Consider the following 72,089-nt stretch of genomic DNA (forward strand, 5'->3'; position numbering starts at 1 on the left):
GTCCTTAACTCTTGAAGAACTAATCGGTTCCCTCCTCACTCATGAAATGATACTTGAAGATGAGGTGGACCTCAATAAGATTGACGAGACACCAAAGGAGAAGGAGAAGAAGAAAAACATTGGAATTGCTCTCAAATCCATAAAAGATGAGAGTGATTCTAATAAAGATGACGATGATGAGGAAATGGCATTGTTTGCCAAACGGTTCAGAAAAATGATGAGACCTTACCGAGGAAGAAAATTCAAACGAAATAAAGGCCTCATCATTTGCTATGTCAAATATGATTGCCCACAATTGAAGAGAAAGGGTCAATCAAAGAATAAGCACAAGGCTCATGTGGCTACATGGAGCGATGAAGAAGGTTCCGATGAAGAGGAACAAGAAGTAGCAAACTTGTGCTTGATGGCATTCGGGGAAGATTCTAAGGTAACCTCTAACTCATCTGATTTTGATGATTTATCCTATGATGAGTTATTAGAGGAATATAATGGGTTAGCTTCGGATTATGAAAAATTGTTTTTAAATTATAAAAATGATATTTCAAAATTGAAAAATGAAAATAAACTCATATTCAAAACCAATTATGATCTTGAAAGTAAAATAAAAAATTTGCAAATCAAACTAGAAGAGTTTGAAAAGAAAATTTTGGATTTGCAAAATTTACTTTCAAAGGTCAATGATGATCATCAAAAGAAAATTGATGATCTTAAAGCTTCTTTTGATAAAGTTGGAAAAAACGTTTTGAAAATGGAGAAAATTCAAAATCCAACTTTGTTAGAAAAAATTTTAAAAACTACAATCATAGAGGTCCCCAAAGAATCTCTAATGAAAAATTCATTAGAAGTATATGGGTTCCTAAAGAGCTCATTACTACTAAAGATAAAGATATCCTACACAAATGGATACCTAAGGGGACTAGGATTTTGTAAACTAATGAATATGGACCCAAAAGAATTTGGGTACCAAAAATTAGAAATTAATCTATGTTTGTAGGAAAAAGAGCATTGCTACAAGGCACGGGAAACAAATTCAAATTCATGGTACCTTGATAATGGATGCTCGAGACACATGACCGGAGACAAAAGCCGACTCATAGAGCTTAACGCCAAAAATGGAGGAGAAGTGACTTTTGGTGATAATTCAAAAGGTCACATTGAAGGTATAGGTATAATAGGTAATACCTCTTTCATACAAATTAAAAATGTGTTATATGTGAATGGATTAAAGCATAATATATTGAGTATTAGTCAATTATATGATAAGGGATTCAATGTCATATTTGAAACTAATGGTTGTAAAGTCATTGACATTGCATCTAATAGGATTATGCTTGTTGTTCATAGAATATGAAACATATACATGGTGCATTTAGACTCTATAGAAATGACTAATTTATGCCTAGTTGCAAAGGATGAGCATGATAGTTGGTTATGGCATAGGAGACTAGAACATGCTAGCATGAGTGCTTTGCAACGGTTAGTTCAAGGAAAATTGGTTCGAGGACTGCCTAAACTAAAATTTGATAATGATAAAATCTGTGATGCTTGTGCTAAAGGAAAACAAAAGCTAGTTTCTTTTAAATCCATTAATGATGTGTCAACTAGTAGAGTATTACAATTGATCCAAATAGATCTTTTTAGGCCAACTAGAACTACCAGCTTGGGTGGAAAACAATATGCATTTGTCTTGGTAGATGACTATTCTAGATATACTTGGGTATTCTTAAGCACTAAAGATGAAACATTAGAAAATTTCATCACATTTTCAAAAGTAATCCAAAATGAAAAAGGTTACTCTATCACTAGTGTTAGAAGTGATCATGACACTGAATTTGAAAATCTTGGATTTAATGAGTTTTGTAATTCTAATGGTATTAGCCATAATTTTTTAGCACCTAGAACCCCTCAACAAAATGGAGTTGTTGAGAGGAAAAATCGAACTTTAGAAGAAATGGCTAGAACCATGCTTTGTGAAAAAATTTGCCAAAATATTTTTTGGGCGAAAGCCACAAATACCGCTTGTTATGTTGTAAATAGAGTAATGATTAGGCCAATTTTAAAGAAAACTCCATATGAAATTTTCAAAAATAAAAAGCCTAACATTAGCTATTTTCATCCTTTTGGATGTAAATGTTTTGTTTTAAACAACGGTAAAGAAAAACTTGGCAAATTTGATGCTAAAAGTGATGAAGGAATTTTTCTGGGTTATTCATTAAATTCTAAAGCTTATCGAGTATTTAATAAAATAACTTTAGTTGTATAAGAGTCTATACATGTTGTTTTCGATGATAATCTCCTTCCGAGGAAGGATTCTTGTGTGAATGATTATGTAGGCATTATAAATGACATTAGACATGACGTTGGAGAATCATCATCAAAGGAAGAAACGAAAGATGAGGAAACTCATGATCCTCTCGAGAATCCAACCATTGAAGAAAGGGAAGTATCTTATCCAAGAGAGTACAACTATGTCAAGGATGGTGAGATTATAGGTGATCCATCCAAAGGGGTAACAACTCCAATGAGCTCTTCTACAAAGCTTGACTTGGATGAAGAAGGTAAAACGTGTGGACGTTAAACTATATAGGTCAATGATTGGTTCTTTGCTTTATCTAACTGCAAGTAGACCAGACATTATGTTTAGTGTTTACTTATGTGCTAGATTTCAATCATGCCCTAAGGAATCACATTTACTAGCTGTCAAGAGAATCTTTAGATACCTTAAGGACACTCTTAGTTTAGGACTTGGTATCCTAGAGACTCTAGCTTTAGCTTGCATGCCTTTTTTGATGCGGATTATGGAGGATGCAAATTAGATAGGAAAAACACCTCCGATACTTGTCAATTCCTTGGAAATATGCTGATTTCTTGGTTTTCAAAGAAACAAAATTGTGTTGCATTATCTACAACTGAAGCCGAATACATTTCAGTCGGTAGTTGTTGTGCACAAGTTTTATGGATGAAACAACAACTTTTTGATTATGGAATTGAAGTAGGTACCATTCCTATCAAGTGTGACAATACTAGTGCTATTTGTCTCACTAAAAATCCCATCCAACACTCTAGAACTAAGCACATTGAAATAAGACATCACTTCATTAGAGACCATGTCACTAAGGAAGATGTAGTTCTAGAATTTGTTGATATTTTGCATTAATTAGCGGATATCTTTACAAAACCTTTAGATAAGGAACGTTTTTGGACACTTAGGAGAGAATTAGGTTTAACTGACCTATCTTCACTTAGTGTTTAAAATAATTTTAGCACTTTTAAGACTAGATGAAAAATTCTTACAATAGTAATTTCTAATTACATTCATTGCTATTAGTTAGGGGGAGTTTATGATTCTTGATGAAAAATTAACTTTATGTTCAAATGTAGTTTAAGGATTAATTTGATTGATTGAACATAATTAATTTTTGATATATGAGTTGCCAATACCACTAGAGAAGATTAATTTAGAATTTTGAGTGTTTAAAATACAAATTTTTGAATTATAGGGCAGAGGGAATCGATACCCCCTGGGGTTCTGGTTTTTACAGGTAGAACACCCTAATTTTTCCTCAAACCCTCAATATTTCTTCATTCACGCCATTCTCTTCCTCTCTCTCTCCCTATCTCCTCTTTGCTTCATAATATCAATTTTTAGTTAGAATTTCATCATATTTCAAATCCTAAACCTGCTAGCATCATTAAAATCGTGCAAACAACATCAAAATCCACTCAATCTCATCTTTCAAGGTAAATTTTTCTAAACTCTCTATTTCATTGATTTTGAACATAAGACTAGTTTCAATTAGTTATAGATATAAATAGTGATCGAGCATTGATTGTTTAGTGATTAGAAACTTGATTTTACAACTAATTTCATCAAAAACACAAGAATTTTCCAAAATTCTTTGAAATTTTCGAAATTAAAAAAATATTTTTCAAATTATTGTGTTTTGATTGAATTATGTTGTTGTTATGAAAACTATACATATACTGATTTTCAAAACCTTATTTTTCAATAGTTTTCAAAAACTTTGCCCATTAGGATTGGTTTAGAGAACCTTGAAATATTGAGAACTCAATTGAGTTTTGGGATTGATTGAATTGCATACATGTGTTTTCTAAATTGCAGGTTATCCATTCTATTCCAATTTCCTAAACCGTGTCCAATCCTAAACGTGCTAGGTCATCATCTAGTCGCTCAAACCGTCAATCCAACCCACCTCCAAATCCTCCACCTATTCCTGAAATTCCTATTCCTAATCCTGTTGATCCTAATATGACTATCCAAAACTCATGTTTCAATCATCCTGGTCCTAGAAATCATCGCTTTTGGTATTATCAATATTTTGACTCTTACAAAATTAGAGAATAACGTATCCCTTCTCGTCAAGCTATGATAGATATTGATTTTAGATATCTTCCTATTTTACAAGAGTGGAAATTTGATAAACTTTGTGACCTTGAACCTATAGTTTACCATCAACTTGTTTGCATATTCTATTCTAATGCCGTTTGTATTAAAAATCGAGCTCAAACCAAAACCATAGCAGTTCATTCCTATCTCCTAGGACAATTCATCCATCTTAACTCGGCTTACATAGCTAATGAATTAGGATTAGATAATGATGGTATATCAAATGAAAAACAGCTTTTAGGTTCTCGTTATAAAAGAAGGGATAGTGCGAGTGTCTTAGATCTTCATGATCGTTTTCTTCATCTAATGATTTCTTGGTGGTTTCGACCATCCGAAGGTCGTTACTATACTCTTTGTGCTTTAGATCTTTGGTGGTTACATTGTTTCCAAAACAATATTAAAATAAATCTTCCTGAGATTATTTTTGCTGAAATCGTTGAAACCGTAAACTTAGTACCAAATAAGAAACTTTGTTCATCTCTAGTTTATGGTTGTATTCTAAGTAATCTATTTTCTAAAGCCGGGCTTAGAGTAGGTCTAGATGCCGTCTTTCCTCTCAAGAAACAAATTAATCTTCTTTTCTTAACGAGAGCGGGATGGATAAAGAATAAGGACACCGGTGAATGGGTTCGATCTTCTGAAGATACTCCGGGAGCTAGTTCTTCACGAGCTCCTCCAGCAGATGACGACGATCCCGAGCTTGAACAATTAATGCAAGATATTGACGAAGCTGACGATGAGCCGGAACAACACGAGGAACAACCTCAACAAGAAGATCATGTGCCTCCATATTTTCAATCATTTATGGAGACATTTGATTTCCGTTATGCATCCTTGGATTCTCGCTTCACTTCCATAGAATCTCACTTCTCGACTATGAAAGCTCAACAATTGGAAATTCTCCGGGAGATACGTGTAAATAATGAAGCAACCAACGCTCGTATTAATGAACTCACTCATGAAATGGCAGCTATGCGAGCTCATTTCCCACCTCCCGATCCTCCTACGGATGCTTGAACTTTGATATTTGCTTTGCTTATTTGGATTGAACTTATTGTTCAAACATTTTGAATGTTTTTGGATTGTTTATTTTTGGTTGTTCAAACTTATGTTTAATACATTTGGTATGGATTTCGTGTTTATTTTGCATCTTTAGACATATATGACCAATTATCCATTACATGTTTATGAATATTGATTATGAAACTAATTGCTAACCTCTCTTTTGATTTTGTTCTTAGCAGCTTATGTTTATATATATAATCAATTGACTAAATGATTTCAAAACCTTGTTTAAAATCCTTACGAGTCTTTTTGATTTAACAAAAAGGGGGAGAAATATTAAAAGCGTTTTTGAAGAAGAGTAGTGTTAAAGTAAGGGGGAGTAGTATTTTTCAAAAATCAAAATTCATTTTGAAATTAGAAAATTTTAAAATGTTTTGTTATATCAAAAAGGGGGAGATTATTGAAAACATTTTGTTGTTTCAATATAACAAATTAAATTAAAAGAATTTTAATTTTGAAAATGATTTTTCTAAGCATATTCGATATATTAAATCGAATATCAAAATATTACTCAAAGTATTTCAAAGTTCATTTTAAATCCTTACTCAAGTGTAAAATTAAGTTTTAATCTTAAAATAATTTAAAAATGATTTTACAAAATATTTCGAACCATTTTAAAGCCAAAAATTCCAGATTGCTCAGAGGGAACCGATTCCCCCCAAGGGGGTACCGATTCCCCCCTGAAAGGTTGGCTCCGAGAATTCCAGTATGCTCGGAGGGAACCAATTTCCCCCACTGTTCAACGGTCAAAATATTTGAATTTTACACTTAGGGAACCGATTCCCCATCAGGGGTACCGATTCCCCCTACGCTCCAAGCAGATATATTTATTGTTTTCGCACTTAAACATCTACAATAACTTCATTAATGATCCCCAACGTTCAGAAGTGATTCAAGGTGTATTTAAGCAAGCTTAGAAGCCATTGATCAAAAATAAGAAACATCAAGCAACTAGAATCAAGAGAGAATCAAAGAGAAAGCATCAAACCTCAAGTTTGAGCATTTCAAGCCTATTTTTCATTCAACATTCATTTTGCTTTCAAGAACACTTATTGTGCTCAATCGGATTTATTCTTGAAGTGTTCTTTCTTTGTTCTAGAATTGTGCATACATATTTGCCTTGTGAGGTTTTTCTTGTAAGTTTGCAAATTTGTAATCTTCTCTTTGAAAAAAGAGTGTTCTCAAGAATTGAGGTATATTCTTGAGGGAGTTGTAAGGTTATCTCTTTGGCCTCAAAAGAAAGAACAAATTAGTGAATTTGTTGGAAAATCCTTAGTGTGGATAGCTAAGGTAGTGGACGTAGACTTTGGTTGATAAAGTCGAACCACTCTAAATCGTTGTGCAATTTCTTTCAATTTTCTGCAAAAGCTTCCACAAAATTTTTAATTGCTAATTCACCCCCCTCTTGGCCGATTCTGTCAATCGATTAACTCAACAGAAAGAAAACAAGGGGTATGGGAAAAGGTAGGGGGAAGTTAACTAGCTAATTTAGTGCTTCTCTCATGCCCATTACATCACAAAAAATTAAGAGATTTTAGCTTAGTTCCAAATGAGGGGTTATTCACTCTTTTAGTCATTTCTCTCTTGTTCTAAGATTAAAAATACCCATTTTATACCTTATTGGTCTCACACCAAGCCCAATCCAAAGCCCAATTGGTTCATGAATTCCTGAGATTCAAGAACAAAAGCTGAAACTACTAACCTGAGATTCAGGGTGCTACAAATCTCCCCTTATAGTTAGAATTTCATCCTCAAAATTTACCCGAGTAGAAGAGGTGAGGGTATTGAAGTTGCATATTCTCTTCGATTTCCTAAGTCACTTCCTCAACGTCATGATTCATCCACAACACCTTTACTAAAAGAATCTTTTTCCTTAGTTCTTTATATCTCTTTATAGGATTTTGATCGACCATTCCTCATAGGTCATGTCTGGGCTAACCTCAATATGCTCTAAAGGAATGACGTGGGAAAGATCATAACAATACCTTTTTAGCATGGATACATGAAATACATTGTGAATGTGCTCTAACTCTGGTGCTAAAGCCAACCGCTAAGCCACTGGTCCAACTTTCCCAAGTACCTTGTAAGGTCCTATGAAGCGTAGAGTTAACTTTCCTTTGTGACCAAAACGAACTACTTTCTTCCATGGGGAAACCTTGAGTAACACCTTGTCCTCCACTACAAACTCAATATCCTTGCACTTCAGATCTGCGTAAGATCTCTGCCTATTTGAGGCTTCCCTCAATTGGCTTTTAATTAACTGAACTTTCTCTTCGGATTCTATGACCAGGTTAGGACCCACTATTTTACCCTCATTGAGCTCTGTCTAACAAAGTGGAGTTCTATACTTACGCCCATATAAAGCCTTATACAAAGCTATCTAAATACTCGATTAAAAACTATTATTGTTCATAAACTCCACTAATGAAAGGTGGTTTTCCCAACTACCCTCGAGATCTATGATGATGCACCTAAGCATGTCCTCTAAAATTTGAATGACACGTTCTAATTGGCCATATTTCTGAGGGTGGAAAGCGGTATTGAAGTTTAGTTTGGTTCTTAGGGATTTATAAAGGACTTTCTAGAATCGAGAAGTAAATCAATAATCTCTGTTGGATATTATAGAAGTTGGTACCTCGTGCAACCTCACTATCTAATGGATGTACAACTGAGATAACTTATATAAGGTATAATTCATCCAAACTAGAAGGAAATAGGTTGATTTGGTCAAACAATTAACTATGACCTAAACTGCATCGCGTCTCTTTCTAGTCATGGGTAACTCAGTCATAAAGTCCATGGTCACTCTGTCTCATTTCCACTAAGGAATCTGAATAGACTAAAGTAACCCTGAGGGAACCTAATGTTCCACTTTTACATACTGATACATTAAGCATATAGCGACAAACTCTAACACTTCCATTTTCATGCTCGACCACCAGTACAACTGTCAAAGCTCATGATACATCTTGTTACTACCTTAGTGAACTGAGAGTGGACTACAATATGCCTCGTGAAGAATTCTTCTATGCAACTGAGCGTCTGTGGGTACACACAATCGATCTCTAAAGTATAATATACCCCATCACATAATTCAAAACCTAATGTCTCACCTTAGTGAACCCACTCAACCTGATCCCTTAACTGGTCTTCTGAACTCTGTAATCTTTTGATCTCGCTTACTAGCTCTAGATCTACTCACAACTAAGCAACAACCACCTTCACTAGTTAAGCTCGAACATGCTAGGAGAGCTCGTAACTCTGACATCGACTTCCTCCTCAAGACGTCTGCCACAATAAGAAACTCAATTACGTTTCTTCAAAATCAATTTTCCTTTGTGAGTAGATACTTGAGACTATTATTATTAGGGAAGATGTGACATTTCTCACCAAACAGGTAGTGTCGCCAAATCTTCAAGGCAAACACCACTAGTGCTAACTTTAGGTCGTGGGTGGGGTTATTACACTCGTGTGGTTTAAGTTAATGGGATGAGTAAATACTATATCCTGGGTTAAGATGGTCTTCAACTACTCAAAGTTTCTCTATTGCTTTTCATCCCACACAAAGAGGACTCTCTTCTGAAGCATTTTGGTCAATGGTGTAGCTATCACCGAGAACCCCTAAACGAACCTACGATAGTACCCGACTAGACCTAGGAAACTACACACCTATGAAATATTCTTAGGTGGTTCTCATTCAACTATGGTCTTAATCTTTTGAGGGTCGACTTGGATGTTGTATGATAATACTACATGACCTAGAAATAAAATCACTGGTAACTGAAACTAATACTTCCCAAACTTGGCATACAATTAACGATCTCGAAGTGTTTGTAAGACGATACGAAGGTGTTGATCATGCTCTTCCTTTGATCAAAAGTACACTAGGATATCGTCTATGAACACCACAAAAAATATTCTAATTATGGGTAGAAGACTCGGTTCATCAGGTCCATAAATTTTTTCGGGGCGTTGGTGAGTCTAAACGATATTACTAAGAATTCATAATAACCATACCTCGTCCTGAAAGCTACCTTCGCCACATCAATATCTTTGATTTTCAACTAATAATAACATGATCACAAGTTGATCTTGGAGAACATATACTCTCCACTCAGTTGGTCGAAGATATTATTTATCATCGAAAGTGGGTAACGGTTCTTAATGGTTAACTTGTCCAATTGGCTGTAGTCGATGCACAACCTTATCGACTTATTCTTCTTGACAAACAAGACTTACGCTCCCCATGAAGATATGTTCGATCGAATGAAGCCCTTCTTTAGTAATCCATGGATTTGGGCCTTCAATTCCTTTAGTTTTGTTGATACCATGCGATAGGGAGCAATAGACACCAGAGCTACACCCGACATTACCTCAATGCCAAACTCTAATTCATGGTCGAGCGGTAAACCCAAAAATTCTTCTAGTAACACATTGGGTAAATCTCGCACTGTACGAATATCTTCGAGTGTTGGGACTGAAATTCGGGTATCGACCATATCAACCAAGAAGGCCTCACATCCCCGGTTTTTTATCCGTTGAGCTTTCATAGCTGACATGACCCTAGACTGGCCTGACTTATCACTAGTCATCACTAACTATGTTAAAACAATCGTCCCATAATAAATCTTTACAAAACTCGATCCAAAATAATTAATCAGTAGATCAAGTATCGATAATTGAACTAAAAAAATCGACATCTTTATTTTTTAAACAATAGAAAAAATAATTAAGAGAACACTTATTATTTTTATAATTTAACTAACAACAAAAATAAAAAAAATATTTATTATTATTATAATTTAAGTAACACCAAAATTGGGACATCATTTGTAATAGTATAGGGTAAAAGCATGTAGACCGACCTACTTTGAATAAAATAAGAGTTTTAAGTTAAAATTTGAAACGACATAGAAGTATTATTTTTTGAGATGCCTAATGGAATACGTCACTTGAACATATATTAGTGACACGACGAAGCATTCGTAAAGGTTCCATTAGGTATTTTTTATAGTTTAGTTTATCAAAGGACACTCTGGCCTTGCCGAGTTTACGCTGTCCACCTCCTTTGGACTTTTCTTAGTTAAAATCGGATTCCAGGTTCAGATCATCCAATCCAACCAAAGTTAATATCAGTTTGTTTTCCCCTATATTTTTGGTGTTTTGTTTGGTGACTTTGTCGTTTTTTCTTCTCAAACAGAATCAGAATGTCTTACGCTTACCTTTTCAAGTACATAATCATCGGAGATACTGGTATATATAGTTAATCTCTTTTTTCTCATTTGTTATCATTGTTATTGATTATTGATGAATTCTCCATCTGATATGGCTTTGATGATCTCTCATCTGATTTGATCCGATCTGATCTTTCTAGGAGTGGGGAAATCATGTCTTCTTCTTCAGTTCACCGACAAGCGGTTTCAGCCGGTACACGATCTTACCATAGGTGTTGAATTTGGGGCCAGGATGATCACCATCGACAATAAACCGATTAAGCTCCAAATCTGGGACACCGTAATTTTCTCCCTCTTTCTCTCTTTATCTTTTAACATTTTTTTGCTTATCTAATTTATTATTTATATACATGGCCAGGCAGGTCAAGAATCCTTCAGATCCATTACCAGGTCCTACTATAGAGGAGCTGCTGGTGCCCTGCTTGTCTACGATATTACCAGGTAACTTTTATCATATTCATGTTACTTATCTCTGTGTCTGGACATCTCCAAACAATTTTTTAAGCCTAATTTGATAATTGGTTTGATTCTACACAGGAGGGAAACTTTTAATCACTTGGCTAGCTGGTTGGAGGATGCCAGGCAGCATGCTAACGCTAACATGACCATTATGCTCATCGGTAACAAGTCTGACCTTGCTCATAGGAGGGCTGTAACCACTGAGGAAGGCGAGCAATTTGCAAAGGAGCATGGTTTGATCTTCATGGAGGCCTCTGCTAAAACTTCTCAGAATGTTGAGGAGGTCTGCCCTCCTTTTATACTTAACATCTCTCTTCTGGTTCCTATTCCATGCTTTACCACTACCAACTATTTTATCTCTTTTTCTCTTATTATGCAGGCATTATAAAACTGCTGCAACCATATACAAAAGATTCAGGATGGAGTTTTGATGTCTCGAATGAGGTTCTCTCTCTCATCTACTTTTATATCTCCTTAGATATTTGTTTTTAATGTTTCAGATTAGTCACATTTAATTAAATTCAGTTCCAATAAATCCATATGGTATATAGTTATTCATGCCTGATGAGCATTCAGAAGAGTTTGGTTGATCAGGTTATGAACTTCTAGAGTAGCTTGAAATGATGAAGGGGTGAAGAACATTGCTTCTTTATTTTTGACTTTATTTTTCTCTTTGGTTGGTTGTTGTTTGTTTTAAGATGTTGATGATTTAAGTAGTGATGAAGACTAGCACTCTAAGGAGGTAGAAGTGCAGTACTCAGCTTGCGACAATAGAAAGTTTCATGATCTACATTTTTTAATGTTTGTGTTATTCAAAAGACATTTGTGTAATTGTGTTGGAGTTTTTTTGGAGACTTTAGTTTATCGTTTTTTATTATGTTACTAGTTGTATTGAAATTAATTTTTCCTCCATATGATGTGAAATTAGTCAATGACAATTTTATTACGTTAAAAAGTAGGTCGAATGGCCATTTTTTTAATAGAACCGTTTTGGACTCAGATCCTTGAGATCCATTGGATCTGGATCTGGGTCCCAATTTTCTAGACCCACGGATCTAGGGCGGGTATAGATCTAGGATGTGAAAATGGGTCTAGATCTGGGTCTAGCTGGATCCGGTCCAGATTCGGCCCATTGCGTTCCCTATTACGTAGATAGAATGCATGAATTCTGTTGCTGACATTTCTTCTTATCGGTTTGAAGTCTTATGGCATAAAAGTTGGATACGGTGGGATTCCAGGGCCTTCTGGAGGCCGAGATGGTTCTTCTTCTCAAGGTGGTGGTTGCTGCAATTGAAGTTTGAGTTCTCATTTTCGGGGGGAAATGAAATACAAGTGGTTCATGTAACCTTAAACATTCTTTTAGTTCCTTGTTTAATTTGATAGTCACTGAATACTGCATCAAAGTGTGACTTATATAATCCATGTACATGTGTTCTCCATTTGATTGTAAATTTGATTTCATTTGTGAGAACCGTGATGAAGGGAAATTGTGAAAAATAAGTTGATTTATGTTTTGATGTTGTGTTATATTTGAATCGAGTGAAAGCTTGTATTTTCAGGGCTATTTCAGATTAAATGTTGATATATATATATATATATATATATACTGTACGCTTATGAAAATATTGAACGTTTTCGGCACAGGAATGCCTTAGGTTTGGTTTTAGATTTTCATGTACAAAGGAAGAATGCTTTAGCCTTAACAATACATAAATTCAATGGGAGACACCGTGGTGCTCATAGGGATCGTAGAATCAGATGCTAAAGTAATTTTTGATTGGTTGCTTGGTTGGTAAAACGTAATCCAGTCTCTTGGAATCTATTCTATTCTATTCTATTTCATCCTATGTTTATTAGTTATCGCATATAAGAATATAATCTTTTATAAATGGGATTAAAACACTATCAAGTGTTCTTAAATTATTAGTTTACTTCATATAATATTAGAATGTGTGTATTGATCAGACGTGTGTAATGATTTTGAAACAGATAGCCGTCCATCTATTCGATAAACAGATATTATATATTAGAATGTTCATAATATAGCTGTTTCAAGATAGCCATCCATCTACAACACGTAAACCTGTACAAACTGGGACAGCTGTGTTTTGATCAAGGTAGATTTCAACAGACGCTACCAGAAACAGCAAGGTGATAATAACAAAGATCTGTAGGGACTGTAACCTGCTTTACACCGTATATCAACGCTTTCTCAAGCTAATGCCTTCCTGCACAATTTCTTTTTTTCTTGCAGAGAGATCCCCCCGGATGGGGGGGGGGATCAGATTTGTTCAAAACTTTCTGAATGCCTATACTCTACGGTTACTACTGGGCGTCATTATTCCTTGAAGCTTCCAACCACCATATCCTGCTACGGCAAATGTCTGAAAAGTTGAGACATTAGGTTCAGTAATGATTCATCCGTTCAAAAAATTACAAACAAAAAACATCTCCAATCTCAAATCTGGACAATAATTAGTTATGATGATTAAGCAGAACTTGACAAGTTTTTGCATTTCATAGTATATGTACCCGTCCAAAACAGACATTATGATTAACCACCACTTTCTATATATGGAGTTCTTCAATTAAAAAGAAGTATCATCAGGGGATCAGACAGAATAAACACCATAAATCGTTGGCTCCAACTCTTCTTTTATGTGGCACCAGTTCTATTGAGACATGCCATGTTCAAAAATCAGCCCTCATTGATGAGATATCACAAGCACATTAACGTAGATGCATAAAAGAACTCCACACCCTAAAAAGAGGTGGTCTCAAATCTCTGAACACAGGAGCAAAAGCTACAGGCATGGCCCTTAAAAGCTTAATTTTTCTAGTTTAGAAGGTAATTACCCAATCCAGTTCTACACAGGGTTGATCCCACTTCCTCCATCAGTCCACTAATCATGCCCTAATTTACAAGGCAACACTGTTTATCCAACAAATAAAAGTTTTCAAAAGTTTGGCACTAGGTTTCACGGATGATTATATATCCAAGTAAATATACTTTGAAAGTGTACTGAATGTGCACTCTGTAGGCCTTACAAGAACTTTTGAATAGTCTGATTTTATGTTGGTCGTACAGTTCTGTTCTTTTGATGTGTAATAAGTATCCAGCAGACAACGCATGGATTTGGCACTCCAAATAAAGACAAAGAAAAATATATATACTCGGGTTAGAATGTACATATCTTACATCCACGGAGTGCCAGCAAAACAGGCCTTATTTCATGCAATTAAGCAGCAAGATCAGAAATGCCCAATTACATATTTGTATTGTTTAAAAAGAAGTATAATAAAGAAAGCTTGCATCAGCCTCGTCCTTAACTTATCCTGTTCTAAACCAAAATTTCATTAATAATAAACAGTTAAACCTACAGATTCTATGAGAACACTCAACAGAAAACACATAAACTAGATTACGCTCTATAAGAGCTTACGATAATAGTTCACAAGTCCAACTTAGCAATACTTAAAAATAGCAGTTCTTACATATAAAAGTAAAACATACAGTAATCAAGTATCGAGCGGTTTGATTTGGCATATGCTTAGCTTATAAAGATTATATTTTATATATTACTTTCACAAATATGTAAGGAAAAATGACACAGAGACAACATGACAGAAAATATTTTATGAAAGGATACCAAACCTCTTCCCAAGATTGTCCAGGAGCTTCAAGCAAAGCAGCATTGCAAGTCTTGAGCTCTACGGAAGTACCGGTGAACATGGAGGCTGCCTCTTCCCATCCTCTATTATGTCCCATGCACCTGTATAACTAATTTAGTGTGAAACTGTGATAAACTACAAATAGATATTTTCTTAGGAAACAAGAACACAATTATACTAATCAGGCTTCAATTAAAGAGTGGAAACCTAAAGCTTGAACCAGAATGAACATTCGAAAATAAATAAAACCAGTAAAAGAAAATCAAAGTAGAAAGCAAAAAAGAACACTGACATGATAGTATTTCATCCGTTGAAGACTGACAGATAGTTCGTTGGAGGTGTTCAGCAGTCTCTCCATCCGTGGCTGCAATGGAATAAAAACTAGATAAAAATGGACCTCTGTTTTCAGAAAACTACGCACCTGTTCCTGCATAATTTTAAGTGTTTCTCTGGTTCGCACGGCATCGCTGGAGCAACATGAATTAAGAGATTGAGTTCCTCTTTGCCTTCTAGAATCAATACTAGATTTTCAAAATATGATAGAGAAGATAAGCTAGCTAACCTGGATAAAATAAGCTGAGGGATCCAACCCATACGTTGGAGCTCTCGAGAAACCGCTACATCATCAACTCGTCCGGATTTGCTTAGAGGACGGTCGTGATATGATGGGGCAGGGATTCGCCACATTGTGGCATTCACCATTGGGAAAATTAAGATAGAAAAAAATGGGATTAATAAAAACAAGAGGTCAAGTGAAAGAGATTTTTCAAAGAAAAAAAAAGGAACCTCGTAAAGCCGGATATTGCCAAGAACTCTTGGCATGACGAAGTAGAATGAGGCGGCGATGGGTAGATTGATCCTCCGACGCGGCTAGCTCCCCTCCGCCTCCATCGTCAAACACCTCCTCCTCCGGCGCAAATAGATGGGGACTGGACTTAAGCCAATGCTCAATGGCTTGGTGGTTGAGAGGCAAGATCCCACTCCCACTGTAGCAGTTGCGTTCATTTCTGATTTCGGTGAGTTTTCTAGTATCTTTGAAATATAATATCTAAATTATAAAAATAACTATTAATAAATATTATTATTAAAAATATATAAGATATTTATTATATATGTTTTAAATTAAATAAATAATTTATTTATTAAAAATACTAATAAATATTTTAAAAACTTAAAAAATTAATTTTTATCAAAAAATTAAAAGAAAGAAATATTATAATCAATTCGACACAATAAACTAAACATAAATTTAAGTAAAAAGATGACTAAATCTTAAAATCTATTAATTAATCAACTAATTAATAATGTATATATTATTTCCTTTTATGTGAGTTTGAATATCAACATTTATTTTGAGCAATAATAATAAAAATGCATAATGCAAAATACAGTAGTGTCAAATTTACCCGTATTATTTTTTTTGAAATATTTGAGTACCGAACGTTTATTTTTGGGTTAAAAATAACTTACGCGGGATGAAAACCGTCAATTGACTAACAGTTAACGCCAGATAATGATGTAATGCGTACGCGTGGAGGAAAAAGTTGACATGGACGTCCAGATCATCAGATCACTGACATGGCACAGTCACGTCATTTTTTTAAAATTATTATTTATATTTTTTATATTATTAAATTGAATCAATCAAAGAGTAAGACATGTCCTTCTCTTATTGATGTAAAGTTAAAATGGTGAAATGCATTAAGGGGATTCAAACCTAGATTTCTCATATGTATTGCTTCACATTTTACTACCAGGCTAGGCTATTTACTCAAGTAATTTACGAAATAAATTAATAAATTTAGTTTGAATCGGTTTACTATTAGAGTCTGTTTGGTTTCTCATTTTTTTGTGTTTGATTTCCGTAAAACACCCGATCAACATAAAACGTTTTACGGTCAATGAAAAATAGAGAGGAAAACACGGTATTTCAATTTACCGTTTAGAAACCACACAAAAAACATGGTCTTTCGTTCTCCCGTCCCTGGCCCCACATGAAAAAATCGATCGACTGTTTGAAATCCTTCTCACCGGTGAGGCGGACGGTCGTCTTCTCAGGTATCTCTTGTTTCATCTTCCTTGATCTCCTTTTCTTGTTTCATCTTTCCCTCACTTTCCATTTTCAATTTCACCGACGAGGTAGAAAACACAGAAGGATTGTGGTCTCTTTGCTTTTCTTCTATTTGGAAGAACCAAAGGTGAGCTTTTCGTTCTATTTGACTTCATACTACTGTTAGTTTTTGGATCGCCCATTGCTTGAACTCGTACATTTTTTTGGGTAATTTTAGTCTCTCTTTTGTTTTTAATTCATAACCTAGGGATTTGATTGGCTGTTTGGCGAGAATTTTAAAATGGGTTTAGTAAAATAGATGGGTTTGAGTTTTGATCAGTACTTTTTTGTTTCTGAATTCTGGGTTTATGTTTCTTAAATTATTCTGTTGGATTTTGATTTCACTCTTGATTTATGCAGATGTCTTGAAATCTCAAATACTTGATTTTTTTTCTCTTTTAATAACTCAGAATTTGATTCTTCTAATCTGTTTTTATGTGGCTAAAAGCTTGAGCTTCACTGTAAATTGATAATATTGAATTGATCATCGTAGTGTATAATGTTTACTATATATGAATTATGCATTCTTTGGATCTTCTATTTGAGTTCTGTTAAGTGTTAATGCTTATTTTTGTTCATATGTTTTTTTCTTCCCGTGCTTCAAGATTTTGGATAGTGATGAAACAGTATGATGTTGAAGAGCAACATAAGGACTAAAAGGCAGAGAAAAAACGGACTTCGGCGGGATTTGGGGCAGATAATACAGTGTTTATGCGCCGGAGAGCAATTAATCAACGTAGAAAAGATGATACCCCATTGGAATACCTTGCTGCCGAAGATTATTCACTGAGTGATTATTATTCTAAAGCTAGTAACGGTGAGAAAAGGCCAGATACCGGGAATATAGAAGAAGTTGAGTTGTCGCTGCGTGAGAGTAGTTCATTGAGTTATGAGATTTGCTTCTTCATCCTTTGCAGCTTTCAAGTTTAGTTTCGGAATACGTTTGTTCGGCATTGCCGTTATATGTCCTTGGGATCTGTAGCATTGTACTGAAAATTGGAAATGGCACATAGGTTTTCCTATTATTTCCTTTTAGTGAACTCGTTTCTGCCTTTGCATCTCCCCTTTTTGCCAATTCTTTAAGTGCTTTTATTTACTTTCTTTCTAGCTAAGGTGCCTTCGATTTGCAGGAAGCTAGAACATTATTGGGAAGAAATGAATATCAGAAAGGAAATATAGAAGCTGCACTGCATGTGTTTGAAGGAATAGATATTGCTGCAATAACTCCCAAAATGAAACTTGGCCTTACTAGAAAAGTAGAAATGCGAAAGAGACTCTGACTACGCTCCTCCATGTCTACCCATTCTGTTAGTTTACTACTATAAGCAATCTTTCTCAAAGCAAAATCATTGCAACATTCAATCCACATAGAAAAAGTCCATTTTCTATCTAGTCAACAAGTCTAAAAACATTACAATAATATTATTACGGTTGGATATTATTGTTGTTCTAATGTGATAAACCCTTTAATTATTTTTGACACTATTATTATTATTATAGTTATGTATATTGTTGTTTTAATTTGGTGTACTATTAATTAACATTCTTAGGATTTATAAACTTTATAATATATTTTAATCAATTATTAATATATCTAAAATACAATTTTTATAAAATATATATATAAAAAAAATGAACCTTTAAAAATAATAAATAATAAAACATATTCTATGTACAGTTTCTTTATTAAAAACAAATTTTGAAAACTGTTTTCAGGAAAATTACTCAAACAGTGTAAAACATTTTACAATGTACTATCCAAACACAAGAAAATGTTTTCTGGAAAATGATTTGCATTTCTGTAAAACATTTTCCAGATTTTATTTTTCGGAAAACGTTTTCAGTGAAACAAACAGAATAGTACATTGTAAAATGTTTTACCATGTTTATAATAAAATGTTACATCTTTTGATCCGACGGTATATAATAAATTCAGATTTCAATGGTTTCCATGAATAAACAAGACACCAATTAAATCAATAGACAATACTAGCCCACATCCAAAGTACATGCCTAGCCCACCAAGATCCATACTAAAATGACCCAAACTAAAGTAAATCTTAAACTATTTAATTATGCTTAAATGATATTTTAATTATTAAATCGTATTTAATAATTATTTTGTTGTTAAATTATTTTTATTTTTATTTTATAATAATTTAATAAATTTAATAATTATTTTATAATATAAACTAAATTTAATAATTTACTAAAGAAGTGGATAAAAAAATTTATCAGTTTCCAACGACCAAGTTAAAGTGTTTATCGAGCTAGTCGAGCAGTGCTCAACTAGTGCTTGTTAAAAAGTTTTGTTGCTCGTTTGTTGTTTGTTAAGCTCGTTAAAATTTTGCTCGACTCGTGCTCGTTAAAAAAATTTGTTGCTCATTTAAGCTCATTGCTCATTAAGTTCGTTGCTCACCTAATTGCTCGTTAAATTAATGAAATTTTTATCTTATTTTATTAAATATGATTGGAAAATGAATAAATCAAAACTGAAATAATACAAAATGTCTCGTAACGCATGTTTGGTGTTTAAACCAATATGATTAAATGAAATGGACCACCTAAAGCAAAATAAATAAAGGCCGAGAAAGGAAAAGGAGAGGAAAACAAACAACAGCCTACTCATGATTTTAAAGAGGGAGGCTTGTCTAATTGGTCATCATCACCTTGACCCGAAATCAAGGGGTGGGTACACACCAGGCGGCCTCTCCCGAGGTTGTATCGATAGCAACTGGCTTGAGTCGCCCACCACATCTGCCCATCCATAGCGAGGTTCACTCCTAAAACAAAAATACAAACACGTTTCAGATTTCTGCTCAAACTACTATCTCTACAAATAATATTACCCGCTACTCTTCTTTCCCATATTTACACACAAAAAGAAAAGCATTTACAACTGTTGAGCTAAGCCGAAAGCTGCATGCTCTTACTCATAGTCTCCTCATCAACAACCATATCCCAGCTTTCACCGGTTGTGCTCTTCCCGTATTTGTGAACTTTTCTGTTTATGATACAAAGCACATTAGTGATCAGTCCCTACCATGGCTGATAATGCATCCGAGTGAAATGTATGATCAAATTAAAAGCCTGGCTCCAAAGTTTAATCACAAAATAATTTAAAATGAGAACATAAGCCGTTAAAGCATTGCAAATTCTAGCTTATTACATCAAAAAGTTTTAGGGGTTTGAAGTAATGTTTTGTACCCGTTTCCAAAATGCTCCTCACCCCATTTTCTCGACCAGCCTGTATGACCAAGCATATCTTAGTAACAAGGGGAAAAAAAAAAAAGCAAATAAAAAACTGGATGAGCAACAAACACAAATATGAAATATCACATCACTTCAACTTTATAGAGGAATTTTAGGCAAAACAGGTCGCTTCTATATGCCTACTCGCCAAAAACCAAAAAAGAAAACAAGTATCATACAACTACTCAGCATTTACATCCAATGTTGATGAATTCTACCGGCCATTGTCTATGCCATGAAAGGGAACAATATTCAACTACTTGGCGTTTACTTCCCACTAAGACAGAAGCTTACTTGAACCTATACATAAATTTCATTCCTAGTGAATGAGCGAAGGCTTCATTGGAAAAATAATTTATCTTCCCAAAGTTCCTTGTTACAGCTTAGTACAATTAAACAATTCATTTCAGCGTAAATTGATTTGAAATCTTCAACAGGTTTTCCTACCGAATATGGTGCTCATGCTAAGTGCAAACCTAGGAGAAATAGAAAGGATAATTTTTCCCCCAAGGATAAATAAAATGGCTAATATATTATGTACAACCTAAACCTGAACCAAACAACCTTGTGAAATTATGCATCTCAATTCACATGCAAATAGGGTGAAATGACTAAACTTACGTTCACCACCAGGAGATACATGCCATGTCTCCTCTTGACGTGTGCCAATACCAGCAAAGAGCTTATCTTCCCACTTATCTCCCCATTTAGTTCCCAATTCAGTCTCCGCCCATTTATCTGTCCTGAATGTTATAGGAACAGAGGTTTTAATATAATAACCATAGGAAAGTGCTTGAGGTGGGATGGCCTGACCAAATATGAGAATATAAAGAGAAGGAAATTTTATAATACAAATATCGGTTTAAGTAAATAGAAACAGATTTTAATATAAAAAGTAAAAACCATAGGAAGGATTCTCATGAAGACAATAAAAAAAACTGCCATCTTAAATTCCTAACATGTCAATATTTCTAGATAAAACATGGCATCATGATATAGTTTGTCACATTACCATCTAAAGATAGTAAATTGATGTAAAAAAGATCACGAGTGCAAACTATCAACAAGAAAAAAATCTAGTAATCGACTAATGCACTTTTGCTTCAGCATAAAGGCTACTTAAAAATTTACCATTTGAGAACAGATCCACTTCCATCATAATGCTCTCCCCAATTTTCCCACCATGACTGTTCATTCAGTCTACCATACTTATGTGCCCCTTTTTCTGTCCAGCCTTTAGCATCATACTTCTCCCACCTATCAAAATAGGTTCATCAATGTATGAAGTACTTGTTGGGAAATAAAACGAGTAACAAATAATTTCCCTATAACCAGATTAGTGAGAATACGAAATAAAAGCGGAAAAATAATACCCGAAATTGATAATGGAGTTTAGCCAATTTGCTTACGTCTCCGGACTGCTGCAGATCTTTTACTAAGAGAGAAAATTTATAGGTGTTTACAAAATACTCACTACTCACAAGAAAACTCTCTAGTATTGGGAGAAGGAAATGATTTTTGGGATAATTTTGAAGCTAAATGAGCTAGGGTATTTATAGTTGAAGCTTAGGGACTAATATTTGAAAATACCCTAAAGTGCAATGACTAAAATGTAATTTAACCATCTCAAAATTTCAACACACTTTAATTGCACCGAATTTGGTGCATTAATATAGCAGCAAAAGATGACTTCTTGTTGATTTTTGTGGCCCCCTTCTGCCCCCTTATTAGACTTTCAACAATCTCCCACTTGAAGACTGATTTTAATCTATCTTCACACATCGATCAATGCAGCAACATTTATGGTCTTGTTACTCTAGCATGCCAACTGAAGTTGAACACAACTTCAGTTTGTCCGTTGTCACCGTTTTTGTTAACATGTCTGTCGGATTTTGAGCTCCACTAATCTTTTCAAGTTTCAAAATCCCATCTTCCAGAAGAGACCGGATAAAATGATACCGTAATTGTATGTGCTTAGTTCTCGAATGAAAAGACGTATTCTTTGCTAGATGGATAACACTTTGATGAGTGTTCAGAATCGTTAATATTTGTTCGTTATTTCTTCAAATTTTGTGAAGTTATTACTGCTGATTTGGTTGTGTTATGTCTATTTTCGTGCAGGTCCTTACTTTCCAGAATTGGTGATAAAACGGGTGAATTCTGCATTTTTTTTATTTGGTCACGGCTGGAGACATGGGCACGACTCTGGGCACGACGCGGTCTGACGTGGCAGTTTCTAGAAGGTCCAATCAGCGGCGGTTTCTAGAAGACTTCGTCTGCACACCTTCTGGAAGATTGACGAGCAGAGTTGCATTAGGAGACTAGTTTAAGTTTGAATTTAAATTTAAAAACAATTATCTTTTGTATTATTTTATTATTTTCTTTGTTTATCCTTTAGGCTTTGAGAGGCTATAAATACCCACTTGGGGTAAGCCTAAACTGATCATTCGGAATACATTCTTCTTTTCTCTCTAGTTTTTATAAAAGCTTTTCTTTTTACTTTTCAAGTTCTTTTCATTTTTCTTATTTTCAAGTTTTGTTTTTATGCTAAGTATGACTTTTGTCATGCTTAGCTAAACTTTTCATAAGCCGAGAGCTGTCGCGATGATTCAATTCCAACGGGAGAATTGAAATGGTCCCTTAATATCTTCGGAATATCTCTCTCAATCTCTGCGCTTATTTTTTCAAAATCAAAACAGTTTTCAAAATCAAAGATTAACTTTGGTCAAGAGGTTGTTGCGATTAAACGTGTGGGAGGAAGATTCGACTTATAGAAAGCAATTCGACTTCCTAGGAACACACTTGGCGAGATAGCTTCGCCAAGAGGGATTTGAGATCGGAATTGACGGTTATAGAAGCAATAATCCGAGTCGGACGCCACGAACTTAAACAGTAATTGATCTACAACAATTGATGTTGTTAGAATCAATTACCGAAGCCAGAATCAAAGATTGCCTTGGGTATTCGGTATACAAGATAGAGTCACAAGGATAGCCCTTGTAGACAAAGTAACCGACGTGAATCCCGAAGAGAAAATCTTATTCGATGATCTACGGAAATTGAGTCAAAGTGAAGATTGAGGCTATTTTCACAGTATTTATTCACAACCTTATTTCTCCTATTTTTACTTCAATTACTTTATTTAATCGTCTTTATTACTATTTAAATCTCATTCTACCCAAAACCCCTCATTCTACTATCTTTCACGCCTGCCATAGACCAATCAAACATTAAATTAAGAATTTTCCAAGTCCCTGTGGATTCGACCCTACTTCTCTACGCTACGAATTTTCCTTTAATTATTATCCGAGAAGAAGGAATTTATTTTGACATCAAAACGACAGTTGTCAAATTGGCGCCGTTGCCGGGGACTTCGCCAAAGTTACTAATTTTTTTTGTTTGTTTTTGATTTATGACCAGGACTAATCTGGGGACATTAGTGGAGTACAACCCGGAGATCGAAGCTGAAGCTAGGAGACTCCACGCACAGACACTTCGAGAAAGAAGGAGACAACAATCAGATCTAGAAGAAGAATCAAATTTAGGTAATACAATCCTGATGGTCGAACCTACTATTTAGGAGTTAGCTGCGGCACCCACTGAACAAGGACCTATGTGCATTAATTTTCCCCAAGGTGAAACTCCATACCAGTTGAAAACCGGTCTTATTCATCTCCTCCCTACATTCCGCGGATTGCCAAACGAGGATCCACACAAACATCTCAAAGAATTTCACATGGTCTGCTCTAGCATGACACCACAGGGAGTAACCGATGATAAATCAAACTTAGAGCTTTTCCTTTTTCTTTAGCCGATTCAGCTAAGGAGTGGTTATTTTATATTCCTCCTAATTCTATTACTACATGGGCTCAAATGACTCGTTGTTTTCTTGACAGGTTTTTCCCTACGACAAAAGTAAGTGAATTACGAAGGAGAATACTTGGAATCAAGCAACTTGATGGAGAGTCGCTCTACGACTACTGGGAGCGGTTTAAGAAATTATGTTCTAGTTGCCCACAACATGGGTTATCTGAACAAACACTCCTTTAATACTTTTACGAAGGACTATCTCCCCTGGAAATGAAGATGATCGATGCAGCCAGCGGTAGAGCCTTGGTGAATATGACTCATACTGAAGCAATAGACTTAATATCGACGATGGCTACAAATTCCCAATAGTTCCGCGCAAATAATGAACCTTCTCGAAGGGTTCATGAGATAAGTTCATCTTCTTTGGAAAATAAAATTGACAAGTTAACTGAAGTCGTAAACTCTCTTGTTGCAGGAAAGACATGACAAAATCGATTATGTGGAATATGTGCACTACCTGATCATCCAACAGACGGTTGTCCACTGATTCAAGACAATGCAACAGCTCAAGTCAACGTAGTCGGAAACTTCCCGGGACCTCCCCAAAAAGCTTATAATCCTTACGGTAATACATACAACCCAGGATGGAGGGATCATCCGAACTTTAGTTATGCGCAGAACCCGAGACCGAATCAAGGCTATCAAGCGAGACCTTCACCACAACAACACCCGCCGAAAACATCACTAGAATCGATTGTCGAAAGGTTAGCACTATCCCAGGAGAAATTCCAGACCCGAACTGAAGCCTACTTCTAAGAGATGGACAAGCAATTGAGCCAACTGACTCAAACCATTGGGAGATTAGAGTCACAAGGTAAACTTTCGTCTCAAACTGAAGTGAATCCGAGGGAAAACGTTAGCGCCATCATCATTCGGAGTGGTACAGTAGTAGCGCCACCTATCCCATCGAACCAAGCAGTCCAAAAAGAAAAGAATACCAATGATACAGGATCCCAGAATGAGAATGAAGAAGAACAAGTAGACGATCCGACGCCATCTCCCTGTGACGTGCCACCACCTTTTCCATCAAGGTTAGTTAAAAAGGATAAAAAAACCCGAAGAAAAGGAAATATTAGACGTACTTCGGAAGGTGGAAGTTAATATACCTCTCCTTGAGGTTATCCGAAAAGTTCCAAGGTATGCCCGTTTTTTGAAGGATCTCTGTACAACAAAGAGGAAGCTTACCGGAGTCGTGAAAGTAAGCTTAGGAGCGAACGTCTCAGCCGTTTTCCAACGAAAGTTACCACCTAAACTGAAGGACCAAGGTATGTTCGCAATCCCTTGTAAAATTGGTAAGGTTGAGATTAAACGAGCTATGTGTGACCTTGGTGCATCAATTAATGTAATGCCTCTATCTGTCTATAAAATGGTCACTAATGATCCTTTGAAGGATACAAAGATTTCGATACAGCTTGCCGACAGGTCGGTAATCTATCCTGAAGGACTCTTGGAGATTGTATTGGTGGAAGTAAATGACTTGATATTTCCTGCCGATTTTTATATAATTGACATGGAGAATGAACGCACGAGCACATCGTCCGATATTCTTTTGGGGTACCCTTTCCTGAGCACTGCACACACAAAACTTGACGTGAGAAGCAGAATTTTAACTATGGAGTTTGACGGTGAGATCGTTAAATTTGACGTATATAAGGCAATGAGATATCCTGATAAAGTGGAAAATTTAAATTCTGTCGACTCAATTGATCCTTTGGCTGACGAATTTTTAAAGACTAATTTCTCTTTTGATATATGTAGGGAGTTGGAGGGTCATGATGTGAACGTGAATTATGATCATACAGAATTTGAATTTGATTTCTTCTAAAATCTTACCTTCTGTTCTGCAGGCACCCGAAGTTAAACTTAAACAATTGCATGACCACTTGAAATACGCCTTCCTCGGACCAAACAACAATCTGCCAGTAATCATATCAAAAGGGTTATCCGAGGAGGAGGAAAAAGACTTGATCACGGTTTTGCGCCAAAACAAGGGGGCTATAGGATGGATCATCGCTGATATAAAAGGTTTGAGTCCATCTACTTGTATGCATAAAATTAAAACCGAAGAAGGCGCAAAACCAACACGTGAGGGTCAACGCCGGCTGAATCCACCAATGATGGAAGTGGTAAAAAAGGAGATACAAAAACTCCTAGATGCATATATTATATATCCAATTTCGGATAGCAAGTGGGTAAGTCCGATACATGTAGTTCCTAAAAAAACTGGAGTTACTGTGGTTGAAAATTCTGAAGGAGAACTTGTACCAACACGAGTTCAGAATGGATGGAGAGTCTGCATCGATTACAGGAAGTTGAATTTGTTAACTCGGAAACACCATTTTCCTCTTCCATTTATAGATCAAATGATAGAATGATTAGCCGGTAAATCTCATTATTGTTGTCTTGATGGATTTTCAGTTTTTTTTCAAATTCCAATAGCACCTGAAGATCAAGAAAAAATGACATTCACATGCCCCTTCGGTACCTTCGCCTACCGACGTATGCCTTTCGGACTTTGCAATGCACCTTCCACATTCCAAATGTGTATGATTAGTATTTTTTCTGATTTTGTTGAGAAAGGTATTGAGGTCTTCATGGACGACTTCACTGTTTACGGTAATTCATTCAAGGAATGTCTATTAAATTTGAAAAATGTGTTGCGTCAGTGCCTAGAATTTAACCTTGTTTTTGAATTATGAAAAGTGTCACTTTATGGTTGATAAAGGTTTGATTCTAGGACATATTGTTTCGTCCAAAGGAATTGCGGTAGATAAGGCGAAAACGGATATCATACGTTCACTTCCTTACCCCACTTCGGTGAGGGAAATTCGTTCTTTCCTTGGTCATGCAGGTTTTTACCGTAGATTCATTAAAGACTTCTCTAAAGTAGCGCAACCATTGTGCGAGCTATTACAGAAGGATAAAATCTTCAATTTCGACCAAAAATGCCAACAATCATTCGACGTATTGAAGGAAAAGTTAGTGTCGGCACCCATAGTCCAACTGCCAAATTGGGACTTTCCCTTCGAAGTTATGTGTGATGCTTCGGATGGAAGCGTTGAGGCTGTGCTCGGTCAAAAGATCGGGAAAGAACCTCACGTTATCGCTTATGCATCCTGTACCTTGGATTCCGCACAACGGAATTATTCAACAACCGAAAAAGAATTACTTGCCATTATTTTTGCATTAGACAAATTTCGATCATATCTTCTTGGCACTAAAGTTATTGTTTTCTTCGATCATGCAGCCTTGAAGTACTTGCTCAGCAAAAGGGAGGCAAAACCACGACTAATTCGTTAGATCTTGCTCCTCCAAGAGTTTGATTTGGAAATCAAGGACAAGAAAGGATGTGAGAACTTAGTAGCCGATCACTTAAGCCGGCTTCTAATCACTGCGGTTGGTTCTCCCATTCGTGAAGAATTCCCGGAGGAAATCTTGATGATGGCGCAAACATCAATACCTTGGTTCGCAGATATAGTTAATTACTTAGCTACAGGGAAGTTACCATCTGATTTAACGAGAGCCGAAGTAAACCGCGTTAAGAGATAATCTCGTTTCTTCATCTGGGATGATCCATATCTTTGGAAGCATTGTTCGGACCAGGTAATTCATCGATGTGTTCCTGAAAGTGAGGTAAGCTCAATCTTAAATTTTTGTCATTCTTATTCGTGTGGTGGACACTTTGGACCGAAACGAACTGCTCATAAAGTCTTGGAATACGGATTCTTTTGGCCTCATATTTTCCGTGATGCTTACTTGTTCTGTAAAACTTGTGATAATTGTCAACGTGCATGTAATTTGAGTCGAAGAAACGAAATGCCCCTTCATCCTATACATATATGCGAAATATTTGATGTTCGGGGACTTGACTATATGGGTCCATTTGTTTCTTCTTTTGGCAATTGTTATATAATTCTTGCGGTTGATTATGTTTCGAAGTGGGTGGAGGCTAAGGCCACTCGAAACAACGATGCTAAAACTATTGTTCAATTTCTAAATAATTGTATTTTTTCCAGGTTTGGTACACCGAGAGCGATAATAAGCGATCGTGGCACACACTTCATCAATCGAGTAATTGATGTACTTATGAGGAAGCATGGAGTGAATCATAGAATTGCCACGGGTTATCATCCGCAAACGAACGGAAAAGCGGAAGTTTCAAACCGAGAAATCAAGATGATTCTTGAGAAAATAGTTAAGCCAAATCGCAAGGATTGGAGCTTCAAATTGATTGACGCTCTGTGGACTTATCGGACTGCATACAAAGGACCTATTAGCATGTCACCATACCGCCTTGTGTTCGGTAAGCCGTGCCATTTACCTGTCGAGTTAGAACACAAGGCATATTGGGTCGTAAAACAGTGCAATATGGAGCTAGAAGCGGTTGGCGAAACACGGAAGTTACATATACAAGAGCTTGAGGAAATTCGAAGAGATGCTTACGACAACGCAAAAATATATAATGACAAAACAAAAGAATTTCATGATCGAAAAATTGTTTCTAAATCTTTTCTATCGGACAAAAAGTTCTTCTTTTTAACTCAAAATTAAAACTTTTTGAAGGTAAACTTCGGTCAAAATGGAACGGATCTTATACAGTAACTGGAATATTTTCTCATGGCGCAGTCGAAATTGAAGATAATTCGGGCACTCGGTTTAAAGTCAATGGACACAGGGTTAAGCCATATTATGCGAATAGCGAAGTTTGCTTAATTGAAGATCTCAACTTGGAAGAACTTGTAGTCTGAATCAGGTCGTCGAGTTAACGACGTTAAATAAAGTGCTTCATGGGAGGCAACCCATTATTTTCCGTTAAATTTTTATTTTTTATTTTTATTTTTGTTCGACCAGGCGTGTTTAATTATTTTTTTTTTATTTTACAGAAACCAAATATTTTTATTCGAACTTAAACGACGAAGAGTTGCAAAATTTCCATTCGAAAAGTTCTAAACCCGGAACTTACAATGCGCGATCGAGCAGAGAGGGAACAAAAAAGGAGAAGCCTGTGCACGCCGTTTAATTTACGGCGCATGTTAGTAGAACCCAAGGGGGGGCTCGGCGCACGTTAGCGAAACCAAAATATTTCTTTCCCCCCCCCCCTTTTTGATGATTCTGCCGCCCACCTTATCCTCTCCCCCAATTTGATATTGCGTGGACCCCAACCTATCACCATCTATCCATTTTTTTTTCAAATTTCAAACACTTTATCATTAAACAAATTAAACCCATTTTGACTCAAACTCATCTCCCACGCACGGTAATGTCAACTTCAACCCAAGTCACATAAACTTCCTCTCCTTATCATCTTCTACTCGACAACCCCCCAAACGCACGCCTCCTCCTTATCATCGCCGGCGGCTACGACACACCACGCTTCTCCTTATCCCGCTATGGTACGCACGCGAAACCGAAACGATGCCACCAACGCTCCGTCTCCCACCATACTTGGAGGACGACGCCGCTCAAACGCCCCGGCGTTCGTCGAGGTGCCAAGCGACTCCGATTCCCAACCGTCGTAACCCCCGGTTCGATCAACACAAAGTTATGGCCCGACTCCGATATCGCCATACCATTCGACATTTGTGCCGACCGCCTCCTTCCGTCCCGGTCCAAGCACATCTCGTCGCCCACCCCCTCCGTGATCTCCATCTCCATCGTTTCACTCCAAGCCAACTGAGGCAACGTCATCTCGCTCACGACGGACAGCATTCCCGTCATACTCGATGCACTCGGCGACATCGGATAATGCTCCCGAGGTAAACTCTAGCCCCGTATCAATTCAACCTTTGCTAATGTACCACCCTGTCTATGGTTTTACAGAGGACTTCACTACCGGATTTCCACCCCCGGATCCATCACCCGCGACATCCAGCTCTCGGCAACACCACGACCGTGATACTTCGCCAACCCATCCACCTAGCTCAGGGGACGTACCCGACAGCCCGCCACCAACCCACGAAAACCCGGAGCGCAACCGTCGAGGACGATCATACGCAGTTCCTCCCGAAGAGACGATGCATGGCTATTTACAATTCTCCAATGACGAACTGGTATGTTTCGAATCGGTAAGACATCGCCCTTTCCGTGTCGCTAAATATATTCCGACGCGTACTCTAGAAACATTGCATTTACGTGAATCTGTTTACGCATACTTTACTGCCATTGGTTGGGAACTTTATCCGATGATTAATTATGGAACGTTTTATGAACTTGTGTTTGAATTTTATGCAACTTTTAATTTTTCGCCCCAATGCCTGCTTAATGTTAGTTCACCTGATGTTGTCTCATTCCGACTGTGTGGATCTTACTTCTCAATGTCTATATCGGAATTTAATCTTGTTATGGGGTTTGTGACGGATGTCACGAGTCATTCGTATTTAACCGCTTTGCTTGAGATTCCACAGAGTTTCGACGCCGACACGGCTTATGCGGCGCTCACGGGTTTAGCCGAGCCAACATTTAACGCCCGCTCGACGCGAGCCCACCTTATCCACGACCCGGCCTTGCGTTATATCCATCGTTTCCTCGCTTACAACTATTCTGGCCGGAATGACTCATCGTCCTCCTTAAGCCGCGTCGAGCTATTCTTTTTATGGTGCATGTCCGCCGGCGAGCATGTGAACCTCGGTTTTTGGTTTGCTTGGGCTTTTGAGATCGTTATCTGATCCAACCGCCCACTTATCCTTGGCCCTTACATTACACATTTAGCTTCTCGCATCGCTCGCTTTGATGTAACACGATTTACTTATGCTTTTTCTACAGATGCTTTAGATGAGCGTTGCTTGGATTCCATGGGCCTACTTGCCGGAACCCCAACTGCACCTTACTTCGTTCCACCGGGTGTCCTCACTCCTCGCAGCGAGCACGTCTTCACTCGTCGACAAGCACCAACACTGCCTCCTGCAGCACCACGCCCAGATATGCAGTCACAAATGGATGAAGTCCACGACAGCCTCCACTCTATCGAGACAAACATCACAGAAATTCTCTCATACCTCCATCCTAGCACCTCTCATCGTGGCCGAGGCCGTGGTCGCGGTCGACACTAGATCAGGGGAGTACTCTATTCCTTCTCTTGTATTTTAATTTTTCATTTTGAGGCAAAATGCTTTAAGTGAGAGGGAGTAGAGTGTAGGATTAAATTTTCTTTTGTTTGTCTTTATGCTTTGAATCTAGTATGTGTTGGTTGAATTGGTCGGAAATTTCATTGATTGTCTTTGTCTTGGTGAAAATTTTTGGAATGCTATGCTTGTTTGGGAACACATGATTATTTAGGTTATGATATTCTTGATAATGGATAGCATGGATTGTGATAAGTTGGTATTTTTGTGATATTACATGATTTTGTTGGTTGAAATGTGATTATCTCAATGCATGAAAACAATTTGGTGAGATTTGATCCTTTACGAGCATATCATTTTCGTTCTCATTTTGTTTGATTGAGTGTGTCGAATTTGACATTGGCATTCTAGAACCTGTATGTTAAATACTGTCGAGATTACACATGAACATGATGCTTAAAAATGATTTGGGCACCTTAGGATTAACCATTCGTTTCCCCACTAAATAGCCTACCCATGCATTTTCCCTTAGTTAACCACTTTTGAGCCTATTTCCATTTCTTTGTTTCCACCATATTCATAAACCCGAGCCTTTTTATTTTATCCCTCTTTTCTACCTTTTTCAGGGCAAGTGAATAATTTTACCATTGTATTCTCCATCACAAAAAATGTTGAAAAAAAATAGCAGTTCGAAAAAAAAACTGTTCGAAAGAAAAAAAAAAGACATGAAAGAAAAAATGGAAAACAAAACAACAAAAGTGTGAAAAAAAAATGCATTTCGACGAGAAAATTGTTGTTTGATATGTCGTCTTTTTATCTTGTTGTGCTTAATGTTTTGATGGAGTTGAGATTATTATTTGTTAGTTCCTTGCCTTGAATTTTAGCCATATATTTAGCCTTTTCCCCACCTTTACCTAAGCCACGTTACAACCAATAAAAGACCCTTTGATTTATGCATCTTGTTCTTATTAGTAGTGGAGATTTGATTTACTTGCAGGCTTATGGTAATATCGTGTCGATTCTGACATTGAGCGTTTCTTTACCCCAAACACATTGAGTGATTTGAGTGAATCCTGGTAAGGTATTGAGTTATGAGCATTGAGATTTATGAATGAATGGATATTACAATTGCACTTGACTTGTTTCAATTGGTGATGTTCAGTTGATTGATTTCTTGACTTCAATAGTTATTGTGGTCTCTACCTTGCTTTCTTGAATATGAAACTTGACAAAGAACGTTTAATGAAGTTTTTGACTGATTTGGTTAATCATACTTGAGGACAAGCATGAGATAAGTGAGGGAGAATTTGATGAGTGTTCAGAATCGTTAATATATGTTCGTTATTTCTTCGATTTTGTGAAGTTATTGCTGCTGATTTGGTTGTGTTATGTCTATTTTCGTGCAGGTCCTTACTTTCCAGAATTGGTGATAAAACGGGCGAATTCTGCATTTTTTTATTTGGTCACGGCTGGAGACATGGGCACGACTCTGGGCACGACGCGGTCTGACGTGGCAGTTTCTAGAAGGTCCAGTCAGCGGCGGTTTCTAGAAGACTTCGTCTGCACGCCTTCTGGAAGATTGACGAGCAGAGTTGCATTAGGAGACTAGTTTAAGTTTGAATTTAAATTTAAAAACAATTATCTTTTGTATTATTTTATTATTTTCTTTGTTTATCCTTTAGGCTTTGAGAGGCTATAAATACCCACTTGGGGTAAGCCTAAACTGATCATTCGGAATACATTCTTCTTTTCTCTCTAGTTTTTATAAAAGCTTTTCTTTTTACTTTTCAAGTTCTTTTTATTTTTCTTATTTTCAAGTTTTGTTTTTATGCTAAGTATGACTTTTGTCATGCTTAGCTAAACTTTTCATAAGCCGAGAGTTGTCGCGATGATTCAATTCCAACGGGAGAATTGAAACGGTCCCTTAATATCTTCGAAATATCTCTCTCAATCTCTGCGCTTATTTTTCAAAATCAAAACAGTTTTCAAAATCAAAGATTGACTTTGGTCAAGAGGTTGTTGCGATTAAACGTGTGGGAGGAAGATTCGACTTATAGAAAGCAATTCGACTTCCTGGGAACACACTTGGCGAGATAGCTTCACCAATAGGGATTTGAGATCGGAATTGACGATTATAGAAGCAACAATCCGAGTCGGACGCCACGAACTTAAACGGTAATTGATCTACAACAATTGATGTTGTTAGAATCAATTACCGAAGCCGGAATCAAAGATTGCATTGGGTATTCGGTATACAAGATAGAGTCACAAGGATAGCCCTTGTAGACAAAGTAACCGACGTGAATCCTGAAGAGAAAATCTTATTCGATTATCTACGGAAATTGAGTCAAAGCGAAGCTTGAGGCTATTTTCACAGTATTTATTCACAACCTTATTTCTCCTATTTTTACTTCAATTGCTTTATTTAATCGTCTTTATTACTATTTAAAACTCATTCTACCCAAAACTTCCCATTCTACTATCTTTCACGCCTGTCATAGACCAATCAAACATTAAATTAAGAATTTTCCAAGTCCCTGTGGATTCGACCCTACTTCTCTACGCTACGAATTTTCCTTTAATTATTATCCGAGAAGAAGGAATTTATTTTGACATCAAAACGACAGTTGTCACACTTTGACTATCGCAATACAAGACATTATTTTCTTGTTTCTTGCCTAACTCTTCCAAGAAACTTTAGAGCCAAACCATGTCCTTGCTAGCTTCCGTAACAGCGACATATTATGCTTCAGTTGTGGAGAGAGCAACTATCTTATGTAGTTGAGAAATCCAACTCACTGCGGTTCCTCCTAGAGTATAGACATACCCTGTAGTGCTCCTTCTAATGTCAACATTTCTGGCTAAGTCAGCATCTACATAGCCTGTCAGTATTGTATCTCCACCTTTGAAACAAAGTGCTTTGTTTGTAGTACCCCGCAGATATCTGAGGATCCATTTGACAGCTTCCCAGTGTACCTTGTCTGGATTATTCATGTACCTACTAACAGCTTCCACTGCATGAGCAATATCTGGTCTGGTACAAACCATGTCATACATCAGACATCCAATTGCTGTGGCATACGACACCTTCACCATCTGTGCACGTTCTTCCTCCATCTTTGGTGACTGTTCTTTGGAGAGTCTAAAATGAACACCTAAAGATGTACTTACTGGTTTAGCATATTGCATGTTGAACCTGAAAAGTACTTTGTTGATGTACTCAGCCTGTGATAACATCAAAGTCTCCGACTTTGTGTCTCTCTTAATCCTCATTCCAAGAATCTGCTTTGCAGCGCCCGGATCCTTCATAGCAATTTATTTCGACAATTCTTGCTTCAAGTGTATAATATATTGCATGTATGAGCCTACAACGAGCATGTCATCAACGTACAATAATAAAATAATGAAGCTGTTTTCGAACCTCTTGATGTAGCAACAATGATCTGCTTGGCATCTGGTAAAACCAATGCTACTCACGAAACTATCGAACTTCTTGTACCACTGTCTAGGAGCTTGTTTTAAACCATACAAGCTCTTCTTCAACCTGCATACCATGTTTTTCTTGCCTGTCTCTATGAAGCCTTCTGGCTGCCTCATATAGATTTCTTCCTCCAAATCACCATGAAGGAAAGTTGTATTTACATCTAACTGCTCAAGATGTAAATTCTCTGCAGCTACAATTTTCAATATCAGTCTGATTGTAGACAGTTTTACGACTGGAGAGAAAATTTCATTGTAGTCAATACCTTCTTTTTGCTGAAAACCTTTGACAACCAATCTTGCTTTGTAGCGTTTACTCACATCGTGCTCTTCTTTGATCCTGTAAATCCACTTGTTATGGAGCGCTTTCTTGCCTGGTGGTAATTCAGCTAATTCTAATGTCTGATTTGACATAAGCGAGTCCATCTCATCTTTCATGGAAGACTCCCACTTGACTGAATCCTCCACTTGCATTGTTTCATCATAACACTCTGGTTCACCATTGTCAGTCAGCAACAAGTAGTGTAAAGAAAGAGAATACCGTTGGGTTGGTTTAGGAATTCTAGAGGAGCATCTCAGTTCTGGTGTGCCTGGTTCTTCTTGAAATGCTTCAGGATTGATCTGAACATTATTTCTAGAAATCTCCTCGAACTCAACAAATTCCTTTGTTTTAGCTTCAGTATTGGAGCTACTTGATTTTACAGTTGACCTGTCTTTGTACATCACATTATCATTAAAAAATGACATCTCCGTTTCTGATGATATTCTGATTTTCATAGTCCCAAAACAGGTAACCTAACTCATCACTGTCATAACCAACAAAGGCACATTTGTTGGACTTAGCATCAAGTTTACTTCTTTCTGCAGAGTCTATGTGTACATAAGAAATACAACCAAACACTCTTAAGTGTGAAAGGTTTATTTCTTTCTTGCTCCAAACTTCCTCTGGTATTCTGCCATCTAAGGGAACTGAGGGCCCACGGTTGATCAGGTAAGCTGCAGTGTTGATAGCTTCAGCCCATAATAATTTGGGCAAGCCGGCGTGTATCCTCATGCTTCTGGAACGTTCATTCAGAGTTCTGTTCATGCGCTCTGCTACGCCATTCTGCTGCGGTGTCATGGGAACTGTTCTCTCCATCTTGATCTCATTGTTTGCGCAAAATTCTCTGAATCTACTATTTATGTACTCTCCTCCATTATCAGACCTCAACCGCTTGACTTTCAAACCAGTCTTGTTTTCCACCATGGCCTTCCATTTTCTGAAGGTATCAAAGACTTCTGATTTCTTCTTCAGAAAATAAACCCACACCTTCCTTGTTGAATCATCGATGAATGTGATATAATATAGTGAGCCTGTAAGGGATGGAACTGGAGATGGTCCCCATACATCGGTATGAACCAACTCTAACTTTTCTGCCTTGGGTGTCTTGTCAATCTTTGCAAAACTGACTTTCTTTTGTTTTCCAAAGATGCAATCCTCACATAGTCCGACATCTACATTCTTTAGATCCGGTAGCTTCCCTTTTGACAAAAGTGTTTTCATCCCTTTCTCTCTCATATGGCCAAGCCTTTGGTGCCATAGGTTTGATTTTCCATCAGCATCTGCTGCAGCAATGATATTCTCTAAATTTGAGGTTATATAGAGAGTACAGTCTTCTTACCACGAGCAATGACGAGTGCTCCTTTGGTTATATTCCATTCACAACGTGAAAAAGTTGTGCTATATCATTCTCCATCAAGTTACCTTACAGAAATCAAATTTCTTTTTAGGCCAGGAATATGTCTCACTCCTTTCAGCGTCCAGGTGGTCTGGTTTGACAACTTTAGTCGGATGTTTCCTTTTCTGACGATCTTCAAGGTTTCATCATCAGCTAGATGAACCTTCCAAAAATCACCACTGGCATAGTTCTCTATGATTTCTCGGCATGTGGTGGAGTGGAAAGATGCCCCTGAATTCAAGATTCATGATTCAATCGGATTGTTGACGCTTAGAATCATGGCATCATCTGTCTCCCATGTCACGTTGGCAGATTCTTGTGCGCCAGTATTTTTCTTCGGTGCTCGGCAATCTCTTTTAAAGTGACCATTCTTGCCGCAGTTATAACATGTAAAATCTTTCTTTCTCGTTCTTGATTTTCCCGTTGTGGATTTAGATCTACCACGATTTGAATTTCTTTCTGAAGTTCTCCCTCTGGACTCCGTGTGCAAGCCTGAGGAGGTTGATGCTTCACCCGATTCTTTCCGTCAAATTTCTTCGCTCAGTACCAGATTTCGAACATAGTCGAATTTTAATTTGTTGTTTCCCGACGAGCTGCTGACTGCTGTAACAGTAGCATTCCAACTGTCTGGTAGAGATGATAAGAGAATTAAAGCTCGAACTTCATCATCGAATTCAATTTCCACGGAACTCAACTGGGTTGTGATTGTGTTGAGTTCATTCAGTTGTTGAGCCACTGATGTCCCTTCTGTCATCCGCAAATTGAATAATCGCCTCATCAAGTGAACTTTGTTTGAGGCTGATGGCTTCTCATACATACTGGAGAGAGCCGCCATAAGACCCGCCGTGATATTTTCTTTACTATGTTGAAAGCAACATTGCGGGACAACGTCAGTCGGATAACTCTGAGGGTTTGTCTTTCGAGAAGAGCCCAATTTCATTCTTCATGCACTCAGATTGCTTTCCTGAGAGAGGTTGATATAGATTTTTCTGGTACAAAAAATCTCCAATCTACATCTTCCAAAAGCCAAAGTCCACACCATCGAACTTTTCAATTTTCACCTTCCCTTCGTCTGCAGACATCGCTCCCACTCGAATCTGGCTTCTTTGGATCGTTTCTGACAATTTGTGCGAACCACCGTGTATTATAACACCTCCGTCGACAAACTCGTATCGCCGACAAATTTTTTACTATTCACGAAATTCACTATTCACGTGAATAGTAATGAATAGTAATCTCGCAAAAATTGACAAAATTCACAACCAAAAGCTCTGATTACCAGTTGTTGGGAAATAAAACGAGTAACAAATAATTTTCCTATAACCAGATTATAACAAGATTAGTGAGAATACGGAATAAAAGCGGAAAAATAATACCCAAAATTGATAACGGAGTTCAGCCAATTTGCTTACATCTCCGGACTGCTGCAGATCTTTTACTAAGAGAGAAAATTTACAAGTGTTTACAAAACACTCACTACTCACAAAAAAACTCTCTAGTATTGGGAGAAAGAAATGATTTTTGGGATGATTTTTGGGATGATTTTGAAGCTAAATGAGCTAGAGTATTTATAGTTGAATATCAGGGACTAATCTTTGAAAATACCCTAAAGTACAATGACTAAAATGTAATTTAGCCATCTCAAAATTTCAACACACTTTAATTGCACCGAATTCGGTGCATTAATATTGCAGCAAAATATGACTTCTTGATGATATTTGTAGCCCCCCTTCTGCCCCCTTATTGGACTTTCAACAGTACTGATAATAGGAGTACTAATATGAATGAAATTTACACGAATTCCATACCATTTCTAATACAAACCAGGATTTTCACTGCCTGATTTAGCTTGCTTCTGAGCACTCCTCTCTATCCTTGCTAAATTACTGCAGTTTCAAAGATCTAGTAATTATTGTACTGGTGACAATTGCAAGCATGCTAAACTAAAAATATCCCATTTGACACTATATGATAATTTATGGATTTAATGTTAAGTGTTTCCAGCGGAAGTGAATGATGTGAAAATAAAGACCTCCATTCATCTTGATGAAGAACCTCTTGCCAAGTTTCCCACCATGAATCTCCTTCAGCATTTCTTCCTGATTTCTCAACACCTACAAGATATAGTAATAAAAGTTAGACATATCCATGCTCAGATGACTTCAGATCATTGAAGCAAGAAACCATTTGAAATTACCACAATTCAATTCATAGAATAAATCAATGAAAAGGTAACTAAAAGTACCTAGCTCTTTGTATCCACTCCAGTTGCTTTTCTCCCACCACTGTCAAGGACATCAATAAATCCAATTAACCACCTGGGATGATACTTAATATGGTCATAAACACAATGTTTAGTAACAGAATCAGAAAAATCATTACCGTTTGCTAGCACGTTTGAGATTCCATTCTCAAAATCTTTGAAGTTCTTTTATTGCTCAATTTAACTAACATTAAAAGTCATTGAACACCATTTGGGTCACTAGATCTCTTAAGCTTATGATCGCTGAATGTTTTTTGAGTTAACACAGCCTCAAAAGAAAGAGGAATCAGTGTCCCAATATGTCGGCACCCACATCCAAATTAAACAAAAAAGAAAAGTTGGCTGATCAATATTTGTTGCAAAGCACAAAAGAATATTCTAATTGAATTTGGAAATATACTTCACTTAATGTCACTGAATATACTGATAATTTTGAATACAGATACGCATGACAATAATCAGCAAACAAGGTTGGCAAATTAGCAAATTCCGCCAATCAACATGCAAACGTTCAAGTACATTAGGAATCATAGCAAACGGTGGCCTGTTATAACCCTCTTCCAAGTTACAGAAAATTCAGAAAGAAATTTCTTCCTAGAACGAATTCTCTTAAAAATATTTATTTGCAGGAAATTTTTATACCCAATTGCTTTATACCTGGTGGCAATGAGAGGTTCGTTCAAGCACTTGCAGAGGACCTTCCCATTTTTTATGGGAGGACCGTGCATAGTATCAGGTATGGGATTGATTGTGTTAGGGTTTATCCCGGTGGGCCGAAGTTTTGAGGGGACATGGCTCTTTGCACTGTTCCATTGGGACTTCTCAAGAAGGATCAATAGAATTTGTTCCCGAGGCTAGGATTGGGTTACTGAATAAGGTTGCTATATTGTTTCCTTATAATTTTTGGGGTGGAGAAATTGATACTTTTGGTCAGTTGACAGATGATCCGAGTGCAAGAACCGAGTTCTTTTTATTTTATAGCTATTCTTTCGTGTCAGGTGGACCACTCCTTGTTGCTCTTGTTGCTGGAGAGGCAGCAATCAAGTTTGAACAGATGTCTCATGTTGAGTCTGTGAAAAGGTTTTAAACATATCGCGCAGCATTTTTCATTCGGAAGGTATTGTGGTTCCTGATCCTGTTCAGGCTGTTTGTACCCGGTGGGTCAAGGATTGCTTCACGCATGGATCCTACTCCCATGTTGCTATTGGTTCATCGGAGGATGATTATGATATTCTTGCTGAGTGTGTTGGGGATGACCAAGTCTTCTTTGCAGGCGAGGCAATTAATAAGCAGTATCCTGCCACAATGCATGGAGCATTTTTAAGTGGCATGAGAGAGGCTGCTAACATGCTTAGGGTGGCAAGAAGGAGGTCGTTGCATATGACAGACAAAGTTAATAATGATTTTGAGACGTGTGATATTTTGAATAAATTGTTCGAGAACCCTGACCTAACATTCGGGAGCTTCCCAGCATTGTATGACCCCCATTCAGATGATATTGGATCTCTTGCATTAATAAGGGCCAAGTTCCAGGGGGATAAATTAGAGTCCGGTCACTTGTGTCTTTATGGCTTGATGATGAAGAAGCAAATTATTCAGTTAAGTGAAACGAATGGAGATGAGCACAGGATGAATTGGTTACATCGCAACTTTGGGGTAAAGTTGGTCGGTAGGAAAGGGTTATCAAATATCGGGGAGTCTCTTATCTCAGGCATCAAAGTAGCTAAATTCAGCCAAAATGCAGGCGACAGAACCTAATCCTGGGTCATTTTTACCAGCATTTCAAGGAATAGGAAGATGTTTTTTTTTTTTTGTAGACATGCCTTCCATTTGACTTTCTTTCCCTTTTAACTCCTAGATTGATTGAAATAGTGCGTATTGGTAATAAAATTCATAGGGACCCATATTAGTTAATTTTGATCTTGAAAAGGAGTCGTTCTATTGCCTGATACTCTTGATGTGTAGTTTCATTCCTTGGAGGAAATGCTGTCAATCATTCTCACACCAATGTGCAGTTATTGTTGTTGCATTATTATTTATTGAAATTCGTTTTAGATTCTTGTTTGTTTCCAGTATCTCTAATTCCATTTATGTCTGGTATCTTGGAAGTTTGGTGCTTTTGGTATTTTCTAGGGTGCTTATCGAGCGAGTTGATCGCAAGTTGAGCAGTGCTCAACTCGTGCTCGTTAAAAAAATTTATTGCTCGACTCGTTGGTCGTTAAGCTAATTAAAATTTTGCTCGACTCGTGCTCGTTAAGAAAATTTATTGCTCGAGTTGTTACTCATTAAAATTTTGCTCAACTCGTGCTCATTAAAAAAATTTGTTGTTCGACTCGTTACTTAAAGCTCATTAAGCTCGTTGCTCGCCTCTTTGCTGGTTAAGCTCACCAATTTTTTTTTTTAACTATAACTAAAATCTACTAATACTATATAAAACTTAATATAAATATAAATTAATAAATTTAACAAAAAAAAATCAAAATAATGTATAAAACAAATTCAAAGTATAAACACCAAAATAATAATCCATAAATACATTAAAATAATAATTAGAGTTTGATTTTTGAGTGTAGTTAAATAATAATTATTAATTAATAATTTAGTAATTTTAATTATTTATTAAAAATTATAGATTAAGAATTTATCATATTTTTAATTATCTATTATTAAATTATTAATTTTTTATCAAATAATTTTTTAAGATAACAACTAAAAAATTATAAAAAAAAAATTAACGAATTGCTCACGAACCTATTGAATCGAGTTAGATTTTTCTTGACCTAACTCGTTAAAATCTCGAATCGAACTCGAGTTTGAGTCAAGTAAACTCGAGTCGAACTTTTATTGAATTTTATCCGAGTAGAATCTGAGACGATCAACTCATCATGCACCCATAGTCTTCTCGTGTTTGGGATATACCTTGTGTCGCTCAGATAAAGGGAAGAATGGTTCATGCTTAAAACTATTGAATAATATTGAGATTCCATTTCCATAATTGCAGGTCAAGAGAGTTTATAAATGTTTAGCCACGTGGTTGCAATATTTATTTTATATTACTATTTTGTAAGGATCTGGATTAGTGGCATTTCAGTCGACCTTGAGGAAAGAATGCATCTCCAGACGATTGTTGAAACCAGGGTTTCCCTTATCAATTTCCTACAAAATTCAGTGTTTGCATCCAAAGGAAGTAGAAGAAATGAGCTTTTATATGATGGAAGCCCTACCTTGTTAACCATTCCTGAACCGAAGGCCCTTGGTCTTTGGTTTCAAGATAACTCAAGCTGGTGGGCATTATTCTTTAACAGTAACAATTAGTCTTTATCCAAACAGTTGGTATCATTGGCATTGAACATGAATTATAGAGTATCTTCTACACCGACGATGTTAACATTAAGCCAGATAAACAACTGGAGTTTGATTAAGTTGCAGACCCCAATTTTAAAATTGTTGCAATGGATTCCCGTAATACAACTCCAAAGTCTAACCTCTTAATTGCAGTCGTCGTTATTACCATAAGTATGTGGTTGCTGGCAGTCCACAAAAAGCTAGTTCGAAGTAGGTAAGGGGGTTATTATGAGTTTAGACCAACCGTTCCAAATCTCCAGGAAAAAGAAACAAGGGACCATAATGGCCAATAATTGACAATTTTATCATTGCTAACAATGATACATCACCTAACAAAGGGAAATCCAGTGCTCCACTGTGGGCGCCAGCTAGAGATGGCAACCACCAGGGACCAATCTTGGCTTTCTTTTGTACTGTGTGTTACGGTATACGAAGAGCTGTAGAAAAAATAGGATGGCAAAACGCCTTTAATTATTATGTAGGGGCTCAAACAAGGGCTACTTGCAACTAGAATTGGTCCAGAAGGACCACATGCTCATTAAGGAATCCCAAAAACTTTGCTAAAAACCCCCAGCCCCACAGAGTCATTTTGATTTTAAAGGAAAGAAAATTTGGGTTTGGTTGGGTTGTTTTCAGGGTGATGTGGAGGAGAAGTAATGCATTGGTGTTGGATGGGGACAGATTTTCTAGCAACATTCTCTTTGTCTCGACTCCTTTGGCATTTATTTTGTTTACTGGGTGTAAAGACATAATATTGTATCTAGAGTTCCCGAGTGCATGCATTGGACCGGAAGGTACGGCGGGGGACCAGTGTATTAAATGTGGATGAGTCTAGCCTATCAAGTGGGGATTTATGAGCTGGATATCCTTCCAGCAAAACAACCAATCTCCGTCGTTCGCTGTTATAAAGTGTTTTTGTGCCAAAGATGCCATACTACTCTTTCTTAATCAACATAAGATAATTACAATTGAAGTTACAGTCATTTGGATCCAAAATGAATTATGTGAACAAAAACTGCAAAGCTGAGTCGTGTAAATTGTAAGGCAATTTGAGAGGAGAATGGATAAAGTGAAGATGATTGATGGGAGAAGGAAGCCCCGAGCAGCAAGAGGTTGATAAAGACGGATCAAAATAAATTTCTGGCATGCAAAAAGTTTATGCTTAAAAGAGGGGGTACTGGTACAAGCGGTGAGTGGTGAGATCGATTTCTCTTTGTTTGATAGGGCAGAATTCGGACAAGGTATGCTTGTGAAGTGGTCACTCAGTGTCAAATATCAATGAATTCGTTAGAATTCAACCTAGAAAATCGTACAACTTTAGACGCCGGAGTTTGAGTCATGTATGTGATAAGAGTATACCTAAAAATCAATCATATAATAATTGTATAATCATAGATTATTTATCGTATTTATTGAATAAAGACATTACTGTTATTTTTTATTATATTTTTGTGCATTAAATAAACTAAAAGATAATAATGTCCATATAATAATATGGTTAATATTAAAAGATCATTAGTTAAGTATTATTATGGGCATGGACAATAATAATACGCTTAAGACTAATATATGTTATTGATTGATGACAATGAGTTGTCATTGACATAGAGATATCAGAATTGATATATGAATATATTGTTAGAGAACAATGTATTGGATTGACCTGCCATGAGCATATGTCCTGGATTATTATGTGATGGTCACGATATTGCTCATGGTGACAATTATATGTATGATCCTTAGACTTGAGATCATTACTATCTCAACATATATTGTTGTATGTTTTGATACAGTTAAACATGTTTCGTAACTGGTTGCACTACAAAGACTGTTATTGAATATACCTCGATATATGTAGTGGGATGTGAATGATTAAGATATGATTTTTCCTTCCTACATAATAGGAAATATATCACATGTCACTTGATTGAGTGAGACTAGAAATGCATGGCCTTGCTAGAATAAGTTGTTATGAGATATCACAAATTATTCGTTAATTATAGTCTACTCTATATATCAAGAAACAATATATGGGCTATAAAAGTGTGACTATTCCAAAACTTGTGCATACTCTAGATATAAAGGACAAAAATATGTAATACATAAAAGAGTTAATCACGAAGAAGATATGTCGAATCATGATTTCTTGTAACTTAGATGACAATGATATATTGCTAGATGTCATTCATTGTTTATAATATTAAAACGGTTCTAATAATTACTACTAATGTTACAATAATCTACAGGATCACACCTTAAGGTTAAAATGAGCAAATATGTACAATTTATTGTATGTTATTAAAATATATATCTAGAGTTAATATATATATTAATTATCCCGAATATAGTAAGTAAACATTAAAAGAATATAATTTTGATTACAACTCTTTTAATGGATATTTAATTTGAAATAATTAAATAAGGATAAAATAAACATTAAAAAGAATGTAATTCGGATTATAACTCTTTTAATGCATATTTAATTTGAATTAATTGATTAAGAATTTAATTAATTTGAAATAACTAAACCCTAGAGGTTAGGGTAACTCAAGTATAGAAAGATAAGTAAGGTCTAGTAGCCATCTTGATCTTTAGCCAATTTTCTCAAAACCGTTTTCGAGAAAAGTTAAAATTTTGCTCTCAACCGGGTGAACTGAGTAGAGGCTGAGGCATTTTCGTAGATGCTTACGATTCAAACCATTCATGATCATCATCGGCCGCTACTGTCTTTATTGTTTTTTTAAGGAACCTAATGTAAGTAATCGCATCATTTCTTCTCGATTTCGGATAAACGTACATGGATTGTTGGTGAGACCATTGCCTTTTGTTTTCGCAGCACCATGGGGTCGTTGACGGTCCCAACAATATGATATACCTAAATCAGTTTGTAAAATGTAATGGAGAACTAAAACCATCCCAAATGCTTTGAATGAAATAAGGTTTTAGACCAACGGAAGAAAAGGCAACAAGTTAAAGAGGGCAAAAGAGGAAATGCATGTGTTGTATTCTTCAATGAACGAATATAATATAATTGAAGTAGAAAAGACTTATTGAGTCCACTTACATTTCTATCTATACGTTAGAGTTCTAAGAAAACACAAACATTAAGTCTTATCCTTAGAATCTGAGTTGATAATGTTAAATCGACAGACTTCCTGGAAATAAATAAGATCATGACAACTCTGATGGAATTATTAAACCCAATGGGATACCCTTGGATGATTAAGTGTGCATTTGTTACTATTTTATCATTAATTACTTCTTGTTATTTCTTTGAGTTGTTTTAATTCTTTTGGACTTTAATTTTTATAAACAACATTAAAGAAGTATGTTCTGCAATTTTTTTATTCTAGAATCGAGGCTAGACACAACATGACTTGGAGCATGAAGATGTTCGACGTGGCAGATTCTAACAGTCCAGTCAGTAACAGTTTTTCAAAAGGTGATCCAGTCAGCACTATCTAGAAGGGCGGGCTAACAGAAGTTTTTAGGACTTTAGTTTGCATTTGAATTTGGGAATTATCACTTGTTTATTTTAGTCAACACTATTTAGACACATGGACATGACTTGGGGCATGATGATGTCCGACGTGGCAGATTCTAACTAGGATGGGCATTTAAACTCGACCCGATCAGGTCGGATTTTTCTTTAAAAAAATCGGGTTCGGGTTTAGGGTGAAAAAAATCCGACCCGACTTGACCCGAAAAAATATATAATTTTACCCTATATATTTAGGGATAATTACAATAATACCCCTCTATATATAATTTTTTTTCAATTAAGTCACAGTTTTTATTGAATAAAAATATTTTTTTATTTCGGGTCGGGTCGGGTCGGGTGAAACATTGTTTTGGTCAGGTCGGGTCGGGTCTCGGGTGGAGGCTCTCTTGTTCTCGGGTCGGGTCAGGTGGACCAAAAACCTAACCCAACCCGACCCATGCCCATCCCTAATTCTAACAGTCCAGTCAGTAGCAACTTTCAGAAGACAATCCAGTCAGCAATATCTAGAAGGACGAGCTAACAAAAGTTTCTTAGGATTTTAGTTTGCATTTGAATTTTGAATTAGGTTTGAGACTTGTAATTTTAAGAATAATGTTGTTTTAACTAGTAATGATGATAAAGAGCTTCGTAGTGATTTGTTTGTAAATATTTAGGCAGTGTGGGCATTAGGAAATGTTGTTGGAGATTCCCTTAGATGTTGTGATCTTGTTCTCAGGTCATGGGCCTTGATACCGCTGTTGGCACAGTTGAATGAACACTCGAAGTTGTCAATGTTGAGAAATGCGATATGGACATTATCAAATTTTTGCAAGGGCAAACCACATCCTCTATTTGATCAGGTTTTCATCTCTTTCATGTATTGCCATTTTGTACCCATCTTTATGTTGCGTCTTTAATTGAGTTTTTAAATGTTGGATATCTGTTGGCTAGGTGAGTCCCGCTGTTCCTGCACTTAAGCGTCTCATTCATCCAAATGAAAGGCGAAGCGAGAGAAGGAGAGAGAGAAACAACATATCAGAAAAAATATAAAGAACTTCAAAATCAACTTGAAGTTATGAAGAAGATGATGCAGTAGAATCAAGAAAAGAATTCTTCATCCTAGGTAATTTATAGGTTAATGCTTTGGTTATTCTAGTGAACAATGTTGAACTACATTACATTTTAGTTGGATGTTTCTAAACTTTGATTTATTCATATTTTCAAGTATTTTTACTTAAATGGGATCATAATTACATTTCAAGGTTGTTATTGGATATTGTTAGAGGTTAAATTTGGGTAATACAAAGTAGAAAGAAAAAAACATATTGAAAACTAGTTGTGTGATTAGCGGCGTTTTAATATGGAAAACACCACTATATACATAATCATTAGTGGTGTTTGTATCCAAAACATCGCTAAATAACATGACTTTTTGCGGCGTTTGTCTCCAAAATGTCACTAAATAACCTAACTTTTTACGACGTTTGTTAATGTAAAATGTCACTAACAGTTGCGACGTTCGTATAGTCGGTGTTTCTTGCGGCATTTTTTTTACGCCGAGAATGTTTTAGCAGCGGTGCTTTAAAATGCCACTATAGAACTTAAAAAATGCCACTATAAACCTTTTATGTTGTAGTGTTATTTTAAGATTTTATCCTAAGTTGTTTTCATTTTATTTTTAGGGTTTTAAAAAGTTATAAATATCCTCTCAGGCTAAAGCTTGAAACAGACTTCAATTTAGTTTGTTATTTGCTTCTTTAATTTTATAAAATGTTTTCTTCTTTTCATCTTTATCTTTGCTTTACGTTTTTATTTTACTTTCTTTAAAAATGCTAAGTATGATTTTTATCATGCTTAACTAATTTTTCAATGAGCCAAAGGCTAAAGCGATGACTAAATTCTGATCGTGAGAATTGAAAGCACCTAATATCTTCGAATATAATTCTTAATTTTCTAAAAATTTGGATTGACAATCGGCATTTCCTTTAAAAATCTCTACACTTTCAATTCAAAAAGAGCTCGTTAATTCGATTGTTGTTTCGATTTAAAGTTGGGAGGAATGATCGACTTGTAGCACATTAGACTTTATGTGAACACACTTAACGACGATCCGCTAAGGGAAATTGAGATCGAGTTTGATTTTCACTGAGACAACATAACTTGAGTCAGACTTTTCCAACGCTTAAATTGTATTGGTGGTAGCAATGATAGTCATAGTTAGTTCATATAAGGACTAATTCTAAAGATTGACTTTGGATTGTTGATTTACGAGAGAGAAAAATAAATTACAAGGATAAGGCCTTGTAGACTGTAATCGGAATATATCCGGAGTAAAAACATCTTTAATGATCACTTGAAATTGAGACAAAGCGAGGCGTTGTTTTACTAAATTATCTTTCTTATCAAAATTTACCTTGCTTTATTTCTTTTACTTTATCTTTCAAATCTTGTTTTCTGTAAATTCTTGATTCCTTTTATTACAAACTTTATTTAATTCTTTTACTCTTTACATTATTTTATTTGTTCTCTCTCAACTGAAATCTCTCGTTTTATTTATTTTCTCACCTAGTCATAATCAAAATCTCTCAACCTCAGCAGTTCTTTGGTGCGTACGGATCAGCTCTTCTTCTCTATATTATGTTTCTAACTTATTTATCTAAGAGACTTATTTATTTAACAACATATGACGCTCTAAGATGTTTGGTGACATTCTCCCCCATTGTATCTACCCACACAATCATCTTATTTTTTAAATAAAATTAATTTACTTTTTCTTTAGATTGTCATAATATTTCGACTGTTTTCAGATTATCCTTCTGTCTTCCATTGAACAAAAGACTTGATCTTTATCAAAGAAGAATTGAGCTGTTTTTCAGTTACTTTTTTTGGTTTTTGCTTCGTGTTCTTTTCCCGGTAAGAAATCGTTACATTATCCAGAGTCTCAAAAGATTTGGCAGAAGCAATAGTGAGAGAGATGGGTATCTGCAAAGAGAATTATTTTTTCATCCCATGGATTGTCTCCTTTCTATCCTACACAGTAATACAGTTGAAGCAAAATCTGAAATGCTTACGTACAGTTGCAAAATATTTTTTCAGATTAAACAAAATAAAATAAAAAATTAAAAGGGAGAGTTTCTTTAGTTAACGAGCAATTTCAGTTTGCAAAGATGAATTGAGCTCCAATTGTTCGGCCTCCCACTTTGCTTTAGCAACAACTCCATCATGCATTGGCACGAATTCCTATATATATTCAAACAAAACACCTAAGTTTTCTGAACACATACATATATACACAACAATTCGATAAATAAATGCTAGCAAAATGGGTCCAATAATTGAATATTATATATCAATATGAAAAGCTGAAAATAAACCCACCTCGAGTTTTTTGACAACTTCTCTTGCAGTTGGAGCCGAGACAATGATATCACGTTGGGTTGGTTTGATGAAGCCATCCTCCACGGCTTTGTCCAGGAAGGTGAGTAAATAATCGTAGTAGCCATCCACATTAACCAAGCCAACCTGTTGGCCATTACATGAAACAGAAACAAGTTAAGAATGTTGAAGAAATAGTTTCAAAAAACCAGTTTCGACATTCATCAGGATGATGAGACATGAAATGTCTTTACCGGCTTGTCGTGGATTCCAAGCTGGGCCCATGCTGTGACTTCTAGCAACTCTTCAAGGGTTCCATATCCACCTGGTTTAATTAAATTTAGTTGAAAATAAACAATAATTAAGTGAATTAATTACTAATAAAGATACAATTCATGAGTGGCAAACATAATTAATTTGAAAGTTGAAAGGGACCTGCCTGGTAAGGCGATAAAACAGTCAGAATGGCGGGCCATCTCGGCTTTCCTTTGGTGCATGTCCGCTACAGCTTTCACCTCTCCTACTGTTTCCCCTGTTATCTGCTTAACCAAAACACAAGGGAATTAACATTAAGAAAGAGGAAAATCAAGATTGAGAGATTGTAGAGAGTGGAGACCTCTTTGTTCATCAGTGTTTTGGGGATAATTCTGCGGAATGAATCAAAGAAAAATCAACAAATTGATTATTAAATTTATATAAGAAATCCCAACAAGGAGAAGAAAATGCATGTATTGGTACCCTAAAACGTGGCCTCCACCGCGGTGGACTTCCTGAGAAACCAAACCCATTAACCCGACGCTTCCTCCTCCATAAACAAGATCCAACTTGCGGGACACCTTGAACATGGAATGAAAACCCAATGAATCGAGATTAGTCGCAAGTTGCTAGCATATAATTATGAGGAAAGGGTAGAGTACCAGTTCTTGTCCCAGCTCTAGGGCAGCATCGCGATAGCAGTTTCTCTTGCCGGAGCTGCTTCCACAAAAGACACAAACTCTTTTGAACCTGCTGGAATTCAATGCTTTATTCTCATCCATCTCTCTTTTCTTTCTATTTTTCTCAGGGCTTTTGGTGCTTGATTTTACTGCTCTCTCTCTCTCTTTTGATTGATTTAAGCTAAAAGCTAAAGACTTTATCCTATATATCCACAGATTCTATCGGCAAGGACGACCCAATACCCCAAAGAGGAACATGGGAATACAACATTTATAGGAGCCCCCAAATTTGTAATGCTGTACTGATCATTTTGTTACACGTGGAATCATGCTGTGCCTCGAAACCCCTAGATTTTTGCTTTACCAAATTCGCCGACAGGATTCCTTTTTATTCTCCGCTCTCATCCATTGATTTTATTCCACGTTGCACAGCTCTCTAATCAAATGATAAATATAATTCAAATTAAAGTTGTATGAATTCATTTTTAATGATGCGTTACAAATCAGGATGCCATTTTCTCCGATATTCAACCTATTTTTGTTTTGGTTTGGGTGAAGAAGAGTTGAAAAAAGACACCAAGATATTGATTATTTGCCATTTTATCTTGTTTTGGTCTGGTCAAAGAATCGTGGTGGGAGGAGGAGGATTGGAAGAAGAGTTCGGGTCAAACTTCCTCTCTTTAGAAAGGAAGGGAAGCGGGCACCAAACCCAAATGAGAATTCTCAAGAGGATATGTGTGAGTTTAGTATCTATGCATATATTTTTATGAAGTGAACAGATCCATCAAGTGTTTATCATGGACGTGTCGAATGATCTCGTTTTAATATAATTAAATATTCTATAATATTAATTAAAAAATATTCTATAATATTTTTTTCATGAAGGATGTGTTATCAAGGTACAACCATGCGTAATAACATATAGCGGAAGGTGAGTTGTTTGTAAGCCTCACTACAGCTGGATTTTAAGCAAATTATTAAGGCTGCGAAACGAAGCGAGCAGACTGTTTTCCCCTGGTGCTAATTTGAGCCTAATTAAAGGCAAGTGAAACACTATTTTATCATAGTCTTAGTTGTCAATGAAACACTGTGTCTGCATGCATGCGAACATAAAATATAACCCACAAGATGAACTATGTTTATGGCTCTTTCCTATATATGTGGTTCCCTTAATTTCGACTAGGAATGTGAGAATAAGTATAATGCTGGATTGATTGAAACTAGAATATGCAAAATCTAAGTGAGAATGCTACTTTAGACCACTATTTTATTCAATTACAAGGAGGAAAATTTGTAAGCCAAGTGGAGAAGGCGCGAATGGTCCACGGAAAAAGATAGGTGGTCCGGTCGCTGTGAGGAGAGTAGGTGGCAAATGGGAGGCCCATGACCTTAGCCTATTTTCAATGATCGTGAGGCTCTCAACTTTTAACTTTTGGGCGTCAACTTGTTCCGTAGTACATCCCGACAATATTACCACACGTGTTGTAGATAAGAGACACTTGGTTATCCTTTCGCTACTTTACAACCGACAAATTTACGCTTCCCAGTTACCGTAGACTAGTCCAACGGAGTTGGCTTATATAGTTGTCGAATTAGATTTTTTTTATTAATATTTATTTTTCTCTTTATTTCCTTTTTTTTATTAAAAATGTGTATATCTACTTAAATTCTCAATTTTATCTTTTATTTGTTTATAATTCTCGATTTTAATTTTATCTTTTATTTGTTGAGTTGAAAATAAGGAAAGGATATATATGCATGTGGTAAAGTATATAGTGGGAAGTCTTATCCTCAAAATGATTTTCAACTTTTTGAGCCAATCCTCGTCTTGGACCTACCATATTCCTTTTTACTTCAACGGGGACTCCACCCTAACAACCAACACAGTCACATCCAAATAATAATTATCAATTAATTCTACACTAATTTTATTTCGTTAATCTTTCTCAAAATAAGTCGCATCTTAATTGCAGGAATTTTCCTTGGCCACGTCTAGTTGCTGCAGCTTGCAAGTAACAAAACAAAGTCATGTATAATTCCTTATAACTAAGAGGTCTAGGTTTTTTTTTTCTTTATAAACATTGATATTTTTCTAGCTACATATATCAAAAGATCACTTGATACGGTTATGATATACTATATATATATAGATAAATAATTCTATGTCATTTATTTATTTGGTTCACGTTCATTTCCACAATACAATTTTTTTTAGTTTTGCATTGATTTAAGATTGTTGGAGTAAAAATAAACGGTTGAGATTATCTACTTATTATTTTTATCAATAAATATATTTTTATTTCTTACTGTTATTTTCACTCGTTCAACGATCCAAAATTAGTGAAACGTTTTAGTTTTACATTGTAGTTGGATCATACTTCTTAATTATTATATCGATTATAAATACTTTATTTTAAAAATTATATTTTAGTTATTTAATTAAAAATATTACAAACATGTCATTCTACTTTTGAACATAAAAAGAAAGTCTAAAACAATATGGTATAATAATAAATTTAGTCTTCAAATTTATATTTTTTTCAATTTGATTCAAATTCGAAAGAATTTAATAAATTTAACTTTTTATATTTAAAAAATACACTACTAAAAATATACCTTAACTGAGTAGTTTACCTATGCAATCGTGGAGTTTCTTGGCCCTGAATGCTCGGATCATTATCTGAGTTGCATTGTGGTAAAGGCTCATGTGGGTAAGCATTATGGTGAGATTCAACATAGGGTTGTTAGGGTTCGAAAGGAGCTTAAAGAGGCTCAGAGGTTTGTGTTCCTTGCTCTTGTTGCTTAGAATATTGGTGCTGTTAAGCGTATTTCTTAGGAGCTGGATAGACTGATCAAGGAAGAAGTCGAGGGTGCAGTTTATTAAGGAGAGAGGTCATAATTTGGCATATTTCTTTAGGCAGGTTATTGCTAGGCAAAAGTTTAACATGATCGAGGTCCTTCAGGATTCACGGGGGCATAGGCTTGAGAGTTTTTTAGGATATTTCTGCCGAATCTATTAGGCATTTTTCAGAAACATTAGGGGTTGTTGATGAGAATGTTCTTGTCTCTGATGCTTTCCTTAGAGAAATCCTAGAGGTGTTGTCTAATGTTATGCAAAATGACCTTGTAGCTTCAGTGTCCTCTAAGGATATTAGGGATGTGCTTTTTACTATGAATGATAACAAGGCTCTAGGCCCTGATGGTTATCCAGCTAGTTTTTTTAGATTGCCTAGAGTATTATTGGGGAGGACTTTATTAATGCGGTGAAGTATTTTTTCTCGACAGCTTCTTTACATGCTGGGATCAATTCTACCATTTTAACTTTGGTTCCTAAAGTTGCAGCTCCTTCTTTTGCGAATGATTTTCGGCCCATATCATGTTGTACAGTTGTGTACAAGTGTGTTAAAAAGATTTTGTGAATAGAATGAAGTTGTGGCTGCCTGATTTGATTTCACCCAATCAGAGTGCCTTCATAGCTGAGAGTGATTTGGTGGACAATGTCTTATTAGCTTAGGAGTTGGTTAATGGTTATGGGAGGAAGCATTTTTCTGTCCGATGTGCATTGAAGGTTGACCTTAGGCAGACTTTTGATTCCTTGAATTGGAAGTTCATTTTCCAAGTGTTGAAGGTGTTGTGGTTTCCTTTGCATTTTAGGGTGTGGATCCAAGCTTGTATTACTAATTTTAAGTTCTTTGCTGGTTTTGATGGAGGGTTAGTTGGTTTTTTTCTGGAGCCATGAGTGTTAGGCAGGGGATCCCTTGTCCCCTTACATTTTTATCCTTGTTATGAATGTCTTGTCTAGGCTTTTGAATCTGGTAGGTCAATGTGGTGAGTTTGAATTTTGTCCCAAGTGCAAGAGGGTTGATCTCATCATATTTGTTTTGTGGATGATTTATTAGTGTTTACTAAGGAAAGTGTGGAATCTTTTCTAGTGGTGAAGAATATTTTGGGGTTTTTTATACGATATCAGGCCTGAGAACGAATGTTTCTAAGAGCGAGTTGTGTTGTGCTGGGATGAGATCCTTTAAAATTCACATGATGATTGAGTGTACTGGGTTTCGGGTTGGAACTCTTCCTTTGAGATATTTAGGGGACCGCTTAGTGCCGAGGCTTCTTTCAACTACTGACTGTGAGGGTTTGATGGGAAATATTGCTAGGAGAATTAAGAGTTGACCTTCAAAGTGTTTTGTCTTTTGTAGGGAGATTGCAGTTAATCAGAACAGTAATTTTCAGCATCCAAAACTTTTGTTGTTGTGTGCTTTTGCTGCTTCCAAAGTGATTAAGCAAGTTGAGAAGCTTTGTAATTCTTTTTTTTTTTGGAAGGGTTCGAAGGGTTATGCTGGAGATGCCCGTGTTGAAGGGGCGTACCATTTGACAAATGCCTCAGAGAGCGGGGTAAAGCTGGATCTGGAGTAGGATTATGAAGTTGCATGATGACTTCTCTGTTGTTGGTAATCTTGATGGGGTATTTAGTGCCATGAAGGTGTGGGATGCCCTTAGGCATAAGACGCTAGGGTCCCTTGGTATAGGATCGTTTGGGGCGGGTCATTGATTCCTCGTCACTTGTTTATTTCTTGGTTGGTAGTTTTGAATCGGTTGCCAACTAGGGACCGTTTGCTTTATTGGGATGTTTTTGTTGATTATGTTTGTATCCTTCGTGGGGGTTGATGAAACTAGGATCATCTCTTCGCAGATTGTGTTTTCTCTAAAAGAGTGTGGGGGATTATTATTCAAGCTTGCCATGTTGATTGGTTTGTCGTTGGGTGGGGTGGTATGATTGATTGGGTACAGGGTCATGGTCGTGGCAAGTCATTACAGGTGTTGTCATTCGATTAGCTTGGTGTGGATTTCTTTATTACATTGGACAGGAGAGGAATGACCAATTTCATGAGGTTGGTTCGAGACAGGTTGAGGGGGTTGTTGCCACTTGTTGGACAGATTAAACAAGTCGTTAGGATGTGATTAAGGGAATCTGCAAAAATCACTGCGTCCTCCACTGCTCTTGCTGAAGAGTGGGGGTTTATATAGGATGAGATTTTTTGTTTTTGTTTTTGTTTTTGTTTCCGGAAAGCATTTTGATTGGCTGTGGCGTTACAAGCAAACAAAGTAGCAAGTCATTATAGCGGAAGCCTTTGCAGGAGAAAGGAAAAGTTGTTCCATTAAGCTTTTTGGTCGGGAATGATGGGCTTACCAATTACTCAGTGACAACTCATGGGGAAAGGCCAACGCTCATTCTTCAAATCATGCCTAATTTAGTTTAACATTCTATTTACACTCAACTGCAACTACCTCCCAAGTTCAACCGTATTTAATTTTTTAATTCAAAATTTATTAAATACTATATAAAAAAAGGAGTAAACTTCGAAATTATTATTACTTCGAAATTATTATTCTAAATTAAATGTCTATTCAATATTTAACTTAGCGGCTGAGATTTTTGAGTTTGGAATAGTAATTAAAATTTTCAATTTAGTCATTGTAAATAGAGTGTGATAATACACGACAACAAGCTTTAAGTTATCCTTTGGACTTGTCTATATATATGCACTAGTAATAGGTTTGTGAGTAAATGTGATCTCTACTCTTTATTTATTCGCTAAATGTGTGAAAATGCTGTCAAGAATGCGTTCATTCCCACAATGTTAAGCCCAAATGGATGGGCCTTTGAGACCACAATCGCCAAGTCCCCAATCTGGGGGAGAAAATAAACCATATTTCATCCTCCATGTCATCTATAAATATTTAGGAGTGAACAAATCTCGACTCGACATGAAAAATCATTTTTTTTCAATTTCAAGTTATTCAAATCGAGTTATTCAAGTCAAATTGAATTATAAATCCGGTTTTCAAATTCGATCCAAGTTGAAATTTTGAAATTTTGAGTTATTCGAAAAATTGAAAAATTGACAAAGTATTTTGATAGTTTTATGATTTATTCTCTGATTTATTACTCCTTCAATTTTTTTCATTTAAGTCCATTTACACTTTTTGATAATAACTTTTTTTATTTTTTCAATTTAGTCCCTAGATTTTTCATAATTTCCTTATCTCTTCAATTCATCATTTATTTTAAGTTTGTTTTTTTTACTAAATTTAAACCACATGCTCATATACCACAATAGAATACATATGTAACTTCAATTCTTTTTTTTACTAAAAATGTAATCTCTTTTTTATGTAGAACATTAACTTTACATTTTACTCAATTCGGTAATTTGACTACAATTTTTTACAAAATTTTTCTTCCCATTAATTCCTTGACTCTTTTATACTCTCATTAATATTTTTACCCTCAAAATACTTTCTTTAAAATATAATTTTATGAATATATTTTATAATTTTAGATTGTATTTGATATATTAAATAACATTATAATGTTAAAATAATATATATATATATATATATATATATATATATATATATGGTTAAAGATAGTAAAAAAAATTGGAACAAATCATTTTCATAATACTATAAATAATTATAATAAAATTAGTATAGAAACTTGAATAACTCAACTCTAATTTCTTAAACTGGACTCGAAGAAAAAATTCCAAATTAAATTCGAGTTGTAAAATACGAATCGTGAACTCAAATAACTCGAAATATTTTGACTCGACTTGATCGAATGCTCGCCCCTATAGATATTAAGAAAACTTCACAAAAGTTTATTTGAAATTCCCCAGGGGGATTATTATTGAATCATGTTTTACTTACATGACAGACATAACCATCTCATTTACAACTCTAAGTCGAATGTCAACTAATAAAAATTAATTATGGGAGTTACCTTCCCAATTCAGATAGCTTCATTCATAATGTCAAAATTTAAATCCAACACATTATTTAAATGATCTAACAACTCATCCCATTAAACCAATTAGTAGTTGATATATCTTTCCAAATTTTGATAAAACCGTACACTCGATTTAATTATAAGAAATGGGTATGCAGGCAATGTTCTATTGTTCTCTCGACTAATATCAAGAATACTTCAACTCAGCCGAAATCTACATTTGGTCAAAACAGAGGTGCACAAAAAACAGATTGCTTCGAGATGGATAAATCCACAAATTTATCAGGAAAAAACATAATATATAACTGGAGCTTCAGTTTTCGTCTCATGATGATCACAGTCCCATTTCACCATCACTGTATTTAAACCGGAGAAAATTAACAGAAAACGTTCAGAGCAGCATCTGAGCCGGTCATCCATAAGCAAATAATCTTCTTCAGGCTGCAGCTAAACACATTGCCACTAATCATTGAAGTCGAAAGCAAGTTTCGTTCATGTCGCATTTCATTAACATGCTTATATGCACATCTTTCTATTGACAACAAACACATAAAGAGGGGCAAAAGAAATAACCATCGACTAGCAAAACATATTAATGATAAAATTCCTAACTAAATGAAAAAAAGGGAAAATATAAAATTAAATAATAACTATACATCTATTAATGCTAATGCAAGTCCTAGATTTATCTCTCCTCTATTCTTGCTTTAACCATGATCCTAAATTCTTTATATATGCAAATGTCATCGATTATGTTACCAATATAAACACCATTACACTTTCAACTTATAGACTTGAAGCACAAAATATATAGTCACGTATATTTATGTAACAACTCGTTGAAGTTTCATAATAAACTAGAGTTACTGAAAAATAAATAAATAAAGCTTTCGAGCATCAAAGAATAAATTACTCCCCTTCCACCTGTGTTAAACTAATCTATCAGAAATGTGCCAAATTAAACCAAACAGAAACTAAACAAGTCATGCTAGGCAATCACATAAAAACAAAAGCGGTACCTAATGCTTGTCTCCATGGTCATGAGAGTGGTCATCTTGGCCTTCCCAAGGGTGTCGCCAACCCTAAGGTGGCGTTTGGTTCTCTGGAATGTTTCTGATGGAATTGAAATCTGTGAAGGAATTGGAATCTGAATGAATTGGAATCTAAATATGAAACATGTTTGGTTGGCAGGAAATTGAATTGGAATCCAATTCCTCTCTCTCTCTGTTGACTGAACCCAACATCACCAGAACAATTTAGCGGTGATGCACCTATTGCGGCATTTATATAAAAACGTCGCTAAAGTACTACTCTATTGCAGCGTTTTCTATTGCAACGGCTACAGAACAATTTTGTTGTAGTGATAATTGTTTTTGTTGTACACACGGTGATGATTAGTGTAGTATTGAGGAGGCAATTATCGGGTGTAAATCTCTTCGTCCCATATCGTGAAAATATAAGTTTGTGTGGTGTTATGTGTAACTGAAAAGTAGAGTGCCTTTCAATTATTTTGACATTTCGATTATTTTGTGATTTAAAAAACATAGTGGAATCAATTTTGTAAAAACTCACGTAACTGACAGTTTTTTCCAAGGCTCTCTCAGCCTCTCTTTTTCTCTCTTAAAAAGAAAACAAGAACACTCTCCGTTTTGGGTTCTGATTCTTTCATCAAGAATTAAATAAGTCTTGATATCATCACAAAACGAATCGAGTATTATACAATATTGAGATTGGATAATATTTATTTTTTCTTGCTTTTAGGATATTCAACTATCATAATGGAATCATCAAGTAAGTTTCATTTCTTTTATTGTAATTCTTAATAATTATACCATGAGCTTGATTTTGTTGATTTAATTACCCTATCAAGATCCTTATGTGTTAATTGATTTGCGTGCAAGATTAATTGATTTTAACAATCTACAGTGTTAATTCTATTGCTGGCACTATCAAGAAACTTCAACAGGGTCATCTTCGTATCGACGTTGCTAGTGTATCTAGCCCTTTCTTCTGGTGGGTTGAACAGGTATGCACTCGGACTCTATTTATCCCTGCATTTACCACGTCCCCTATAGAAGAAACATGTCATGACAATGGCTAGTTATGATTCTCATGCTTTCATGGGAAAAAAATTGAAGTATTTGAACTCGAAAAAGCTTACCGGTGTTCAAGAAGATCGATCCAGGTTTGAGGTTGTTGTGAGCCTGAATAATGCTTTCCTCGATCGCTGTAACAGTTGTATCAAATGTTTGGTTGATAAACCCTAGTGAAATAACAGAATAAACCACGTACTGCAAGTAACCAGCAGGCCCAGCATGAGTATGAGTGCCACTGATTGCCAAATTTTCTTGTGTATACAAATCTCCGAACCTTCAAAGGGAAACACTCCATGTTTAAAACGTTGTGAATTCTATATTTTAATTTTAGCTCGCATGGCTTTGGTTTACCTTATTTTGAGCCTTTCCAGCACTTTGATAGTAACAAGCTGCGATGCCATGCCTTCATCAAGGTTAACAAAAGCAAACCTCGCACCTTGGGAACTTTCAGCAATAATGAAAGTTCTTGTTCTCAGTCGGAAATGGATTCCGGCAGTGTTCTGATCGATGTTACCATAGCCCATCATGTTACCCCGGCTGCAGGACCCGTCATATCATAGCTCCCGACTCCGTTCAAGTACTCGCCATCTACTTCATCTACCTGCACATATAGCAACAACAATTGGTAACAAATACAAGTGTTTATGCATTTTTTTCAGTTCATAAATTGTCCTCACTACATGATTCATCAGGCATGAAACTATTTATATATATATATACACAGAGACGATAATATTTCTTAGTATATAGTGAACAGATTCAGCACTATACTAATGAGAAGCTTGAAAATGGAGAAGGCGGAAGAGCATCATTTCTTGGGTTGTTCCGCATCAGAGAGATTTACAAAGCGAGGGCTTTGTCAATTCTTCAAATGTATTGTGCTGTTTAATCGGCAGTGTTAGTCTTTTTTTCGACTCCCCACCGAAGACAATCTTTCTCAAAGCTAATTGTAGACACCAAATTTCGACCGCTCAATTTATAATATATACATCATATTATTATATTATATGTTTATTTACATTTGTATTTCTGGTTTACAGGCCCGATACATCAGTTACAAAACGGCCCAACAAATGCAACACGTCCAACAGCAGTGGCCCAAACCGGTGAACTAGGGTTTGGAGACCCTAGTTTCCTCTCTACTTACCCTAGCATTCGGTCCTCGCCCTTGAAGACTCCTCCACGCCGAAGACCTCTTGTCCTCCACGTTTCCCTCGGCCGCATTTCACTCCAACGATCTTGAAGCAGTTGCAATACCAATCTCACCAAACAACCCACGAAGATAACAAATAAGCAGTGTTGTAATCATGCTAGGACTCTAAAAATAGGTTTTTTCTTAGGTTATAAATACACGGTAGATACGAAATACAGAGGGAGGAGGAATGCCCAGCACTGAGAAGTTATGAACAAATCAGAACACGAGACTCAAATTGAAGCTGGGTTAAGGCGGATCTATCCAACGCCTGTCTTCCGAGGCCTAACGCTCCGCTTGCCAAGGACTCTCGTCGATCCAGTACCGATCCTCAGAGTATGCGCTGGAAGCTGCTGCAAGCAAGTGGACAGCTGTGTTGGTCGATCGTGTAACATGTTTGAAGGTGCATCCACGACCGACGGAGGCCCAGAACCCGACGCCGATGCTCCCTCCTCCTTCGCCATCGCCTCAACCAGAAACGCCAAGTTGATAGATCTATCTCTGGTGTTGGTTTGAAGCTCAAGTTGCAATTTTACAAGGTTCAGTTTTTGCTACTCACTGGAAATTTAAAGCTAACAAGGTGTGAAGTCAAGCATGCAATGAACATTGCTCGAGGGAGAGATTCATCAATGGCGCTCCTCTTGAAGGCTCAGCTTGAGTATACTCGTGGAAACCATCGAAAAGCCATCAGGTTGTTGATGGCATCAAGTACTCGGACAGATGCCGCAATTTCAAGCATGTTTAGCAATAACCTGGGTTGTATTTACTATAAACTTGGGAAGTATCATTCGTCTGCAGTTTTCTTTTCCAAGACACTAAGTATTTGTTCATCTCTTCAAAAGGGGAAGCTTGTAAAGCTATTAACGTTCTCGCAGGATAAATCCCTCCTCATAACTTATAAGTGTGGGTTATCGTACTTGGCATGTGAGAAACCAATACTCGCTGCTCGCTATTTCCGAAGTCAACTGCGCCATTCCGCCGTGAAGCGGATCGGAACTTCAACAAGAAAGCGTTGGGCACATAAGGCGAAAAAGAACGACTTAAAAGCCGTTACTCAGACTGCAGCTGAAACAAACCCGGAGCTGTGACACCTGCAAGTCCAACCATGTACTCCATGGAGATAGGTTCTGGTCTTCTTCACGGTTTTACTTGTTCAAAATGAGAGATTTATATAAATTTTTGTCTTCGTTCATATAAATTTTTGTCTTTGTTCATGGCTTCTATCGGTGTGAACTGGGATTGCATTTGAATTTGATCGACATGTGGCTTATTTTTTTTTCACCATTTGGCATCACTCGCTGTCAAGGCTGCCACCTTTTCCTGCTGATTTTCGATTCAGAAGGAGAGTAGTGTACTGTTGCCACCATGCAAGCATGCAATGTGTGGGCCTACGTTTGCTTAGCACATGCGCAAGGGATACTTTTAACCACTCAAATGCCAGCCCACTCAAATGCCAGCAGACAAGACTAAACAAAGATGCCAATTTCCATGTGTTTCAATTAGTTCAGCCTAACACACGGTGGGACCAATTGAACCAAATCAGAGGATAAAGGCTTAACTGCATATGCTGCGAATATTTCAAGGATTTTTCTATTTGGTTTTAAGTCTACCAATTCAAGGTAATTAAGCACTTTTCTCTTTGTACTGCTTGCTTATTAATCTTGTAGGCTGTAAAGATTGATTGCTTTTTCTTTTAGTCATTCTGGTTGTTATGGTTGAATCATGATTTCTACGTGAAAGCTAGGTTGATGCAAGCCTTAGACTCGAAATTATTCATTTTGTGTAGTATTCATTTTTGTCCCTTTTATTTTTCAATATTTAAAATAGAGTAATTCGAATTGAGTTTTTAAATTTTAATTTAAAATTTTTAATTTTTGTATTTAAAGACAACCGATAAATTAATTGGTACCGAAAGGGCAGTTCAAGGGTGTTAATCCTTCATTGACCGTAACCGACTTCCGAGCCCGACATATTTCTGGTGAAACGTAAATCAGGTAAGATGGTATCCGACCCACCTAAATTATCCTTCATTGATCGTAACCGACTCTCGAGCCCGACATATTTCTGGTGAAACGTAGATCAGGTAAGATGGTATCCGACCCACCTAAATTCGTTTTAAAATGGTCGGTGACGACTCTAACCCAATTCATTCTAGTCAAAATTCAATTCTGAGACCCAATCGAAAGACGATAACGACACTAATTAAAAGTGGTCTTTTATCCTTCTGGTGGTAGAGATCGTGCTTCTGGCATTTGTTCGTTCTTGTTCACTCTCCCATTTGTCTAGAGAGAAGTATACTTATGTTTTTCCCTCGTGATGGTGACCGTGTAATTGGAGTGATTATTGATAAAAACTATATTCTTTTGTCATTAGGTGGGAGATGTAGCCATCACGCGCTGATGTATCATAAAGACTTTTTTTTAAAATTTTATTAAAACAAAAAAAATATAATCTTAATAATACAATTACTCAAAGAAAATTTTAAGCTAAAACACTCAAATATGAAATAAAAGTAAAAAGAAAACTAAGTACACAATAATAATAGAAGTCTTCTTTTGAATCTAATGTTCATCATCCATAGTAACTCAGTAATCTTCAATAATATTTATTTGTCTCAAATTAACTAAACGTTTTAGAGATAATAAAGGAATGACGGGTGAACACAAATAAATTTATTGGTTGATTCGCAAAATATATCTGAATATATAGGTAAAATAATCGCAAAAAAAAAATCTAATCACCGAAAGACTGTCGAAAATAATAAATCAAATATGATCATAATTTATTTAGAAGAAAATAGCAAAAACAGGTGGGACTCGAAAAGATGACGATAAAGCAAGTACTGTTCAAACATGTTCTTTCTTACATATGAATTGTACTAAAAGCAGGGCAAACTTGTATGAAGTATACAAATACAGACAACAATTTAAGAAACACACAATTCCATCGTCATTCTTGTTTTAACTTGAAATTCAAGCTTTCTCTTCTTCTTTCTCTTCATCAGTTTTGGGCTGGTAACCAGGAAGCTTCCTCCTTGATTTTCTCCAAAATTCCCTTCTTCTTTGCGTCGCCTTCATGGTGAGGCTCAGCTGCTACTGCTGGAGGTGGCCTGCTCACCTCTTCAGCTTTGCTATGTTGCCCAGGGAGTTTCTCTTTGATCTTCTCAAGGAACCCTTTCTTTTCAGCCGCGTATGGCTGAACCATTGCTTCATCGTACTTCTCCACCGGGACTACTGTGTCCTCTTCTTTCTTTTCCTCTTCGGTCTTCTCCTTCTTCTTCTTCTTCTTCTTCTTCTTCTCTCCTCCTCCACCTTCTTCCTCGTCGCTCGACTGCATATTTCAGACAAACAGATTAAATGTTAGGAATAATTAAAGTATAATCCAAAAATGGAAACTTGTCTTGTTCATGTTCTTACAGAACTGGAGCTGCTATCTGAACGGTGAAGCTTCTCCAGGAGACCATGCTTCTTCTTCTCCTCTCCCTCTTCCTCTGCCTTTGTTTCTTCAATCTTAACCTTGTCAAACTCAGTCACGATCACCTCCTCTTGGGGCTTCTCCTCTTCTTTCTTCCCCATTAAATCGAACAGCCCTCGGTCCTTGGACTCCACTGTTTCTTCACCGGCGACGCTGCTCTCGACCTCAGGGGCCTTTCTGGTACGCTCCTCTGTCATTTTTTTTTTGTGTATCAACAAGCACTAAAATCAAATATGATCAAAGCTAGCTAGTGTTGCGTTGCACTTCTTCAGAGTTGGCTATTGAGTAGTGATTGGTGGATTTTGAGAAATGGGAAGCTGAGATTTTATAGCATCCAAAGCCTCGTAATTGGCAACGCGGATCAGACGCTATTAAGGAAAGGGAGACATCCAAAACTTAACGGAAGCTAACGGCTAGCCAATCGAGCGCAATTCATGTAACCGACGTTTGCATTGATATAAGTAAATAAAAAATTTGAAGCAATATGCTCTCTAAACATAATTGATTGTTTCGTACTCGCTCTTTTATTGGAAGTCTGTCCTTTAAACACATGTGCTAACTAAAGCAAGCGAGTGTAGTAATCGTTTATAAGCTAGCGCTGGTGGAAATGAATGGTCAAAAGACAGGAAAAAAAGGAAGACACTGTACAACAAGTCATGCGAGCATGGAACCAATCGTATCGATGACACGTGGAAGAAGAACGTGGAGGGCAGTTTTGGCCTGAGAAGGTCGGTGTAGGGACCCAGACAGAGATATGTTACTTGGGGCTCAGCCTAGGGTAATTATGTGGTACGCCAGTTTAATATAATGTTAAAAAAATATTATACTTAAAATATTAATATTTTTTAAAATAATCAGTAGAGTATTATTTAAAATATTATTTTTTATCAAAAATATTAATTTTATTATCTAAAACGAATATTTTAGATATAAACATTTTTGATAAAAAAATAACATTTTAGGTAATATCCGATATTAATATTTTCGGTAGAAAATTTATATTTTAAATACTATTTTATCGAAAATATTAAAAAAATATTAATATTTATGGTAGCGTCTTTTCTTTGCCTTATTTTATGTTACCTTTTCTTAGACATCCCTGCCTATGCGATTCAGTCAGTCTACATATTTAAAATAAAAAAATTATGGTAAACTAAATATATAGTATCTAAAATATTAGTTTTGATCTGATTTAATATCTAAACTTTTAAATTTTTTTCAAAATCATATCTAACGTTTAGTTTTTATTTTATTTTAGTATATCACCATTAAAAATTTAACATGTTGAGTACATAAACTATGAATTTTGGTATATTTTAATACTTAAACTTTTATTTTTTTTCAAAACTTAACGTTCAATTTTGAACTGGAGTAATAAAATAAAACAAAACCTATTTTTTAAAACCACAATGTACTAAAGTTAAACAAAAATTAAACTTTATGTATATTTTAATTTTTTTGAAAATTTAGATACTAAAATGAATCAAAACTAATAATTTAAATAATAGACGCGTAATTTACTCAAAAAATATATCATATTATTTTTTATCAAAAACAATATAGTACTAATGAGGTAATGAGTCTATCGCAAACTGAAACACATTATTAATATGAGATATCAAAACATATAATCAATTAAATTATTCTTATTAAATATATATTAAAAAATTAAAACCACTCTATAATTAATTTATCTTAAAAATTTAGTTTTAATTGTCAATTAAATAAAAATATTATATGATATGATATGTCAACATTTTATTATATTTTTAATTTTCATATCAACTTTCTCAGTAGTTTTAATCAATTTTATTCAACTAAGCGATGACACATCGCCAACTATGAAGATATATCATTTTGAGTTAGATTAGTCATTTGAATTAGTTTTATCACATTTTATATTTAATTTATATAATAATATCATCACAAAATTTATATATTTTTTATAATTATTGAGCTTAAAATAATTTAAAAAAGAATAAAGATAGATACTTTATATAAAAGTTGAAGATAATTTTATTATTATGATGTTTTAAATCAATGTAGTTTGAGACAATGGATGCATTTTACTCGAAAATTAAAGGTCTGTTTGATTTTAGAAAATATAGGTTATTTTCATTTTTATTTTCTTATAAAATAAAAACGTTGAAGTAAACATGATTGATTATAAAATTGGAAAATGATTTCTGGAAAATAAAAAAAATTGAAAATATGAAAAATAAAATAGATGTTTTCAATATTTTCAATAAAATTGTTTTGAAAATTTAAAAATTAAGGAAATATGATATCTAGTTTTTTAACTTACACAAGTTTAAATCATTCTAACATTTTTTTTGATTTAATGATATTTGAAACCCTCAAACTCTTGTAAAAAATCAATATGATCCCTAAACCTTTTTTACATTTGATGTAGTCCTTAAATTATTTTTTTAATAATTTATTTTTTTAGTATTTTTATATTTAATGTATTATCTAAATAATTGCTTATATTTTTAATCTGATTTTTAAAAAAAAATTAAATAAGTCCTCAAACTTTCTAAAATAATTAATTAAGTTCATCTACCACATCATCGTTCATCGAGTATTGCCACAACAATATTGTGAACTCTCATATCAATATAGTAGATTATCATGTAAGTTTGTGAACTGTCATATAAGCATTGTGGCGGCCAACATTTGATTATGTTATTTAAAGGGTTAGATTTATTTTTTCTAAGTTTAAGGATCATATTTGGTACAAAAAAGTGTTTAGGGACTACACTAATTATTTTTTTCTCAAAAGTTTGATGGTCTCAATCACCACTAAACATAATTTTTTTATGTTAATGACATTTTTGTGTGCTATTCCTTATAACAATATTTTTGTATATTTTAAAATTTAATTGATTTCCAATATGTATTAAGATCATATTCTTACAATAAATTAAAATAAATTTTGTATTATAGAATTTATTATCAATTTTATTGCTTTATATTTACATAACTCACATGTTAAATTTATATAATGAAAATTTTAATAATTATAGTTTAATTTAATTATTTAATAATTATTTGTTTATTTCTATTTTAAAAAATTAGATACCACATAAATTTTTACTATTTTAATTTTGAATTAAAATTTTCATTATATTAAATAAATATGTTTTCAAATTTTCAAAAATTAAAAATAAACATTATTTTCTGAAAATAAAAAAAATTAAAATCGAATGGATCCTAAACATCGCTACCCATACGAAGTGCATAGCCCATTCAACTATAGGCCTGACTGGTCGTGCTCAGTCGAACTGAAAGCCCGTCAAACACGCCGGCTATGCTTCTATTTTTTTTTATAAAAAAAGGAATTCATTAATATTTTCAGCTATTTGGGGAATAAAAAAGAAAAGGAAAAAGAAAGAAAAAAGGAGGGTAATCGGAGGGAGAGAGGGAGATGGAGAAAGAAAATTAAGAGGGAGAGAGGGTCTACGGACCGCCAACGCAACGATCCGAGGCCAAATTGAATTTAACACTGATGCTATCACTTACCTTTTTTATAGCTCCGATTCGCTTACTACTCTGCAAATTCTCAAATTTCAAAGAATTTGTAACCTCCAAACATCAACAAAACAGAAGGCCGATAGTCAGGGAAAGAAGGAAGGAAGCGATTATAACGCGATCGAATTTAGCAGAGCTGTTGAGAGAGTATCAGATTCGATCCAAGCATGACTGGGCCTCCGTTTCGATTTTCACTTCGACGTCTAATTTTACGTCTTCTAGGTATGTCTAATTCCATTATTTGCGTCCTTCGGTATTTTTTTTCGTTAATTTTTTTCTTTCTAATATAACGTTGGAATTTCGTCACTGTTTTAACCTGGTTTTGATTCTATATCAATATCTTTGTTCTTTACGGTATGGTTATGATTTTTTCCCATTAGTTTGAACTTCGATCGGAAAATTTTACCGGTTTACGTTTATAATATAATTTAGATAAAAAGTTCAGCTGTGGCTTCTCTCTATATTTTTAATTTTTTAAAAAATAATTTCCACTTTTCAATCCAATGATACATTTACCAAGAATTGGGGCGGAGCAAAGATTTTTAGAGCAATTAAATTATTGTTTGGAAATACTTTGAAATTTTAGTTGGTTCAAGAAGCGAAATTAACTCTTGGTTTTTATAGACTGCTATTGAGTCCGAATTATGTTAATTAGACCCTCAAAAAGTATAGACCAATAATGTTTGAAGTTGTTGGTTCATCTTAGTTTTAATCAGAAATAGAAATAACATGGCTGGAAGAAGCCTGCCCCTTGGGGGTGACCAGAGAATTAGAAAATTCCTCCAGTGTGTATCATGTAGCTGATTCGTGGGACTGAGAGTTTGTTGTGGAGATGAGTACAGGTTCTGATAATGCGGTAGCCCTTGCAAATCAGCTTTAGGTGTACTTATGAGTTATGGCATTGTTGTTATCTTGCTAACCTTTACTTTTCTACTTGTCTGCCGGGTTTTACATTTTATATTTTCAACTGAATCAATGAATTGGGTGGTTGTAGTGTGAATTAACTGTATGATGGTAGATACCGTTGTTTCAGCCGTAACAGTTGTATATCATGTGTATCTCTAGTTTTTTCTCAGCTTTGAAGTATCCATAAGAGCAGAAGGCTTATCAATCTTGGGAATAGGTTCTTCAGAATTTGTTTGGATTATCCGAGACCATGGAAGATTTGGCTAGGTGTCCTTATTGCTCAGATTGAGAAGCCTTGATGCCATAAGTTGAAAACATTAAGCTGTTGACGACGAACTTTATACTTTGCAGCATGTGTTCATTTGATGATTCTTGCTATTTATGCATGTGTAGTTTTAACAAGTTTTGAAATGTTTGTAGGGTTACAATTAGATTGAGTAAATTATATGAGGCAGGAGATTTCAACCTATTATTTGAAAATTTGACGTACAGACTAAGCTAGTTTTATTGTGATCCATTCATTTGGTCTTCTTTGCCCTGTTATCTAATCATTGTGCTTTTTTGTTTTGTGATTGCAGGGTTGATGTTGTGCTCTTTGTTATATGGGAACTTGTTATTTTAACTTTCCTGGTTTTTTCAGCTGTTTCTTTATATTTTAGGCATATGCAACTTGCCTTTATCCTAGTATGCATAACCATGCTATTGCTCCTCTGCATGAAAATCACTAAACAAATTAGATTGGCTAGGAAAAAGAAAAGGAGGATGCTTCTTCCGTTATCTATGTAGAACTACATGAAGCTTGGATTTAAAAAAACGAACCAACTTTTGGTTTAAATTTGAGATCTATTGATAATTGCATTTTGTTCATGCGTACTGTGGTTAAGAGAATGTGAATTGGCCCAAGGCTAGTTGATACTGGAATACTGTTTCGATATGATCACCTCAAAAGTTGGGGAACCATTGGGGAGTCTAATGAATTGAGGTGGAAAGTTGGGATACTCTAATTGAACTGGGTAGCAGTTAATCTTAAGGTGCAGGGCGGTTCTCACTACCTTTTTCCCCCATTCGTAGCTGTGAGAAACTAAATTTAGAATTCTGATCCAGGTGGGAATGTAGTAAACAATGTTTGCTTTATTTTGTAACGTATTCAGACTTGGTTGTAGTCTTAAAGACATCAGAGGATAGTAGTAGATGGTGTGAGTGATTGAAACATTTTTGCATGTATGATACACCCGTAAAGTTGATTTGCAACCGATCAATAGTATACGTAGGTGGAAAAGTTCTACTGTCCACTATTAAATTATACAAAGGTTAATAATTTCTTTCCTCTTATCTATTTGTACTTTTTGATCCAGACATCCAATATCGTGGGAATTTATTAAAAATTTGAAATTCAAGAGTCAGTGTATGGCCCGGCCCCTTAAAGCAAAATCAATGATCCCCAAGGCATTTAGAACGCAGAAAATCATAGTCACGTGTCTTGTTTGATTGGGGTACCCTAATCGAGCCTTCCCTTGGCGATATAAATCATCCACGTCATTTTGCAGTGTGAGATGACTTTTATGGTGTAAATTTCTTTTTATACCGATCAAGGGACAAAATTCTTGTGAAGCAATGGTCAAGTCCAATAACACGAACAATGCCTTGTCTGGCATTTCGGAGACGTGTCTTTGAACCAATGAGTTGACAAGAAATGAGTTGCTTCTTCCAAATCCAATGCCATCCATTTCCTCACGACGGCCGCCAGTTTTTTCGAGCTAATGATGGGAATAAACACGGCCTGCAGTGGCAGTCAAAAGAAGTGGTCAGCTTTTCTTTCTGTATCAAAATTGTAAACAGGCACTGGTAAGAACAACTCTGCCAGTACGTTCTGAAATCTGAACTACAATATATATATTTGTGTTGTGGGTGTTCTCTTTTAGCAGAAAACTAGTGGAAATTGAGTTTCAACAGAAACCATGTGTTGATTGGATATTGAAGATGATAAGGACTACGGTTCATGGATGCACCTAGGAGAGAGAATTATTTTTTTTTTCTTACAAAATAAATTATTATATATTTTAAAAAAATTTATATTTTATTTATTGATAATTCATTCTCATTGTTAAAATTTTATAAATTTATTTGTCAAAATTTTAAAGTTTTATATTCTAACATAAATTGTTGCGCACGTTTATGCGTGACTTTGTTTTGGATTTTGCTGAGGCCTAACAATGGATTTTACTATGGGTTGTTAATGAGTTGAACAGTTCGTGAGTTGTTTATATTCAGTTTGGTTAATATTTGATTTGGATTTACTTGATACAAATTTAAATTCAACTCGAAATTTTTATAAATTGAGTCTAGAAAAGTCTAATTAAACTTGATAAATTCGTGAACAATTCGTTAATTTTTTAAACTATTTTTTTAATATTTACCTTAAAATTGTTTTACTCCAAAAATAAGTCAAAATAATAATTATTATTTTGAAATTTAGACTTTGAATGTGCTTCATATACTCTTTTGATTCTTTTTAGTTAATTTTGTTAAATTATGTTTAAATTAAGCTCCATATAGTATTATTAAATTTTACTTTTAGTTAAATGAACAAGGTAAAATTTTTAGTGAGTTTAACGAGCAATGAGTCGAGTTGAATAACAATTTTAAAAAGCAACAAGTCGAGTCAAATAATAAATTTTTTTAGCGAGCACAAATAAAACATTAACCAACTTATAATCTTCTATCTCAATACCCACCCTTAGATTTCACAATTAATTGAGCAAAAATCACAACAGATGAAAAAGTACATAATTGTCCAGATTCGGGGTATTCACTTGTCGGCTGACATTTTGTATTTCCGCAGAGGAAAGTAATTCCCTTTGAGTTTGGTTTCAGTAGATCTCATACGTAAGAGTAAATACCCAAAAGCCCAGTATCAGAAACGAGCTCATGATCCGATCCAGCAGATATAAGAATCAGGCCTTCAATTGCGTATTCATTCTTCAATTTCCCATCCAACAGTTGGGATCGTTCAAATCAAAGGTACAATGCAATCTAGTGATCAACTCCGCTGAATTTGAGTCGAGAGCCACAATTTCAGCTTCGAACATCTGAGACCATTTCTGGTGATTTTGGGTTCCGTCAAGAGAGAGAGAGAGAGAGAGAGAGGGATGGGAGGTGGTCATGGAGGTGGCACAACTTACAAAGGTGTAACTTTGCATCACCCTAAGAGATAATTGTTTATTTAAAAACAATTCAAACATCACAAAATGATACTTTAGCGACGTTTTTTAAATAAACGTTGTAATAGAGTAGTACTTTTGACGCCGTTTTTATATAAATGCCGCAATAGATACATATGTAGTGACGTTTTTTCCACAAAGGCCACAACAGAGTAATACTTTAGCGTCGTTTTTATACAAACTCCGCAATAGGTCAATCTATAATAGCGTTTTTTCGACAAACGCCACAACAAATTAGTACTTTAATGGCGTTTTTATAAAAACGCCACAATAGTATTCACCTATAGGGACGTTTTTCTAATAAACGCCGCAACATATTATAACGTTAACGGCATTTTTACACAAACGCCGCAAAAATATGTACTTTAGCGACGTTTTTTAGAAAACGCATCTATAAAATGATAAATGATGGCGTCAATATTTGATAATTTTATTTGTTTAAATCCCTCTCCTCTTTTCCATATGTTCCCACGATCCCCTTTTCCTCTTGTCCATCTCCGCCGATCATAGTATATGCTATTCACTTATAAAAGCCTTTTTTTTTTCGCTATTAGATTTATTTTTTCAAATCCCTTTCCCCTTTTTCATCTTTTCCATCCACGCAAAACTGGTGCTGCTCGTCGCCGGTCGAAGCTGCCGAGGCCTCCAACGTGTCGCATCAATGCTTGACTCTCTGATTTGAGGTGCAAATAGTATCTGCTATTCACTTATGAAAACCTTTTTTGCTGGACATTAGATCTATTTTTTCAAGCTTTTGAGCTTGAATTGTTTGGAGGAAAACTCTAATCTATCTACTGGTTTTATCTGTTTTTTCTGGGTTTCTAAATCCTAGGGTTTCGAATCTATAGTTTGTGCTTTGATAATGTGGATTTTTATGGTCTGGTTTTGTATCTATGGGATTCGATGAACTGTATATGTTCTTGATTCGTCTTCACTAATATCACTTAGATCATTGATAATTAAACCTTCATTTCTTGTTGAGAAAATGACTCTTGTTTTTGGTGATTCAAAAATTGAGTTTTTCTTTTTGTTTTTCCTTTGGGCAGAGGCTTGGGGTGTTAGGAACTATTCAGTGTTAAGAAACGATCAACTAAGAATTAAAGGGGCTAACGATGTGATTGTTGTTGCCTCTAGTAAAGGTGGTGTTG

At 35.6% G+C, this 72,089-nt stretch overlaps 3 protein-coding genes, 1 long non-coding RNA gene and 5 pseudogenes across 4 annotated transcripts in view; 5 read left to right on the top strand and 4 right to left on the bottom strand.

Annotated features, from left to right (window-relative positions):
- The first annotated feature begins 10,559 nt into the window (after positions 1 to 10,559).
- LOC120168227 lies at positions 10,560 to 12,681 on the top strand (annotated as a pseudogene).
- A 599-nt stretch (positions 12,682 to 13,280) lies between these two features.
- Positions 13,281 to 16,389, bottom strand: LOC120168160 (annotated as a pseudogene).
- A 179-nt stretch (positions 16,390 to 16,568) lies between these two features.
- LOC120168161 lies at positions 16,569 to 18,228 on the top strand. Its single transcript, XM_039176978.1, has 4 exons — positions 16,569 to 16,613; positions 16,751 to 16,896; positions 16,982 to 17,036; positions 18,079 to 18,228. The coding sequence occupies exons 1-4, from the start codon at positions 16,569 to 16,571 to the stop codon at positions 18,226 to 18,228; spliced, it is 396 nt and encodes a 131-aa protein (XP_039032909.1).
- Positions 18,229 to 19,432: 1,204 nt separating this feature from the next.
- Positions 19,433 to 39,320, bottom strand: LOC120168162 (annotated as a pseudogene).
- A 48-nt stretch (positions 39,321 to 39,368) lies between these two features.
- Positions 39,369 to 40,350, top strand: LOC120168164 (annotated as a pseudogene).
- Positions 40,351 to 48,559: 8,209 nt separating this feature from the next.
- Positions 48,560 to 49,830, bottom strand: LOC120168165 (cytokinin riboside 5'-monophosphate phosphoribohydrolase LOG5-like). The gene is made up of 7 exons (XM_039176979.1): positions 49,711 to 49,830; positions 49,532 to 49,629; positions 49,410 to 49,440; positions 49,233 to 49,332; positions 49,048 to 49,118; positions 48,797 to 48,940; positions 48,560 to 48,658 (listed from the first exon to the last, which is right to left on the bottom strand). Exons 1-7 carry the CDS (start codon positions 49,828 to 49,830, stop codon positions 48,560 to 48,562), a joined length of 663 nt encoding a protein of 220 aa, XP_039032910.1.
- Positions 49,831 to 62,651: 12,821 nt separating this feature from the next.
- Positions 62,652 to 63,616, bottom strand: LOC120168226 (annotated as a pseudogene).
- Positions 63,617 to 66,729: 3,113 nt separating this feature from the next.
- LOC120168224 lies at positions 66,730 to 68,992 on the top strand. The gene is made up of 3 exons (XM_039177019.1): positions 66,730 to 67,036; positions 68,299 to 68,568; positions 68,613 to 68,992. Exons 1-2 carry the CDS (start codon positions 66,792 to 66,794, stop codon positions 68,504 to 68,506), a joined length of 453 nt encoding a protein of 150 aa, XP_039032950.1. The 5' UTR covers positions 66,730 to 66,791; the 3' UTR covers positions 68,507 to 68,568; positions 68,613 to 68,992.
- A 2,399-nt stretch (positions 68,993 to 71,391) lies between these two features.
- The window catches only part of LOC120168210, a 1,260-nt gene continuing 562 nt past the window's right edge, over positions 71,392 to 72,089 (top strand). Inside the window, exons 1-2 of the long non-coding RNA XR_005520105.1 lie at positions 71,392 to 71,624; positions 71,988 to 72,089. The exon at positions 71,988 to 72,089 is cut by the window's right edge and continues 18 nt beyond it. This is a non-coding gene — a long non-coding RNA (uncharacterized LOC120168210). The remainder of the gene's footprint in view (positions 71,625 to 71,987) is intronic.

This window comes from Hibiscus syriacus, unplaced genomic scaffold, assembly GCF_006381635.1.
Source record: "Hibiscus syriacus cultivar Baekdansim isolate YM2019G1 unplaced genomic scaffold, ASM638163v2 tig00111715_pilon, whole genome shotgun sequence".
Lineage (NCBI taxonomy): Eukaryota > Viridiplantae > Streptophyta > Magnoliopsida > Malvales > Malvaceae > Hibiscus > Hibiscus syriacus.

Coding starts and splice junctions, on each gene's coding strand:
- LOC120168165 (XM_039176979.1), bottom strand. CDS start 49,830: ATGGATGAGAATAAAGCATTGAATTCCAGCAGGTTCAAAAGAGTTTGT. Junction 48,941..49,047: donor TTGGAATCCACGACAAGCCG/GTAAAGACATTT, acceptor AATGGCCAACAG/GTTGGCTTGGTTAATGTGGA. Junction 48,659..48,796: donor AAGTTGTCAAAAAACTCGAG/GTGGGTTTATTT, acceptor GAATATATATAG/GAATTCGTGCCAATGCATGA.
- LOC120168161 (XM_039176978.1), top strand. CDS start 16,569: ATGTATTGCTTCACATTTTACTACCAGGCTAGGCTATTTACTCAA. Junction 16,897..16,981: donor GCGGACGGTCGTCTTCTCAG/GTATCTCTTGTT, acceptor CCGACGAGGTAG/AAAACACAGAAGGATTGTGG. Junction 17,037..18,078: donor TCTATTTGGAAGAACCAAAG/GTGAGCTTTTCG, acceptor TTCGATTTGCAG/GAAGCTAGAACATTATTGGG.
- LOC120168224 (XM_039177019.1), top strand. CDS start 66,792: ATGCTATCACTTACCTTTTTTATAGCTCCGATTCGCTTACTACTCTGC. Junction 67,037..68,298: donor TCTAATTTTACGTCTTCTAG/GTATGTCTAATT, acceptor TTGTGATTGCAG/GGTTGATGTTGTGCTCTTTG.